We start from the raw sequence: 72089 nt of genomic DNA, 5'->3' as shown, positions 1-72089 counted from the left end.
ACACAAAGGGAAAGATTAACATATGCTAGAGTATTAGTGGAGATTGAGTTGAACCAAACATACCCTACAACAATAATGTTTGAGAATGAATATGAGAAAATAGTGGAGCAAAATGTTGTCTATGACTGGGAACCTGTACTATGTGGAAAATGTGGTAATTATGGGCATGAAATGAAAGAGTGTAGGAAATTCCTTAAAGAAGAAAAGGAGAAGCAGAAGGTACCAGCAGGAAACAAAGATCACCAGGAATAGGGGAATGAAAATAGTAAGGAAATCAATAATGAAAATAAGAAAGAAGTAGAGGCAAGGGCCAAAAATGATGCAGGAAAAGGGGTAAACCAGTACAAACAAGTAACATACAAGCAAGATAATCAACAAGGATTCAAGACTGGCAAACACGTAGCTAAAAGGGTGATAGTGTAGAATGCAACTATAAAGCTAAGAAACACTTTCTCTAGCATAATGGAGAAACAATTAATAGAAGAAAAGAACAAGAACTCAGGAGAACCTAGCTCTTCTATCCCTGAAGGAGTGCAAGGTGCAAGGGAGCTCAGACTTGGCAGGGGTGGGGGCATCCCCTATCCTAATGGATAATATAGAGTTCTGGAACATCAGAGGATTAAATAACCATAACAAAAAAAAAGAGATAAAGTTATTCATGCATAATGCTAAGGTATGGGTATTTGGTCTTCTGGAAACAAAGGTGAAGAGAGCAAAAGCTCAGCAAGTCTCTCTTCACGTATGTCAAGGCTAGCCGTTCAGCACAAATTTATCCCAACATATAATATGAAGGATATGGCTTCTATGGAATCCTATGCTATATGGAGTTAACATAATAAGAGTAACATCACAGCTTATACATTGTGAATTATATCATAGAAGGACTGGGAACACATTACATGGACCAATGATTTATGCATTCAATGATGCAACTCTCAGAAGAGAATTATGGCAAGCAATCAAAGAAATCCATGGACAGATAAAAGGTCCCTGGGCGATAATGGGGGACTTTAACTGTGTCCTACACAAGAAGGAAAGAATAGGCAGCCCAGTCACAATGGCAAATATTAGAGAGTTAAAGAAATATACTAAGGAATGCTCATTGTTGGACCTTAAATTCACTGGAGCATTCTTCACATGGAAAACAACCAAGGTGGAGGGGATAGAGTACTCAGTCGAATTGATAGAGTAATGGTGAATGATGAGTGGAATCTTAAGCTACCTGCATCAGTAGTACATTACAGGAATGAGGGGTTGTTTGATCACTGCCCAGCCATTATAAGCTGGGACAAGGGAAACCAAACGAAGAACAAAATATTCAGGTACTATAATATGCGGAGCTTGGCACCTGATTTCAAGGAAAAAATTAAAGCTGGTTGGAGGACTGAAAGGAAGGGCACTAAAATGTTTGAATTAGTGGGAGAGCTACACAAAATCATACATACCTTACAAGAACTGAATAAAGATAGATTTAGTGAAGTAGAGAGAAAGACAAATGAGGCAATGTAGAGGCTACAAAAATGCCAGGAAAAAATACAAAAGGACCCATGTAACAGTAAGTTGATAGAAGAAGAAGAAAAAGAAGAAGAAGAAGAAGAGACCCTATCCCAGGAATGCAGATCATGGAATAATGATTAGAGAACAGTTCATGAGGCAAAAATGCAAAATACAATGGCTAACTCAAGGTGATATGAACACAAAATTTTTCCATAGCATGATGAAGGCAAGAAGGATCTCCAATGAATATTCTCTATTGACACTGCAGATGGACAACACACAAATGAGTTAGATGAGATAACTAAGGCATTCATAACCTTCTATTAAGACCTGCTGGGAACCAAACAAAAGGATAAAGAACATGTATGCAGTAACTTGGTAAGACAGGGGCCTACAGTTTTTGCTATGCATAGAACAAAACTAATAAAGGAATTTACTGAGAAGGAAGTGAAGAAAGCATTATGGGCTATTGCTGAGGACAAGGCACTAAGATAATATGGGTTTGACAGTCAATTCTTTAAAGATGGTTGGGAAATTGTAGGTAAGGATGTGGTAGATGTTGTGCTAGAATTCTTCAGGAATGGAAAAATGCTCAAATTATGGAATAACACAGTAATTACCCTCATACAAAAAGTGCACATGCCTCCAGTGTAGGGATTAAAGGCCAATATCATGTTGTAATACAATAAACAAGATCATCTCCAAGATGCTTTGTAACTGACTCAGAATAGTTCTTCCTGAGCTAATATCAGAAAATTAAAGTGCATTTGTAGTTGGTAGGAGCATTGTGCAGAACATTCTCATCTGTCAAGATTTAGTAAGACTATACAACAGGAAAGCCACAACCAAGAGCTGTTTGACTAAAATTGACTTCAAGAAAGCATATGATACAAGAGAATGGGGATTTGTAGAGGAAATGTTATATGCTATGAACTTTCCTGGAAGGTGCATTAAATGAGTGATGAACTGTATAACTACTCCTCAATACAGTATAGCTTTGAATGAGGGATTGTATGAAGATATTAAGGCAAACACGGATTGAGGCAGGGGATCATATATCACCACTTCTTTTTGTCATATGCATGGAGTATTTCTCCAGAATAATGAGGAGGGTAGCAAGTATGCCAGAATTTGAATATCACACTAAATGTAAAGGGCTGAAGCTGAATTATGCATGTTTTGCTGATGAGGTTCTATTATTTTGTAAAGGAACATATCAATCAGTATTCCTGATGCTTAGAGGACATCTGACATTCTCAAGGGAATCAACTGTATAACTATAACACACTATAGTAGTGCTTTGAATGAGGGATTGTATGAAGATATTAAGGCAAACACGGATTGAGGCAGGGGATCATATATCACCACTTCTTTTTGTCATATGCATGGAGTATTTCTCCAGAATAATGAGGAGGGTAGCAAGTATGCCAGAATTTGAATATCACACTAAATGTAAAGGGCTGAAGCTGAATTATGCATGTTTTGCTGATGAGGTTCTATTATTTTGTAAAGGAACATATCAATCAGTATTCCTGATGCTTAGAGGACATCTGACATTCTCAAGGGAATCAAGACTATGCACAAATGCAGGTAAATCCAATATCTTCAGTGCCAATATGGAACAACAAAGTCTGTTGGATCTATGTGAGTTAACAGGCTACTAGAAGGGGACATTTGTTTAACCAAAAATCTGAGTCTTTGGTCAAAGCTAAAAAGAAATTCGGGTTACTGATAATCAGAAGATGAAAACAAAATACTTTTGAGAATGATGGTAAAGTAGAAAATAGTTTTGTATTTCAGCAAGTTCCCAAAAATATTTCGTATCCTTATAGATGGTGAGTTCTTATCCTTTTATAGCTAATCCTAGGAGAAGAGGTAATGCCTTTGTCTTAATGAGGCAATTATGAGCAATAAATGACATTAAAAGAAACGTTACACAATCATTTCTTTTTAAAACAAATATTCTAACGTATTTGATATTTAATGCTATATTTATACTCTTTTACGTCATCAGATTCGTATCTTCAACTTCTTCCGATCTTCGGTCTTTAGATGACTTGGATAGGTACGAGACTCGTACCTATTTTAGTAACGGTCCGTGCCAATGTTGCTTTCTTTTTCCCTTATCTGTTGTCACCCGTGTCTCTTGGCTATTTATTGTGTTTTGACCGTTTGACCAGTCCACATGTCACGCCACATCACCTACAATGTAAAATCAGTTTTTCTCAATACAGATAGTCCCCCCACTTTCCATTTATTTATCAAGTAAATAATTGGGAAGTGGATTTTCATAAAAAGGGAAGTTTTGTCGTAATTAATATTATGACAAATACTGACGCTTCAATTGTCCCTTCCATTTAATGCTTTACATACGTGTCACCTTCTGATTGATTCTGCAATTCTACCCCCTTTTTTCGAGACTTCTTCATTCACACTATTCATGAAATGATAGTTGCCTTTATTATAGGCTTTCCTTCATTGCACTTTTAAGTTTGACGGTTGTCATTATAAGCATTTTTAACCCTCTTTCGTTTACCTTCTTCTTCATAGATATTCAACAAGCAATTTCTTACTTACTTGTATTTTCTCTCCCTTTTAGTACATCCTTCTTCAACAATGTCATCTCCAAACCCTAACCCTAGAAAAGTTCCAATTCTTGATCACTTCCCCAATGCCCCTACAAGACATAGGAGAGGCAGAGGAGGCAGGCTTCGAAGCTTGGGCCTAGGGTCTGCTCGTGATGGTTTATCTGGTCCTACTTCTTCTTCTCCTAATATCGGGAGTTCTATTCCAAAGACCCCTTCTTCTAAAGGTAAAGAAATCCTTTATTCTTCTCAAGAACCTTTAGTTGATGAAATTGTTCCCAGTGATTTGTCTTTTGGGAGTGATAGAACGTCTCTTCAAAGGCAAATTGCAAATTTAGAAAAAGCTGACACTTATCCTTCATTAGTAACCAAGCTTACAATCCCTACCATCAGAAGGGATTGTAACTGGAGCAATAGTCTACGAATGTCAATTCCTTCCCCAAATCAAAGAATTTCTTCCTTTAGAAATGGTTATTCTTTCGTTTATACTTACCCATTTACTTTGGGTTTTAATCCTCCGGTTGACCCAGTCATTATTAACTTTTGTCGTTTCTTTAAAATCTGTTTGGCCCAAGTCGGTCCCATAGTGTGGAGAGCAGTGGCTTGTCTGAGATACTTATCTGCCAAAGCCAATGTTGACTTCTCCCTTTCTCACCTTATTCATTTATACCATCCCAATTTAATGCGCCATGGGGTTTTTACCTTAACTGCAAGAAGCAAAAAGGTTTTGGTAAACCCTGAAGATGACAAGGATCGTGGATGGTACACTCGTTACGTTGATGTACGTATGGTGGACTTGCTTGGTGAAACAAATATTCCCTTCCCTGAGAAGTGGAATTTTGCATGTAAGTTTCCTTTTATTTACCGCACCTATTTTTGAGAATTCTGATTCTTTTTCTCACTTCATCTCTTTTTGGTTTTTTGTAGCAACCATGGGAGATGTGGAACTTATTCCTAACTTTCGTGGTTGGGTAGATTCAATTTTGAAGATTTCTCCTAAGGATCAAAGAACTTGGAAATCAATTTCTTCTTTACATGGTTGGAAGGTGAAAACACATAGTATGTCCCTTTTTACATGTTTTTTTTATATGCCAAGCACCTTTTTTTTTCAATGTTGATTATGTATCCTTCTTTTGATCAGGATTTGGTGTTAGAAGAATGACAGCTGAAGTAGCTATGGCCATTCGCATGTCCGCTAATGCTGCACTTGATTTGAACAAAGCTCGAGCTTCGCTTCCCAAAAGGAAAGCTATAGGAGAAAGTTCTGAGAATGAGGAAGAAGAAGATACCTCTTTAATTTCCAGGCCAAGAGTTAGGAGACGAGTCATTAATAGTGATGAAATTGAGGATACCCCTGCTCAAACTTCGTCCACCGAGCCTGTTTTGATTCATTCTGACGAGGACACCATGCCAAAAGATACTGATGAATTAACTCAGTGTCTTTTTGATAGTGGTTTTGAGAGTGGTGAGCCCGAACCTGTTTTTGATGAAGCTCCTCTCTCCTCATTCGTTCCTATTTCCTCCATTACTTTGCCAGTTTCAACTGCACCTGCTTCCGCTCCTGTGCCAGTTTCTTCATCTTCTCCTTCCATCCCTTATTTAACTCTTATGGATCCTGCTACTGTGTTTTCCTTTTCTACTCCTCCTCCTTCCATGGCTCCTCCTCCCTTCGTTCAACATACAGAGGAGGGTTCTAGCAGTAGAACCATGGGTATGAGAAGTGTTACTCTTGAAGTTCCTGCCAACCATAGCCTTTTGAGAAAGACTGGTAAAGCTGATGTTTGGCTCGAGCCTCTAATCGGTGATATTGAGAAGAAGAAGATGGAGAGCCACAGCTGCCTGACTCTGATGAATGACATAGTTCATTCTACTTTGAAGGTATTTTTCCTTTACCAACAAGTTTTTTATTTTTGATCTACAAATCCTCATTTCTATGAGTTGTCTCTGTAGGCTAACCTTATTGGTACCAAATTGATGGGAAGAATTTCCCTTCTGGAAAGAAAAACCCGTGAGTCTGAAAAATCCATCCATGAGGCTGAGGAAATAGCTAGGGGAGCCCAGCTTGAAGCAGCTAATTGGAAAGAACAGTTTGAGAATGCTCAGGGGATCATAGAGGAGTTGCAAGAAAGTAGAAATCTCCTGGAGCAGCAAAAGCGTGGTTTGACTTCTGAACTAGCGACTGTCAAGGCTTCTTCAAGCCAATTTAAAAGAGATAAAGAGCTTTTGGAGTGCTCAATGTCAGAACAATTATCAAAGGCTAGTGAAGAAGTCAGGGAGATTAAGGCCCTTTTAGCCAAGAAAGAAGAATATGCAGGAGAATTAGTGCAAAGCTTGACTCAAGCCAAGATGCCTTACATACCTCCTCTGACGAGATTCGAGCTTTGAAGAGCTCTCATGCCTCCCTTGAAGCTTCCCTTGATTCCCATTGAGCTGAACATCAAATATTGAAGAATGATCTTGCTATGTGGGAAAGGGAGTATGGACTTCTGGAGGAGAACTTCAACATAGAGGTGAGTTGGGCTTTCCTGAAATCTCGCCATGATGCTCTGATGGAAGCTGCTCAGGAAAACTTCGATTTGCAATCTGAATTAGCCAAAGTCTTAGAAACTATCGAGAAAAGTCAACAACCTGTTGATACTCCTTCTCCTACACTTGAGGCTCCTGGAACGGAAGAACTTTTAAATGAAGAAGTGGCTACTGCAGCAATTGGGGTTGCAATTCCTGCTCCCGAGGGTGAAACTTCTATGACACAGTCCATAGAAGCTGAAGCTCCTGTGACTCTTGCTTCCCTCGGTGATTTCAACATTCCAAGCCCAATTAAAATTGCTCCTGAAAATGAAATTGCAACTTCTGATATTCCAACCCCTTCAGTGACTAGCTGAAAATGAAATTACTGTTTTTGTTTTTATTAATTGGTGGTGTTATCCCTTGGCAACTTTAAGGGATCTTTTGACGAAGTCCCCAGTTATCATAATGGGGCATTTGTAAAAAACAAATATTTTGCTGACTAAGTTTGTACTTAGTCTTTTATATTAATAAGTTTTTATTGGTACTTCCGTATATTTTATTCTTGCCCATTTATCTAGGACTTATAGAATAGCTTAGCATTTTTATCCTTTTAAAATGCTTTATGATTCTTCTCATGGATTATCAACATGAGGCTTATAAAAGAGGGCCCTTTTATTTTATCGACACTTAATGAAGAAGACATCTCAACTTCATAATGGTGTTATAATACGATGAAAGAAATAGGAATACATATGTTTTGTATGAAACAACTTTGGCAAGTTTCTATTCATGAACTTTAACAAGTGTTTGACTATTACATGTATTACAATACATCTACAACTTTCTCGTAACTGTTTTTTTTGTAACAGATTTGTACATAACATAGAATAAATAAGGTTTTTCTTCATAACCTGTTTCAGTACATAGTCATGACCCTATCTTTATATATTAAGAAGGGTTTGAGAGGTGACTTTGTTTATGAGTTTGAGAGATGACTCTGTTGTTCTCATGAATGCTGAAGACTTCGTAACTTTTTCTCACCACTTGTCTCTTTGTGGCCGACTTTTATTCGATATTCGTATCTGCACTTCTACACGTATCTGTGTACAATATGTAGTCCCCCAAGTGTTTGAGCGGTGAAGTATGAAGCCTCGAGCACTTGTTTATTTCTTTTACTTTGGCCCTTTTCTTGAAACATAAAGATATACGGGATTCGGGGGTGCGATTATAGATGAAGACTGCCTAACTCGTGTGTATTTCCATCAGATTAATTGTAACCCTGGGCTAGGAATTTAAGAATACTCCATTTTGCCTTGCAGGTTGTGACTCATCATTTGGCACGAGTTAGGGTATTTTGCCTAGCATCTAAAATCTTTAGTAAAACATTAATAATTCAAGAGAGAAATTTTAACATGGTGATACCTAACCGTAGGTACTTTCTCAAAAGTAATATCTTTTTAAATGGACGACATTCCAATGTAAGGGTAAAACTTTGCCGTCCATTGTCTCCAGCTGGTACGCTCCTTTTCCCGCAATGTCACGGACTTTGTACGGTCCTTCCCATGTTGGACTTAGCTTTCCTGAGTTAGCAGCCTTTGCAGATTGGAACACCTTTTTAAGCACGAAGTCCCCAATTTTGAAAAATCTGAGGCGTGCTTTCCTATTGTAATATCGTTCAATTACTTGCTTTTGTGCTGCCATTCTTATCAATGCAGCTTCTCTTCTTCCTTCAAGTAAATCAAGGTTGACCCGCATCTCTTCATCATTAGATTCCTCCGTTGCCTGATCGTACCGTGTGCTTGGCTCACCTATTTCAACTGGAATTAAGGCTTCCACACCATAAACCATTGAAAATGGTGTTTCTCCAGTGCCTGTTTTAGTCATTGTACGATAAGCCCATAATACTCCAGGTAACACCTCAGGCCAATTACCTTTTGAATCCTGTAACCTCTTCTTCAAGTTGTTGATAATGACTTTGTTATTAGATTCCGCTTGTCCATTACCTACTGGATGGTATGGCGTAGACATTATCCTTTTGATCTGCCAACTTCGAAGAAATTCTGTGATTTGAGCTCCAATGAATTGTGGTCCATTGTCACACACGATCTCCTTTGGTGCTTCAAAGAGGCATATTATATTTCGCCATATGAAGTCTTTAACTTCCTTCTCTCGTACCTGTTTAAATGCCCCTGCTTCTACCCATTTAGTGAAATAATCTGTAAGTACAAGTAGAAACTTTACCTGACCTTTTGCTTGTAGAAGTGGACCTACGATATCCATTCCCCATTTCATAAAGAGCCACGGGGCTATAACAGGATGTAGTAACTCAGCTGGTCTGTGCATATTGTTGCCGTACCTTTGACATTTATCACATTTGGACACGAAACTGGTTGCTTCTTCTTCCATCTTAGGCCAATAATATCCTGTGCGAATTAATGTTCTTACTAGTGACCGTCCCCCTGCGTGATTCCCACAATGTCCTTCGTGCACTTCTCTCATCACATATTCTGTTTGAGAGGATCCGAGACACCTTGCTAGTGGTCCACCGAACATCTTTCGATAAAGATTTCCTTGATATAAACAATATCGAGCAACTTTTTTGCGAAGCGCGTGAGCCTTTCCTTTGTCATTAGGTACGGTATCGTGCTGTAAAAAGGCAACAATTTCGTTTCTCCAATCCCATGTTAAATGATTAAAATTTACCTCGTTTTTATCAGATTCGAGAATGGAATGAAATAAATGTATGACTGAAGTATTTGTATCGTTTGCTACGTCTGCTGCAGATGCGAGATTTGCTAAAGCATCTGTCTCTACATTCTCATCTCTTGGGATCTGCACTATTTTCCAAGTTTGGAATTGCTTTATTAACTCCCGTACCTTTGCGAGATATTCTTGCATTCGCGTCTCTCTGGCTGCGTAAGTCCCCAGCATTTGATTGACCACGAGTTGAGAATTACTCTTGATTATAATCTGTGTTATGCCGAGTTCTCGTGCCAATTCTAAACCTGCAATTACAGCCTCATACTCTGCTTCATTGTTAGTTATAAAATGATATTTTATAGCCTGTCTAATAGTCTCACCTGCAGGTGGTACGAGGACTATTCCTAGGCCTGCCCCTTTTACATTAGATGAACCATCAGTGAATAAAGCCCAAGTCCCCGGGTTTGCACCATTAAAAACTAGTAATTCTTTTTCTGCTTCTAAATGCATCCTCTGGCTAAAATCAGCCACGAAATCAGCTAGTGCTTGAGATTTTATAGCGGTCCTGGTTTGATAAACAACTTCATATTCACTTAGTTCTATAGCCCATTTTGCTAATCTTCCTGAAAGTTCGTGTTTATGCAAAATATTTCGAAGCAGAAAAGCAGTAACTACATTAATGGGATGACATTGAAAATAAGGTCTTAATTTTCTAGATGCCATGATCAAAGCTAATGCTAATTTTTCTAGCTGTGGGTATCGTGTCTCAGCTTCCAATAAGGACTTACTTACATAATAAATAGGAGATTGTTTACCTTGGTCCTCGCGGACTAAAACAGCACTCACCGCGACTTCAGATACGGCCAGATAGATGAGAAGTTTTTCCCCCACCTTTGGTTTTGCCAACAACGGTGGTTTTGACAAATAAGCTTTCAAATTTCTAAGGGCTTGTTGACAATCTTCATTCCATTCAAAATGATCTTGCTTTTTGAGTGCAGAGAAAAACTTAAAACACCTTTCTGAGGATTTGGAAATAAATCTCCCCAAAGCTGCAATTCTTCCCGTTAATCTTTGTACTTCCTTTTTATTAGTAAGGATATCAGAGATTTCTTCTATTGCTTTGATCTGAGAAGGATTCACTTCAATACCACGGTTAGAAACAAGAAAACCCAAAAACTTACCTGATGCAACTCCAAATGCACATTTTTCTGGGTTGAGCTTCATATTAAATTTTCGCAAAATTTCAAATGTAACAGATAGATGAGAAATATGATCATGTGATCGCTGGGTTTTGACGAGCATATCGTCTATATATACCTCCATTGTTTTCCCTAAATGTTCTTGGAATATTTTGGTGACCAACCTTTGATAGGTTGCCCCAACATTTTTGAGACCAAAGGGCATTACTTTATAACAGTAAGTCCCCCTGTCTGTGATGAAAGAAGTCTTTTCTTCATCACCAGGATCCATTTTAATTTGATTATATCCCGAGTATGCATCTAAAAAACTTAAAAGTTCATGACATGCGGTTGCATCAATTAGTTGGTCTATATGCGGTAAGGGAAAGGAATCTTTTGGACAGGCTTTGTTTAAATCGGTATAATCCACACAAACGCGCCACTTACCATTTTTCTTGGGTACGGCCACCGTGTTAGCTAGCCAATTAGGATACTTTACCTCACGGATCGATCCGATTTTTAATAATTTTTGGACCTCATCCTGAATCACCTGGTTCTTGAAAGCACCTTGCTTTCTTTTCTTTTGCTTTATTGGTGTGAAAGAAGGGTCCTCATTGAGTTTGTGAGTCATCACATCCAGTGGTATCCCTGTCATATCAGCGTGGGACCAAGGAAAGCAGTCTAAGTTAGCTTTTAAAAATTCAATTATCATACCTCGCATGTTTAAGATTAAATTGGCCCCGACATAAACCTTCCGTTAAGGCCATTGCTCAAATAATATCACTGCCTCGAGCTCTTCAATTGTTGTTTTGATGCTTTCATTTTCTTCAGGTTCCTGAATTGTGTCAGGCCTTGAGTCCAAATCTGTCTTTTCTTGTTCAGCTGAAGTTTGATCTTTTTTACCTTCAACTGTTTCCTGTAATTGCTATTTTTCTTTATTTACGGTGCTCGTACTTGTTACAGCGTTGATACTTCTAGCCATCTGCTGATCCCCACGAATTTGTCAAATTCCCCATGGTGATGGGAATTTAATAACTTGATGTAGAGTTGATGGGATAACATCCATATCGTGTATCCAAGGTCTCCCCATGATCATATTGTAGGCCATTTCCATATCAACTACCTGAAATTTAATTTCTTTAACAACACCCGTAGCAAAAGTTGTTAGAATTACCTCTCCTTTATTTACTACACTTGAATTGTCGAAGCCTGACAAGGTGTGCGCCTTGGGTATCATTTTGTCTTCAGCTTGCATTTCACGTAATACCCTTAGTAATATAATATTTACAGAACTCCCTGGATCAATCAAAACTCATTTTACATTAGTATCATGTACAAGTAAAGATATTACCAGTGCGTCATTATATGGAGTTGTCACTCCTTCGGTATCTGCGTCATCGAACGAAATACTTTCATTCTCTAGGACCTGCCGCACCCATTTCCCGTGTGTAATTGTTACCTTAGAAACCTTGTTGGAGGCTGTGTAGGTTATGCCGTGAATATCTTCTCCCCCACTTATCACATTCACTGTCCTCTTGGGTGAAGGAGGTTGTGGTGGCTCTTTCCTGTTTTTCATATAAGCTTGTTTTCCTTTCTCGCTAAATAACTCAGTGAGGTACCCTTACTTCAATAAATGATCCACTTCACTCTTCAAGAATCTACATTCTGAAGTTTTGTGCCCGTGATCATTGTGGAATTCGCACCAATGATCTGGATTACGTCTATTTGGATTTGACCGCATCTCTTTTGGCCACCGTACCTTATCTCCCATGCCTCTTAAAACAGCTACGAGATCGGAGGTAGAGACATTAAAATTATATCCGCCGAATCGTGCCTTTAAACTTCTGTCATCACCTTGTGATTCTTGTCTGTTCCGATCATTCCTGAACTTTGAAGAAGAACCAGAGTCCATGTTCCTTGATTTTTGATCATATTGCTGGCTATCTTGTTTCGACCGTGGGTCTTTTCCTGCAGGTCCCATATATGGATCGTACCTTTTTTTACCTGATCTTTTTTCGGTTTCTGATCTTCGGGGACCACCCCTTTCTTCATGATGAAACTTAGGTACGGTATCATCTTCAATTAGCAGCTTCGTACTATACCTGTTGTAAACATCATTCCACGTGGTTGCAGGAAATTCTTGAAGGCTTTCTTTGAGTCGTCTCGTGGCTTCAGAACTTTTGTCATTTAAATTACTTGCAAAGGCTATTGCAGCCCAATTGTCAGGCACATGAGGTAGAGTCATTCTTTCATGCTGGAATCTATCAACAAAATTTCTAAGCAACTCTGAATCCCCTTGTTTGATTTTGAAAATATCTTCCATTCTTTTCTCAACCTTTTGTGCTCCCGAATGTGCTTTAATAAAAGAATCTGCAAGCTCAGCAAAAGAATTAATAGAATTTTCAGATAAAAGAGAATACCAGGTTAATGCACCCTTGGTGAGTGTTTCTCCAAATTTCTTGACCAGTACTGATTCAATTTCTTGTTTGGTCAAGTCGTTGCCTTTCACGCCTGTTGTAAATGCAGTCACGTGGTCACGTGGGTCTGTAGTACCATCATATTTCGGGATGTCAGGCATTTTGAACTTTTTCGGAATTGGAAGGGGAGCAGCACTTGGCTTCCATGGTTGTTGTGAGTATTTGTCCATGTCTACTCCTTTTATTACAGGCGGAACTCCAGGGATTTGCTCAATACGCTCATTTTGTTACTTAATCTGTTTCTGCAAGGTTAGTACTAAATTTTGCAAATATGAATTATTTGAATTACCTGGTCCCCCTTCCTGTGGTTCACTGGGGGTTGCTCCATTTCTAGAATTATTAAGACCAGAACGGGGATTCTCCAATGTATTATTATTAGGAGTTGGTGTGGGTGGTGCAACACGCAATCGACTAACAAGTTCCTGAAGAGCTTTGCCGACCTGTGCATCAATTAGCTTTTGTAAAGCTTCAGTTGTAACTCCTTCAAAGTGTTCAGATTGTTCTTATTGATCAACACGGGATTCAGTAACAGGAGAGCCTTCACGAGATTGACGTGGTGAATCTGGAGGGGAGGGAACCACGTCACCTTGATTTTGATGGATTTGATTTTCATGGTTTCCTAGTGTGTTATTACTGTTATTGTCGGTGTTGTTATTTGACATGGTGACGATAATGGACAAGATATAGCTTAAAAGAAAAGATTATCAGATTTCCGGTAACGGAACCAATTTGTTTAACCAAAAATCTGAGTCTTTGGTCAAAGCTAAAAAGAAATTCGGGTTATTGATAATCAGGAGACGAAAACAAAATACTTTTGAGAATGATGGTAAAACAGAAAATAGTTTTGTATTTCAGTAAGTTCCCAAAAATATTTCGTATCCTTACAGATGGTGAGTTCTTCTCCTTTTATAGCTAATCCTAGGAGAAGAGGTAATGCCTTTGTCTTAATGAAGCAATTATGAGCAATAAATGACATTAAAAGAAACGTTACACAATCATTTCTTTTTAAAACAAATATTCTAACGTATTTGATATTTAATGCTATATTTAAACTCTTTTACGTCATCAGATTCGTATCTTCAACTTCTTCCGATCTTTGGTCTTTAGATGACTTGGATAGGCACGAGACTCGTACCTATTTTAGTAACGGTCCGCACCAATGTTGCTTTCTTTTTCCCTTATCTGTTGTCACTCGTGCCTCTTGGCTATTTATTATGTTTTGACCGTTTGACCAATCCACGTGTCACGTCACGTCACCTACAATGTAAATTCAGTTTTTTCCCAATACAACATTACCATTTAAATATCTGGGTGTTCTAATTTCAACTAAAAAGCTGAATGGTATAGACTGTGAGATGCTAGTAGATAGGATGACAACAAGAATTAAAATATGAGGATCAAAACACTTATTATACGCAGGTAGAGTGCAGCTTATCAACTTCAGTGCTAAGGCATGTTCATACATATTGGGCATCCATCTTCCTATTACCAAAGGTAGTGATGATACAGATTATAATAGTGTGCAGAAATTTCCTATGGGATAGGAAGGAGGTGAGCAACAAAGCACCATTGATAGCATGTGATTTGGTAGACCAAAGGAAGTGGGAGGAAAATATGCTCTGTGAGGGACAGATTTGCACAAGGGTATGTAGAATGCGGGTGGTTAGCAAGAAATGGCAAATATAATATCAAAAGTGGCTACTTATGGAGACTAGGAAGTATGGAAAATTGGCCTTGGAGTAGATGGGTATGGAACAAGGAAAATTTCCCCAAACACATCTTCATACGCTGGCTGGCTGGACATGGAAGATAGTTAACAAGAGTGAGATTGCAGAAAATGGGGGTAACACAAGATACAATATGTACAATATGTGACAGTGCACCTGAGACGATAGAACTTCTGTTTTTTGATTGCCATTCTCAAGAGATTGCATGCAGGAAATGACAAAATGGTTGAATATTGGAGTGCAGAATACCACATTACAAGGTATATGGAGAAGGTTAACGATAGGGGTCAAAGGTTAAAATTGCAGAACACTGATAAAATCAATACTAGCAGCATTGGTCTATGCTATATAAAAGGAACGAAATGAAGCACTATGACACCAAAGAGTCCCTAATCCTGGAACAATTTGTACTCAAATTCAGCAGGTCTGCAAAGTAAGGAATGGTAGAATGGGAAGTAAGAAAGGAAGTAGAAGGGATAGGGAGTGGATAGAGGATCTGTATAGGAAAAAGCTATAGCTCCAAAAAGAACCTTAGACTAGTTTTGCGACTATGGAAATTTATAGGTAGAAATACCTAGCTTCCATAGTTTGTACAGTTTTAAATATATACCTCATACTGTTATTGTTGGGATGATTAATAATATTTTTTTCTTCACCAAAAAAAAAAAAAGGCATAAAATCAAGAATTACCAACGATGCTTGCACGTATAGAAAAAAATATAAAAGCTTAACGTAAATGCAACTTAGATATTCGAATGTAGTATCTTACAAAAATAATTTATAGCATTTTTGATGACTGGCTATGCTCCTAAGTCCGTTTCAACTTATATGGCGACGAGTAATGAAATTTAATAAAAGAAATAATGACTTTTGAAACCTATGTTCTTAAATAAATCATACTCCCTCCGTTTTAATTTATGTGAACTCATTTGACTGGGCACGGAGTTTAAGAAAAGAGAGAAGACTTTTGAATTTGTGGTGTAAAATAAGACACATATATTTTGTGTGGCTATAAATCATTGCATAAAGGTAAATTGTTTCCAAATAAGGAAAGGGGTCATTCTTTTTGGCACGGACCAAAAAGGAAATAGGTTCACATAAATTGAAACGGAGGGAGTATTATTTTTAGCCCCATGGTGGGTGCCAAACTGTTTACCGTGAAAATAGTAACACAATTAAATTTGTAATATCAGTTTGTCACTAAGAATAAACTTGGGAATTTAAGTTAAGTTGATTAAAAATTTAGAAATTAAAGAAGTTATTCTTTTTAGAATGAAATAATAAAATAATATCATATAGAATGGAAATGAAAGTTCTTATTAATTAAATAAACTGACAATTTTCCTTACGAATTATATTGGAATAGTAGCACAACAAAATGGGCCACATTATCTCATACAATATTTGTAAAAATAGCACGATATAGCCAGTTTTCAGACTGATCATTTAAAAATAGCTAGCGTTTATCAAGTCAATAAAAAATAGCTACTATTTTTCTGAAATAGAGACTGGTCGAGCATAATATACTGGAGTTCGGTGCACTTGTGTATGAACACCAGCATATTATGTTGGACCGGCATACTTTGCTGGCTCCAGTATAATATACTGGAGACTGGAGCACCGGTGCTCCAAACTCTAGTATATTATGCTGGACCGGTATACTTGCTAGAACTCCAGTATATTATACTGAAGTTCTAGTGTACTTATGCTAGAAGTCCATCATATTATGCTGGAGTTCCAACATACTTATCCTGGAACTCCAGTATAATATGCTGGAGTTCAAGTATACTTATGCTGGAACTCCAGCATAATATACTGGCGTATTTTTCGAGTTTTGAACAGTGTTTTCGCTCAGATTTATATTTACATAAAAAGTGGCTAAATTTCGATTACCTTTGAAACTGTGGCTATTTTTGAATGACCACTTGTAAATCTGGCTATTTTTGAATTTTGTCCTGTTCCACTGAAACCTAAATAATTATATTTTGGACTCAAAATACCTTTATACAGTTAAAAAAGAAGAAGTTACATTTCTAACTAAAACGCAGTAATACTGCATTTTAGTTTAACGGAAAGTTAGCCGTTAAAGGAAAACGTAGTATAATACTGCGTTTTAATTAATAAATCATTTTTTTAATGTAAAATTATACTGCGTTTCAATATTTACTGCGTTTCTAACGTTTTCCTTTAATACTGCGTATAAAACTTTTTAATACTGCAGTACAATACTGCGTTTTAGTTAGAAATGTAACTTTTTTTTTAACTGTATAAAAATATTTTGAGTCCAAAATACCATTATTTAGGTTTCGACTCCGTCTATTAGTAGTATCTTTAATTGAGGCAGAAGATCTTGAGTTCAGGTGCAGCAACGCATGGATATCTGATCCAATCCATAGCTTTGTTGCTGCAGTCTTGCAGATGAATATTGGTATTTTGTGAGAGTCATAACCCTAATAGCTGGACTCCTGATCACATCCACTATTCTTATACCATTTTCTGTTTTTACATGTTTGTATGTTTCTTTACATATTCATTTCATCACACAAAGGTTGCTTAAATTTGAAGTGACAGCGACCAATTGGTTTAATAGAAAACTAAATCTCTTGCCCCTTATTATTATTAAATTAAATGACAACTACTCTAAGTTATATTGGGAATATGGGGGGAAGGTACAAATAAACAAAGGGATAATGGCAAAAAGGGACACATGCCCTACATGTGAAGTTAGTTTGGAGACAAAGTGAAAGAAAGCTTAAAATCGTGCATAAACCATTCACATGGCTTGACATGATCTTCTTCTTCACCCTCCGATCCCTTCTCATTCCACAGCTCATCTTCCACATATTCAACTTTCTACACGATACTCCAATAATTAATCGTACCCTTGTACCTTTTTTTTCTTTAACTTTTTGTTCCCTAACAATAATTTCTTTTTCTATTTTTCTCTTAAATTTCTGACATATATATTCCTCGAAAATTGGTTCGTCGGAAATGTTTTCAACGGATTTTCCATATGAAACCATATTTTTGACGGCGTGTCCGATGAAAATTCCTAATTAAGGAGATAGGGTTAAGTGGTAAAATTTTCATTTTTGCATATAAATTGCTAGTCTTCAAATTAAAGTAACCCTGCTCACTCATAAATGGTTTTATAGCCGGGTGAAATATTTAACTGTAGTTACTTTGGCATATACAATCTATTTTCTTTAAATAAAATCACCTTTATTGATAGGACGTTAGGCGGACCTCTACCTATATAAAATAAGGAAAGAATTTTGATAAATTAAAGGGAACATGTTACCTTACCTTCTGGATATCTGTGTTATAAACGGGCTAACGGACTCTAAATTATTAAATTTCTAAGTCGGAGGAGATTTTAGTAAAAATTGCATGTTGGTCGCCTCATTTAATCTATATCTATTTTTTTAAAAAGTTTTAACTTGTACCCACTTTTTAAACAATTTCAGCCCCTTTCTCCTCTTTCTTTTCCTCCTCCTTCGTTTTCTTCTTCTTCTTCTTTCTTCAGCTGCTGTTGGTGCTACTATGAAATTTCAGCAAGTATGTTTATCAGATTGTTTAAAAATAAATTATAAATAATTAAGTAAGTTAGTAGACAATAATTTATGTATATTTTCACGTAATTCTGTTCTTTTCACGTTTATTGTTTCCAAAATTTATGATTTAGATACTGTTGACAATTGAATTATTTTATGGTAGTTATACACTAGGAAGGAATAAGGTGATTATTTATCTAGTATGTTAGAAAGCTTTTTCAAAAACTTCAGCTTATATAGTGCTGAAGTTTTTACAAATGAACTAAATAACTTCAACATCTTCTGCTGAAGTTTTTGAAAAAGCTTATCCAAGACAAAAGAACTTCAGCTTATTTAGTGCTGAAGTTTTTACAAATGAACTAAATAACTTCAGCATCTTCTACTGAAGTTTTTGAAAAAACTTATCTAGAACAAAATAACTTCAACGTATTGCCTTTGGTACTTCAGGCCCGTCTACTAAAATGCTGAAGTTTTGCGTGATTGTCTTTGCTGCTTTAGCCCCGTATGCTGAAGTTACGGAAAAAAGTGAGTACGCTTGTAATCTTTTTGCAAAGCGAGTATAAAATAAAACATGACCCAAAAAGCGAGTATAGATGCAAATACCCCAAGATTTTATAAGCACCTTCTTTTGATAGGTATATTTGTTAATTTTTTGCAAGAATAAATGAGAGTTGATAAAAAATGGGAGGGCACTATCAATTCACGCATTGATGTAATGAGAAAGTTTGTGGATTGATGCCCTAAAGCTGATGGTAGCATGTGATGACATCTAATCTCATTCATCAATCGGTGTTCAATAGCACGTGCACGACAATCTGCTTTGTATATGGAGGAATGTTCTTTCTTAATTCCTTTTAATTCTAATGCATATAACTTTGAATGTCCGCGTACCAAAGGTCTTTTTTTCCACTCGATATTCGTGGTGGGTTTTGATTAATCCGAATTCCTGCTAAGAAATCCTACTTTGAGGGTGAAGTATTCCCTGTCAAATGCGTTGATATATCCATCACAAATTTAAATCCTAACTAATATTGGAGGAGTACTTATCATTGTGCCATAATCTTAGGTGAATTTGTGTTTCTCACGATCCCGATTTCTCACCTTAGGATGTCGTGATAGCACCTAGTCTTTTAGACTAGATAAGCCTAACATTTAATAATAGCTTAACAGAAATAACCAACTGAGATACTAAAATAAAACTGATAAGCTCATATAATTCCCAAAATAGAACATCAACAATATAATTCCCAAAACTGGTGGAATTGAGTCATAAGCTCTACATAATATTATAAAACCTCTACTACAACACTATATGATAAAGGAAATAACAATAATGAGAAGATAACGGAAGGTGACTCTAAGGCATGCAGATGTCGAGCAGGTATACCTTGAATTCTCTAGAAAGCAGTTAATCAATCAATCACTAGCGTTCAGCACGGGCAGACATACCTGGATCTGCACAAAAATATGCAGAAGCTTAGTATGAGTACACCACAATGGTACCCAGTAAATATCAAGCATAATCTCGGTAGAATAGTGACGAGGCCAGGTCAATACACCTACTAGGACAAGATAAGTGGAACAAAATATAATAACGAGAAGTAACAGAAAGTAGAGAAATGAATAATAACAAAATAGTTTAATAAAGTAAGTTAATGACATAATCTAAAGCAAAAAGGCAACAAGAAGGGAACACATAATGAGAACCTCGAAAAATCAAATACAGACAAAAACATGTAAGACAAGAAAGAAAAACAACAAGAACTGTTTAACCAATAAACCTTTTTCTGGAATGTACAACAAAATCATAACGAAGGTACCACCTCATATTCACATTTCAAAATTTCAATCACAATCTTTCTTTATATCACCGCGTGAGCCTTACATTTAGTTTTTGAAAATTATTCTTCCCGAAATAGCTACACACGTTTTATCCCACCTTATCTCACTGCGCGACTTCAAGTAGTTCCCCTACTAGCAACATGCGTATCAAACCTACCTTATCTCACCGCATGCGTATCAACCCTAGTCTTATACCACTACATCCGTATCAATATCACAACACAATAACTACTTGCACCTACAAGTACCTATATGTCTCAACTTGCAAAAAAATCAACAATACTGATGTTTCCACAATAAGTAACCCATGGCTCAATCACAATGTTTACAATAATCTCAATAACAACAAGATAAATGAGGAATGCTCAACAAGAAAAGATCCTCAATAATTAACAACTTCACCTCAAAATGATAACGGCTTTTACAACTTCAATACCAATAATTCATCAAGACGAAAATCCACGATTAACAACTTCAGGTAAGAGTAATTCAACAATAAATAGGTAATAAGACAATAAGGAAAGTAACAACTTCAATTAAAATATATGAGAGAAAATATAGCAAGCAAGAGGTAGAACAAAGTGCTAACAATGTCTAATAAGGCATGCAAGAGTGGATTAACACATGTAAGAGTAAACTATCAATGAAAGAGGTAACATGTTATAGAAATTCAATTTAAGGCATGGAAAGAGTCTAAATAACCTAAACCGGTCAAATACCACATATAACCTGTTTACACACTCGTTACCTCGGATACATGTCTTCCACATAATATAAATAGCACAAACAACCAAAATCCTAGTGGATAGATCTCCTACACAAGGTTAGACAAGATACTTACCTCAACTAGACCAACTCAACCCTCGAAAATAGTTTTTCCCCTAAAATTTGCCTCTACAGGGCTATGTCACAATCCAAAATTCTCATCCTCGGGACCGTAATGATGCCTAACATTTCATTTGCTAGGAAAGTCAATATTTGCTATATCTATTAGCCAATTTTTAACAACTTCCAAATTAAATGATAATAATGAAACTGAATAGTTTGAAATAAGGTAATAAGCTAATAAGTGACTAAATCCAAATACAAATCTAGAAATTAGTGTCATGAATATATGAGCATCTAGAATACTACAGGTAATGGTCTGAAATAAATATAACTGTCTGAATCAAAATAAACAGCTAAAATAAAGTAGAAAGGGACTTCAGGGCTGCTGACGCCATGCGACTATACCTCAAGTCTTTATTAACAGCTTGATCCGAGCAAGTCTACTGAACGCCACTAGGACCCACTCCAGTATCTCCACAAGAAGTGTAGAGTATAGTATGAGTACAATCGACCCCACATACTCTATAAGTGCGGAGCCTAACCTCGACGAAGTAGTGACGAGGCTAAGCAGGTAACTTATAATAACATGTACGCAATAATAATATTATTAATAGTAATAATAATAATAATAATAATAATAATAGTAATTATTATTATTATTATTATTATTATTATTATTATTATTATTATTATTATTATTATTATTATTATTATTATTATTATTATTATTATTATTATTATAGCATCTATTTCTACAGTGGAAATGAAGTAGTTAATTCATATTAACGAATTCAAAATCTAACTACCAGAGAACCTAGAATAACAAGTCATATAAAATCATCTCAAATACCGAGGCAAATCCAACAGTCACAAACAAATATAAGTTTATATAGTCCGTTGCGGAGCAGAACCCGATCCCACCATATCATCATCTGTCAATATCATAATCCCTCCTTATTCTGCCATTTCAATTCATTACCTTTCAAATTTTCGTTGTATCATGCCAACTGCTCCGCAAACAATTTCAATCAACAATAGCAATTCAACAATCCAGATTACAAGAAGTTCTACATCAAGAAAGTAAATGTAAGGAGCAATGAAGGATAACATGATACTCAAAGAATCTCTAACAACTCGAATATCTAAACTTTACCAACTCAATGAAATATACCAATTAACAACTCATACAAATAAAACTAAATTATTGAAGGCAACAAATGTTACGAAACTATAAGACAAGTAAAACCTAAGACAATTTAGATATGCAAGAAAAGCAAGTAGAGATAAGTTGTAACGACCCGAACGGTTGTTTTGAGCTCTAGCGTGTCATTCAGAGGTTTGAGGTCTTGAGTAGCTTTACTTCAGGTATTATGAATTGTACGTGTGGTCGGAATTGAATTTAGGGAAGTTTAGAGTTGATTAGGATGGAAAATTTTCATTTTGGAAGGTTTAAGTTAGAAGAGTTCACTAAGGTTTTACTTTTGAGTAAACGACCACGGAATCGAGATCTGAAGGTTCCAATAGGTTCGTATGATGATTTTGGATTTGGGCGTTTGTTCAGGTTTAGTTTCGGGTTGCCCATGAGCATTTCAATGCCTATTATGGAAAGTTGACATTTTGGAAGTTCTAGAATTTCATAAGTTTGGTTTGAAGGGAATTTTTATGCTATCAATGTTTGTTTGGAGTTGTGAGACTTGGAATAGGTTCGTGTCGTGATTTGTGACTTGTGCATAAATTTTGGCATCATTCTAGGTTGATGTGATATGTTTCGGCGCGAGTTGTAGTAGTTGAAAGTTCATAATTTCATTAAGTTTGATTTGAGGTATGATTCATAGTTTTGATGTTGTTTGGTATGATTTGAGTCCTCGAGCAGGTCCGTGTTATGTTATGGAACTTATTGGTATAATTGGACGGGGTCCAGGGCCTTGGGTGTGTTTCAGGATGGTTTTGGGCAATTTTTCTTGGTTTTGTGATTGCTGGTGTCTAGTTCTGGTTTACTTCTATGCGATCGCGTGAGTAGCAATGTGATCGTGAAGGCTTGGTTGGGACAGCTGAGATTTCACTCTATGCGTTCGTGCGTTGGAGTATGAGATTGCGCAGGTCAGTCCAGGCAGAGCAATGCGAACACGTGGTCTAGGCCGCGTTCGCGTAGAAGAAGTAAGGCAACTGGGTTCGCGCACGTGATTCTCTTCAAACGTGTGGGAAAGAACACGACCGTGTTGGCCTGGGAAGCCTATGCTTCGCATTTGCGTAGGCTTGGGTGTTGTTGCGTAGAGTAGTTTTTAGGGGCATTGAAGCTTGTGCTTCACGATCGTGAAGAAAGGACATCTGGGCAGTGTGGTTTTATAAATGGGAGTTTGGCTGTTTTCATTTCATTTTCCTCCATGGGAGCCGACCTTGGAGCAATTTTGGAGCACCATTTTCAACATCAATCACAAGGTAAGTGATTCCCACATATTTCAAGTTAAATACACGGTTTATATATATGGATTTAAACATGAAAATTAGTAGAAATTTGAATTTTGAAGAAAAACCTAAAAATTTGCATTTATGGATTTTGACCACAAAATTGGACATGGAATTGGGAATAAATTATATATTTGAGTTCTTAGTTTTATGCGTAAAGTTTATCTTGAAAATTTTTGGAATCCGGGCACGTAGGCCTGAGGTTGGCTTTATTAACTTTTGGAGCGGAGTTGCGAATTATTAGGAATTGATTTATTATGAGTATTAGAGTATATTTTTATTGGTTTGCACATACTTTGGCTAGTTTAGGAGCGACGAGCATTGGTTTGAGGTATTAGAGCGGCATTGGAACCGGTTATGGAACTTCGGAGCCAGTAGGTGTTAGTTTGTATGGATCCACTAAATGGTAGAGTACCTGGTCTTCTACAAGATTCTACTGAGAGCACTTGGTAAAGCAGTAAGTAAATGAGGCAGAGGATTTTTACGTGAAAAAATCCCGCACAAGGGGATCAATAAACCACGACCTACACTGTAGGCTTTTAACTTCACTAACTTGTAATCTTACCTATTACAAGCCACTTTACAATGCTTCGTATTACAACAGATTTACTCAACTAACTTGTGGTACCTTTACCACAAGCCACTTTGTGACTATCCTAGTTACAAAGGCTTTTTCTAACTTGTGATGCTATCACCACAAGCCACTTTGTAATTCTACAATTGCAAAGACTTTCCTTTATGACTAAATCTAGTCACAACATAAACTCAACGAGTTTACGAATTTACAAGAGGATTCCTAAATAGTATGCTTCTAAGTAAGCGATATAAGAGATATAGTAAGTACAATAACAAGGTTACAACTCAACTAGGACAGCAACAATCAATCTTTTGGGAACTGGTCCGTAGTAGCGTTCAACCTTGTTCTTCATGCTTGAGAGGATGATGTTTTCTATTTTTTGCGAGAGCTTGAATGAGAAACAGAAACCTTCTAGTGATGTTTTTGTGTAAAGCTCATTTGGTACATCTTGATCACATCACTTGAAATGATGTGAGTACTTTGTTTGGTTAGAGAATGAGTGTGACAGTGTGGTGCAATGCGGCAGAAATAGTGCCGTCGGTCACTTCATTTCCAGCTGTGTCCAAATGACTTTGTGTTGCTACGAGGAAACCACAAAAGCATCAGGTCCTTGTTTGGTTTCTAGGTCCTGAAGCTGTAGCAATTCATCTTAAGCTGAAATCCATTAACGCTTGCAGCAATCCAAGTAGGTCAGACTCCCTGTCTGGTTCTTAGAAATAAGTTTGTTGGATCATCAAAACATCAGGCAAGCATTTAAGATCTATCAATTTTCCCCCTTTTGATGATGACAAACTTAAACAATTATAGATCGGAATTGAGGCAGTAAAAACTAGACCAGTTTCAAAGAGTTCCCCCTGAGACTGTGCCATATATTACAGAGTAATAGTACATAAGAACCAGTTCCCCAATATGTTATTCCTTCTTCCACCTCCACTACAGGGATAAGAGTGTTGTCAATTTTCCCTCTCTTAAAGCCATTTTCTAAGAGAAATTTTGACAATCTTTCATACCACGCTTGACGAGCCTGCTTTAGCCCATACAGAGCTTTGTTCAATTTGAAAACATATTCAGGGTGCTCATGACATTTAAACCCAGGGGGTTGCTTTACATAGACTTCTTCCTTAAGCAGTCCATTCAAAAATGTACTTTTGACATCCATTTGGAACAAAGTGAATTCTATATGAGAAGCAAAGGCTATCAGAATTCTGATGGCTTCCATGCGAGCCACTGGAGAAAATGTTTCATCATAGTCAATCCATTCCTCCAGATTGTAACCTTGGGCCACTAGCCTGGCCTTGTTCCTTGTGGTAATTCCATGCTCAACGAGCTTGTTTATGAATACCCACCTGGTTCCTATAATAGTTCTATTTAAGGGTCTGGCTACCATGTGCCATACACTATTTCTCTCAAACTGATGCAGCTCGTCTTGCATGGTTGTAATCTAATCTACATCTTTTAAGGCTTCCTTGATGTTCTTCGGTTCTATCTGGGAGAGAAAGGCTGAGAAGGCAAGTGAATTTCTAGCTCTTGACCTGGTTTGAACTCCGGAATCTAGAGGAGTGATTATGCTGTCTATAGGGTGAGAACTTTGATGTCTCCAGTTAGATGTCTGTGGTTCATTCTGAGAGGAAGAATATATGTTTGGCTGATTCTCTTCTATCCTTCTCTCAGATGCCAGTGGAGTTCCTTGAACTGCATCAACCACTCTTTCTTCAGCTTCAGTGATTGTAATTTAAGTGCTTGTTTCTGTTGATGATGAGGCCGCGTTATCTTCATTTGGCTCCTTCACTTGACTTATCATGTCTGCCTTTTCATTTGTCATGTTAATGACTTCACCAGGAACAAGTAAGGGTTCTCCATCATGACCTTCCTCAGCACTCTTCTCAAATGATGGATGAAATTCATCAAAAATAACATGGACGCTTTCTTCAACATATTGAGTCCGCTTGTTATACATCTTGTAATCCTTGCTTTGAGAAGAGTAGCCAAGAAATATCCCTTCGTCGCTTTTGGCATCAAACTTACCAAGATAATCCTTTCCATTGTTAAAAACATATCATTTGCATCCAAATGTTCTTAGGTAAGTCAGCTTGGAATTTTCCATTCAGCAGTTCATGCAGGGTTTTATTCAGAATTGATCTGATCATGCACCTGTTCACTAAGTAGCAGGCAGTGTTGACAGCTTCAGCCCAAAAGTTCTTTGTAAGTCCACTGTCAATCAACATTGTTCTTGCCATTTCTTCCAGAGTTCTGTTCTTTCTTTATACTACTCCATTTTGCTGTGGAGTTCTAGGAGATGAGAAGTTATGAATGATGCCATTTTCATTGTAGAATTCATCAAATTTGATATTGTCAAATTCTGTCCCATGATCTGATCTAATGCATATAACTCTAGATTCCATCTTCGCCTGGATTTTCTTCACAAAGGCCACTTCAACAGTTTCATCTTTTGTTCTGAGAAACAGAGTCCATGTGAATCTGGAATAGTCATCCACGATCACGAAAATATATCTCTTTCCTCCTCTGCTTTGCACCCTCATAAGTCCACACAGATCCATATGCAGGAGCTCAAGCGGCTTTGAGGTGCTCACATCTCTTTTTCACTTAAAGGAGGACTTTACATGTTTTCCTCTATCACAGGCATCACAGACTTTTTGAGTTTTGAATTGTGACATAGGCAGACCATGGACCAAGTCCTTCTGAATTAGTTTGTTCAGAAGGGAAAAGCTTGCATGTCCCAGTCTTCTGTGCCATAGTTTAGAATCATCGTCAACAACCTTCAGACAACTCATATCACCACTCTGTAAAGATCCTAAATCAGCAACATAGATGTTCTTGTATCTTTTGGCCACCGGAACTATTTCATCGGTCACAAGGTCAGTGACTGTACATATTTTGGACAAGAATTCCACCTTGTTTCCTTTATCGCAAATTTGAGAGACACTCAGGAGATTGTACTTAAGTCCATTTACATAGTACACATTTTCAATAGAGTGAGTGAGTGACTTCCCAACTTTTCCAACTCCAAGAATGTACCTTTTTTTGCCGTTGCCAAAGGATACACTCCCTCCTTGCAGGGCTTTTAGTGAAAGAAAGTCTGTGGTGTTCCCAGTCATGTGTTTCTAACATCCACTATACATGAACCATTGTTGACCGCTTCCCTTCATTGTTCCCTGCATAAGAGATTGGGAGTTAGTTTTAGGAACCCAAACAAGTTTGGGTCCCTTGTAGTAACCAAGAGGATGAATAAGAGCTCTCTTAGTCCATGCAGGTAATGTGCGTTTTTTGTGAGTAGAACCTGGTCCCTCTTTTGTGGTCACGGTTTCAACAACCACTTTGTCTTATGGTACTGATTGATTCTTGGCCTGGACACCTTCCTTGAAGTGCCCAGTGGTCCTACATTAGGTCTGAGGCCAGTTATCAGATGTAGTGGTGCTCTTACTGTGAGGGTTGTGAGGAGTTTTCTCCCTTGGGAACCCTGCTCCCCGCATTTTTTCATAGTCATTAGTGAGCAAGGCAGTGGTAGCTTCTAAGGACCAGGTCCACTTCAGAGACCTTTCAAGATCATTCATTCCTTTTTCTAGATTGGCTTAGAGGAGCTCATTTTTCTCAAGTTCAGCACACATCTTACATCTCAAGGCCTTCACCTCATCTTCAAGCCTAAAATATTCCTCACTAACTATCTCCTTTCCTCTTTCAGAGCTTTCAGGTTTTGACTTAGTTAATGACTTTACTATTAGTTCCCTTTGGTTTGCAGTTTCTGCCAACATATCACTCTTTTCTAAGAATTTCAATGGTTTTCTTTTGATCAGTAACTGCAGCCACTAAGTCTTCTCTAGTATGTTCAGATTCTTCTAGTTCTAAGAACAAGGAATCCCTATCCTCCGCAAGACTACAAAAGGCAGTAATTAAAACATCAGCTAAACACATGAGTTTTTTTTGGAGAATTAGATTTCAGATTTTTTTGAATATACTTGAAGCTTGCCTCTTCGTTGCCATTGTCTTCATCATTATTTGATTGAGCCATCAAAGCAAGCGTTGAGTCATATCCAATCTCCTTGCCTTCAACTGCTGTCATAAAACTATCACCAGTATTAGGTTTATCTTGTTGTACTTGTGTAGTTCCCTCATAGGCTATTTGTAAAGCCTCACATATTTCCTTGGCAGTGTCGCGTGTAGAGGTTCTGTCGTACTCTTTTGGTCCCAAACCATATACCAGAATTTCCTTGGCACGAAAATTCTTTTTCACCACTTTCTTATCTGCTTCAGTGTATTCTTTGCTAGTTTTTTTTATTGAAAATGGAAATTCATTTAGTACCTTGATTGGAAGAAACCGACCATCGCAAATGACATCCCAAAGCACACAATCCTCAGCCATGATGAAATCATGCATACTAGCTTTCCACCACTAATAGCATTTTCCATCAAACTTGGGTGGGTGGTATATGGATTGAACTACTTCAAAATTTAGTGGAGCCGCCATGAAGATCCTTCCTAGGTGTTAGCTTGATAGGAGGAACCAGCTCTGATACCAATTGTTAGTTTGTATGGATCCACCAAATCGTAGAGTACCTGGTCCTCTACAAGATTCTACTGAGAGCACTTAGTAAAGTAGTAAGTAAATGAGGCAGAGGATTTTTACGTGGAAAAATCCCGCACAATCGGATCAAAAAACCAATTGTTAGTTTGTTTGGATCCACTAAATCGTAGAGTACCTGGTCCTCTACAAGATTCTACTAAGAGAACTTAGTAAAGCAGTAAGTAAATGAGGCAGAGGATTTTTACGTGAAAAAATCCCGCACAAGGGGATCAAAAAACCACGACCTACACTGTAGGCTTTTAACTTCACTAACTTGTAATCTTACCTATTACAAGCCACTTTACAATACTTCCTATTGCAACAGATTTACTCAACTAACTTGTGGTACCTTTGCCACAAGCCACTTTGTGACTATCCTAGTTACAAAGGTTTTTTCTAACTTGTGATACTATCACCACAAGCCACTTTGTAATTCTACGATTACAAAGACTTTTCCTTATGACTAAATCTAGTCACAACATAAACTCAACGAGTTTACGGATTTATAAGAGGATTCCTAATCAGTATGATTTTAAGTAAGCGATTTAAGAGATATAGTAAGTACAACAACAAGGTTACAACTCAACTAGGACAACAATCAATCAATCTTTTGGGGACTGGTCCATAGTGGTATTCAACCTTGTTCTTTAAGCTTGAGAGGATGATGTTTTCTGTTTTTTGCGAGAGCTTGAATGAGAAACAGAAACCTTCTAGTGATGTTTTTGTGTAAAGCTCATTTGGTACATCTTGATCACATCACTTGAAATGATGTGAGTACTTTGTTTGGTTAGAGAATGAGTGTGACAGTGTGGTGCAATGCGGCAGAAACAGTGCCGTCGGTCACTTCATTTCCAGCTGTGTCCAAATGACTTTATGCTGCTACGAGAAAACCACAAAAGCATCAGGTCCTTGTTTGGTTCCTAGGTCTTGAAGCTGTAGCAATTCATCTTAAGCTGAAATCCGTTAACACTTGCAGCAATCCAAGTAGGTCAGGTTCCCTGTCTGGTTCTTAGCAATAAGTTCTTTAGATCATCAAAACATCAGGCAAGCATTTAAGATCTATCAGTATGTCTCATGTCTATCTCAGTGAAGGGGAAACCACCCTAGGAGATATTTGTTACAGGGCCTACGTAGGCACGAGATGATGAGAGTCCGTACGTATAGCTAGATTCATGTTATGTCTGGGTAGACTTAGGTTCCTGCCATGTTATAACTGTACTATTTGAGTTGTTCCTTGCCTATCAAATTCCTTTATTTTACATGACGACTTGATACTAGACTTGCGTAGAATGATGGACTTGCTATTGCAGAGATTGGATATGCTACTTGATTTAGCTACGAAACAATTGTGCTCCTCTTACGAATTCCTCCCACATTGAGCGTTTCATGGAAAGCTTCCTTAAAGTTCATAACTCACACATTTATTCGTGAGTGGGGTCAAGGACCCATTAAAGCTTCTTATTCTAATGGGACCAGGCCGTTCGCCTTGGTAGTGTAATAGATACATCTATGGTTTGTGTCGTTCGACCCTTGGCAGTGCGCACATTTTGATGGGATCAGGTCGTTCGCCTCGATAGGATTATGTACCACACTTTCATGGGAACGGGCCATTCGCCTCGGTAATATAATAGATGTATCTATGGTTATGTACCAGATTATGATGGGATCGTGTTGTACGCCTCTGCATTTCTATGAAATACTCCTATGGAATCATGTGTAATATTTGTCAAGAAGCTAGTTTATCTAGGAATTTTCCTGATTTGAATCGTGACAGTCTATCTAGTGAGGTCCATTATATATATACTCCGATTGAGGAGGTAACTGTTAATCAAGAGTTTGAGTTTGCGGCTGAGAGGAGGATTGTACCACATATTTATACTTGTTTATTTCGTTTGCTTACTCTACCCCATATCTATTTATTTCTTACTTTATTTGTCTTATTGGACTACTAGTAAGTGTCACTGTCGGCCCCTCGTTGCTACTTCTCTGGGGTTAGGTTAGATACTTACTAGATACGCGTTGACTTACGTATTCATGCTGCACTTGCTGCACTTATTGTGCAGGTATACATATATGTTTCTAGTGGTCCTCTAGGTGCAGAGACGCTGCTTTTGCGAGGACTTTAGGTTAGCTGCACTTCCTTGTTACAATCTGTAGATACAGAGTCTTCATCAGAGTTATTCATATTCCCCGTCTAACTGTATTTCATATGGATGTTGTATTATTGTTGTACTCATTAATAGATGCTCATGCACTTGTGACACCGGGATTTTGGGAGTTCCTACTAGATGTTTATCATGGTAGTTAACGTCTAGTAAATTCTATTTCTCTCTATTTAATTAATGAAAATTATAATTTCAAAAGTGATAAAATGAGTAATTAAGATGATAAATCACTGTTGGCTTTCCTGACGGCGGCGTTAGGTGCCATCACGACCTATAGAGGATTTTGGGTCGTGAAAGCTTGGTATCAGAGCGTTAGGTTCACTTAGGTCTCACGAGTCTTGAGCAAGTCCACTAGAGTCTTGCGAATCGGTATGGAGACATCTGTACTTATCTTTGAGAGGCTAAAGGGCTGTTAGGAGCACTTCCCTTCTTAATTCCTCATCGTGCAATTTGATTCATTTGAGGCTTATGCTTTTATTTCCTTCCTACTCAATCTTATGCGATGCGAAGCACTTGTTATTAATTGGTCATCGAGGAGTAATAGTTGTATTGCTGACATTGTGCAAAGTATTTTTACCCGCGTATTCGGGAAAGCTATCATCGTCGCCTTGTGGATGGATGTTTTTTCATTTCAACTCAGTATCTGTATTTCCTATGGTTTGGAGGTTATGCACAAACTGCTATGATGTTCATGCATTGTTATCACACAATTTTTGTGTTATGGCAGGGTGCTTGTTTATGTGTCGAGACAACGAATGATTTGAAAGGAGGATTTCTCAGTGTATGCTTTAGAGGTTCAGTGTTTAATTCCAGCAAAGGAAGAGCAATCGGGCTATGGATGTTCAGGTTTTGGTTGACTGACTAATGAGACTTAGTATTTTCGAGCGTGGTGAAATTTTCATCTGTGATGTGGTGTCGTTGTCCTTGTTTTAATGTATTAAGATTCGCCAGTGTTATGATCTTCTTGGATTTGCGTTCGGGGCAGGGTGTTATGAAATAGTGCCTAAGAAGTGGTTGTCAGCGATAGGGGTATGTAGCGATTTCAAAAATCAAATTGGTGTTTCTAAAAACTGGTGGCTCAAGAAAAATAATCTTCGAGAAGGCTTAGAGATGGTAGCAATTTATTCGTTCAGGTGCTACAGAGATAGGTATTGTGTTGAGGCAACAATTGTGCAGCGAAGGATGAGAAAGGACAGGTACTGTGAGCACGTGATTTTTGTCTTAAATATGTTTATTCCCAAAATCCCAAACAAAATAATTTTTCCTTTATTTTTTACAATTTTTGTGCATTTTGGGTGTCATTTTCTGATAATTGTTGCGTTCTATTGGCGCATGTTAATTCTATAAAGTACAAAAGTACGCATTTTTGCGTTTACGTTTTAGTATCAATTAAGGGTTAATTGTTTAAAAAAAAACATGAAAATCACAAAAAATTAAGTTAACTTTTGCATTTTAATATTTGTTATTGTGAATTTGTCATGAATTAGTTGTTGAACAATTTTAGTAATTAATTAGTCGTTGTTTTGAAATAACTAGAATTTCATGTTAGTTTTACATTCCCATAAAAATTAGAAAAAAAATTATAAAAATTTTAAAAGTGAGAAAAGAAAACAAAAGGAAATAAGCATAGAAATTGGGTCTTAATAAAAGACCCAAATTTGGGCCAAATCAAAACAATTTGTCAGGCCCAAACGCCTTAAACCATTGCAAATCAGCCCCAGCCCAAGTCCCCAACCCGGTTCGTTCCCCCTTCTAATCGAAACGACGTCGTTTCGTGGTCTCCAAATCAGGACCGCTGCATCTCATCAATCCAACGGTCCGGAACTAATGAGGTTCCTAATTTAAAAGGGTCTGAAACTTCCCCTACCCCCATTTGCCTCATCGTCCTCACCCTACCCCTCCTCAACGAACCCTAATCCGCGCCGCCATCAAACTCCTCGCCGGCGGTGAACGCCATCTACCCCGTTCAAGTCCAGATTAACACCACATATTCTCCTCACTCTCCTCTTTCCATTGCACCCACTGGTTCCCCTCGAATAAGGCCGGAGCTCGTCGAATCTTCGATTGAAGTTTCCGGTCAAATCGAATGTTCATCCAAATCAGCCCAAAATCACACCACACAACCCCCGGCCCTCCCTCAACACCAATTCACGTTTATTTTCCTTCAAATCAATGTGAAACTGTTCGAATCTTAGATCTGAGAATTTCTGGCCAAAACCCTAAACCAAATCTTTGTGATTTCGAATCGTAGTATCCTTAACCATGTGTTCTCTTGTAAGAACACATGTTTAGGGATGTTATGCGTCAAAAATCTGAAAAGATTCAGACGTTTCTGACTGGCCGGAGTTCCTCGTGTTTTTGTGAGTTTTTACTGTTTTTTTTAACTCGCACGTTTGAAGTTTTTAGTTACAGTTTGTTGTTTCATTAATTTTTCTGTTAATTTTATGATTTATTCGTATTAGTTTAAGTTCTATCAATTGTTGATTAGTTCTGAATTGATTATTTGTTTGAATGATTATGAGTTTATGGGTTAGGAATTAGTGTCAGTTCATTTAATGTTGATCACGTTGGTTTAAGCTTTGTTTTGATCGAGTATAGTTTCTGGGTTCCCTTAGCTGACTGAGTTTGGTATAATTGAACAATTGGGTTGGTTAGTTTAATTAGTTGATTGTTGAGTACTAATTAACCAATTTTAGTTAGTTTTAGATTGAATTAGGGGATTGGTTATAGCTGTTAAGGATGAGGTTAGGATCAGTAAATTAGAGAAGCTTTCAGGGGTAGTCTGGGTATGAAAAAGGGTAGTTCTGACAGGAATAGTAATTTCAAAGCATGTGGAAGGGCAGTATAGGTATTGTATGGGTGAAGGAATACCCTAGGGCCTTCTAGAATGGGGTACAAGTGTAGATTTTAATAATTGTAATGCATTTACTTGTTTAGCAAGTTAATAATAAAGGGACCAAACTGAAAATAGAGAGGGGACTGAATAGAAAATGAGAATCCGATCTATTCTCTTTGGGGGTTGCCTATAAAAGGGCATGAAATACCTTGGGAGAAGGAGATTCTTTTTCTGCTTCTGCCTTCAGCTCTGAGTTTCAATTTCAGCTTTCTTTCCTGCTTTTGATTTCAGTTGGCATTTTAATTCCAAGTTTATTCAGAAAACAAAACATCAAAAATGAAAAAATCAAAAACAACCTTACCATTTCAGTATTAGTTCTGGATTCCGGTTAGGTTTTGAGTTTAGCAGTATTACAAAGGTGTATGGGTTCAGCTGGGAAGGCTAGGAGTGCATTTGAAGTGTGTTGAATTGACCTGTGGAGTCTGCCTATATTTCTGGTTTTCAAAGCAATCTACCTGTATTTCTGTGATGTAATATTGCTGAGTTTGTTGCTGTTGTTGTTCAAAGTAGCTGACTCCTCTCCTGCTTCTCTATTTACATTCCAATTTCCAGGTACATTCCCCTGAACCTCACTGATGTATGCTTGTTGAAGTTGAAATGAAATGTTCAAGGGGCCTGTTATTCAACTGAAAGCAGTCTGTATTTTGACTAATACTAATAGTGTAGTTTCCTGTTATATAACTGGCAGTTATGTGCAATTAAACTTGTTCAGTAAGGTTGATTACATGTTAAAAGTTGCGTAATGTTGAACTGTTGAATTGGACATTTGAAATAGCATTGAGCATATGTGGTCTAATTTGAAAATTTGTGTGAATTCAATAGTAATCAGTAGCAATTGGATCTATGTAAATGATATGTGAATTCAGGAGCAAGTCGGGTGACATTCACCCTGGTTACTAGTAATTTTGTCATTGGTCGTGACAGTGTAGTCTGCTTTTGATTAAAGTTTCTGAAATCGTTTGGTAGGCAAAACATAGTTATTGTTGGGTGATTGGTATCGAAACCAGTTAAAAATCATGAAACAAGATTCATTCATAATTGGTTTGGTTCATTAGAGCAGTAGGTCTTGGTAGGTAATTAGTAGGGCAAATCGATTTAGTAATTCTGGAATTCACCGCTATCAGCTAGATGAGGGTATGCTTTGTCATTGTAGTGATTCGTTGATGTTATATCAAACGTGACAGTAGAATTGTACCCATATTCGTTGGGCCAAATGGGTTGTATCAACGTCGTGAGGCAGGCCCATTTTATTTAAATTTCGTTTTTTTTAGTTTACTTCAATGTGATTCAATTTCCAAATTCGTTAGTCTTTTAAAGATACATAAATAAGTAGGAAATCATAGTTACTTCGGGATTGCTACCAGCCTCACCCGAATAAAATCACATACGCGGGTTGTCAACAATTGGTTATTAAAATGATTAGAAATTGGGATGGCCATTTAGCAAATTCCATGGTCTTCCTTAAAATCATATTACATTAGAATATTTAGGCTCGATTTAATTAAAATTACTTTCTTAAACTCGGGTGCGCATTGATGCGACCCAAATCCAAATCTCAACGGAGTCGAAATGTGTTGACAACTACGGGTGCATTGATTGCGACGTGGTTCGAAACGCGTTTTCACAACGTTGTAATTCTTTTAAAATAAATAATGATAAAAAGCGGTTTATGAATAATAAACACATAAGTTAACATGTATTAAAATCAGATAAAATCAAATACAATAGTTAAGCGACCGTGCTAGAACCACGGAGCCCGGGAATGCCTAACACCTTCTCCCGGGTTAACAGAATTCCTTACTCGGATTTCTGGTTCGCGGACTGTTAACAGAGTCATATTTTTCCTCGGTTCGGGATTCAACCGGTGACTTGGGACACCATTAATCTCCCAAGTGGCGACTCTAAATAATTAATAATTAAATCCCGTTCTGATTGTCCTTTAAATGGAAAAACTCCTTTACACCCTTCGCGGGGTGTAGGTGTAAAAAGGAGGTGTGACAGCTCTGGCGACTCTGCTGGGGAATCGAACCCAGAATCTCTGGTTCAGGGTTCGGAATTCGAGCTTAGAAAAATTGTTGTATTTAATTATATCTGATTTTCTTACATGTTTTTGCTGAGTGTGCTAAATGTTACCACTTTGATATCATCTGAACTGTATATAAACTGTGCCGACACCCTTCTCTCTTCACCTCCGGGGATGTGCTTACTGGTTGAGACTCCCTCTTCTGTTAGTGTCATACCTTGAAATAAGAAAGAGGCCGGACAAGTTACGAAGCCGGATGGCCTTTTGGTTCCCGGTAAGTTGCCCCCTCCTCGACTCGAGTTGTCCGCTCGGGTACACAGTCAAGAACACTGACCCAGGTTTTGAACATAGAATAACATGACTTTATGCCGGATCCCTAGTAGGAACGCTTATTTGCATCACGATGCATTTAACTTAGGGGACTCAACACAGGGGTTGGGTCTGTCTAGGACTAGCAACCTGAAATGAAAAGACCATCCTGATGCATTCTCTTGTGCTGTGCATTTATTTGTTCCGAACCTGCATGTTGACCGGTTTATGAATCTCGGGTGTTGGAAAATTGAAAAAAAGAAAAGAAAAGAGTGAAATAAAATATCAGTTAGGGAGTTAATTGATTATTTTAGAAATAAGAAATCAATGACCAATTACTGGCGAAACTCTGCCGAAATTTTTGGGAAAGAAAAAAGGAATTGTTTATAGAAAAAGAGTCTTTGTTTTGGAAAACATAAGTTGTTTCATTATTTTGTTGAAAAAATGAAAAAAAAGAAAAAGAGTCCATTTTTTTTATCCTGGAAAATAGGTTGTTTTAGTTGTTGAAAAAAAAGGAAAAGAGTTTTGTTTTTAATAGTTGTTATTCGCTCATGCTAAAAACAAAGATGGAAAAGAGTCATGTTCTAAAATAGTTCGGTTAATTTGCCCGAACTACGCATGGTTTGATTCTCACAGGGCGTGAGATACGTAGACAACCCTCATTGGGTCCAACCTCCACTTTGCAAAAATAACCAAAAAATATCAAAAATTTAATTTTTGTCATAAATAAACCAGGTGATGCCGTTTTTGTCAAAAACAGCCAAATGTTCCCAAACGGGGCGCCGGAAGGCTGACTTTGCATAAACAACCACCTTTGGTCATGTGTTTTCGTTTTTTTATTTTATTATTTTATCTTGAATTAAAAAAAAATGCTAAGTAGAACCGTCTTGTCATAAATAACCTTAAAATCTTTTCCCAAAGCACTGAAAGGCCATGTTTGAAAGTCAAGTTCTTCGCTTGACAATAAATAGGTAATTTTGAGTCGCAAATATAGACAGCTTATTTTTTGTGTCAAACAAGAGTTTTCTTTTGCTTAAAACGCTTTAAATGTGCAGGATGAGCACGATGGTGAAAGAGCCCTTTTCAATAATGACCAAAATCCCTTTTGAGCTGCAATTATGGTGGAATGATTTAGGCAAAGAGGGGCAAGATGAAGTGAGAAAATATTTGAAAGACCTTCCGGATTTATTAAACATTCAGCCTCGGGGGGATATTATCAGGGCATTGGTCGCCCATTGGGATTCGGCATATAATGTATTTCATTTTTCAGACTTTGAACTCACCCCAACATTGGAAGAAATAGCGGGGTACATTGGAAGTGATCAAGCTCCATTGAGATTCAAATACTTGATTGCTCCTAGGGCCATTACCATACACCGATTCTTGGATTCCTTGAAAATACCCCGAACAGTTCATCATCCAGATTTTGCAAAGGGTTTCTGCAGTTTTCGCTTCATGTATGATAGATATGGCCATGTGTGTGGGTTCAATAATCCAGACTTTAAGCTATGCAGCAGAAATAGCCGACAAAAATAGGAGGAATACAGACGAGTGGCATTTATGATAGCTTTTTTGGGCCTCGTAATATTCCCAAGGAAATATGGTAATACTGATTTGAATGTAGCGGGGGTCGTCAGTACCTTGCAAACCATTGGGAAAAGCACTTTAGCACCTATGATCGTGGCTGATATCTTCCGAGCTCACACTGCGTGCAAAACTGGGGGCAAATTTTTTGAGGGATGTAACCTGCTGTTACAAATGTGGATGACTGAGCATTTGTGCCCTCGCTCTTAGTTATTTAGTTATGGTTCGGTTGAGAAAACTTGTATAGGTGAATTTTACACAAGAATCAAAGGGACTAGTCTACCTGAAGGAGTCACGGCCTGGGCATTATTATTTCGGAACCTCAATGCCAGCCAGATACAATGGGTGCTTGGATGGTTGCCTGTCGAAGATATCATATATATCCAGCCCTATGCACCATACCGGGTTCTGAGGAAACTCGGGAGATATCAAGTAGTACCGAGAGATGAAGATCTGAGTGCCCAAGTGGTCGAAATTAGTCCTGACGGTCGATTCCCCGAGGAAGAAGTTCGCCAAATTTGGAGTGAGTGTCAATATTTGATGGCGAACACTTGTGTGTCTGATAGGGTTAAAGGGGAAGTTGCCCCAGGGTATCCATGATTGGTTCAGAGGTGACGTGGCATGTGGGAGACCGACTAAAAGACCTCATCTCGAAGACTGCGCCAAGTCGTCTCAAGAACAGTGGATCTGGTTAGCAAAGGAAGAAGGCTATCGAGTTGAGATTGGTAAACTAAAGCAGTAAGTTGAGAGTTTGAAATTCGAAAACAGTGTACAGGTTGCCGCGGATCAAGGTGAAAAGAATAGACTGGATCGATAAAACGAAGCACTTAGGACCCAAATCCGACAGTTGAACATAAACATCGATAAGCAACCGAGGAGCCGATCCGATGAACAATTGGTAAAAATATTGGAAAACGAAGTCAGGGAATGGCGGGATGAGTTGGAAAAATCTGAAAATGTCATGGAAGAACTTAAAGCACAGTGGGCGAAAAGAACAGAGGAGCATCGCCAATACTTGAATCAGTTGAAAAGGGACCATGAGAAAATTGTCGCCAATTTAAAGAGAAAAGTGGTTGCCCTTGAGGGCAAAGCGGTTAGGCAGGCTAGAGATTTTGAAATTGAAAGCGGACATTGTTACAACTTGTTGGCCCAAATGGAGGTAGAAGTGTAGCTGCTGCAAGACCAATACCTGCAAGACTCTCGAGCTTTAAAAACATGCAGCGATCAGATAAGACGTTTGCTCATAGAAAAGAAGCAAACAAAAGACAGGATTAGGGCCATTGCTCATGCTATTTTCAGGAGATGTCGGGTTTGTGAAGACATGACCCATACTACTTTTGCCTCAGCAGTGATGATATATGTGAAGCGAACCATGAATGAGTTAGAGCAGCTTGAAAGGGCTTTGTATCCTAGGCCCATGGCGAGGCCGAACGACGCCCCGCGGACACCTAAGTTTGAAGCACTAGAATATGCATAGTCTGTGTCTGTAATTTTCTACCATTTTGAGTCAGTCTTTCGTATGTCTGTTATCTGTCCAGGTCAAGTATGTTTGCAGTTTTTCGAGTCTGTATTTGCTTTTAAATTGCGTCTGTTAGTTTCGTTCCGAAAATGTTGGGTTTGTAATAGTTTGTTTTAGTGATGAAAATTGAAAATTTCGAAAATTCTTACTTTCACCCTTTATTTTCGCATTTATTCTCACGAACTACGCTTGGTCTGATTCATGCGGGGTCACGATATGTAGGCAATCTCCCTAGGATTCGACCATAATCAAAACAAAAGAAGAAAAAGGAAAATAGAAGGAAAACCGAGAAAGAGAGAAAGGAAGAAAAGAGCAGAAAAACATAAAGAGAGAAAAAGCACAAGAGAGGGATGAGGTGAAGAAATTTGAAAAAAAAGAAGAAAAAAGAAACGAGGAACGAAGTGCCGGGATGACGCATGCAATCGAGCAAACGCATAATAGAAATGATTTACTGTATAAGTGCATTCATGCCAACGTGCGGTTGTTAAATCTGTTAAGACTTAATCGCTAACAAAGTGGTTGTCTAAATGTGTGAGTCCAGGCAGGTGGTTAGTTGATTGGCAATTCTGGCAACCCACCCGTACAACACCCGGTCGAAAGATCAAGCAAAAATGACAGGGCAGGATTCGGAAATCAACATCGTAGACCCTTCGAATGAGGTTGAAGTAACAGATGTGGGTACTATGAAAGAAGAGATGAGGAAATTAAAAGCACAAATGGCTGAAATGCATCGGGCATGGTCTCAGGGACATCCGGCACCACTATATCCTGCTAACGCATCTTACATCTCACCCCTGGATCAAGCTCAGGAGCCTACCACTCCCCACGCATCTTCAGCTTTCCCTTATCAGGCCCAGGGTTATGGTACCACTTCATACGCTCCCCCAGCTCCACCCCCTAAACAGAACCCTTCACCACCCATGGTTCTCGTCTTTGTGGCACCTTCCCCAGCCCCACTACATAGATCATCCAGTGAGCCGCTATTCCAAGCTCATGACACCCAATATTACCCTCCCGAACCCACTTTCAAAGTGCCTGAGCCATATACCTATTCTCCCCATTTTGAAATCCTGGGAGAGGTTGAGAATCTGGTCAAGAATACAGAACAGGAGGAAGTGATTCGTAAAGTCAAAAGCCTGGAGCAGTCCTTCAGGAATATGCATGGTTTAGGTAACCAAGCCAGTGTCGCATACAAAGATTTGTGCCCTTTTCCTGATGTTCAGTTGCCTGCGGGGTTTAAAATGCCAAAGTTTGACTTGTATGAGGGGCACGGTGACCCAGTAGCCCATATGCGTGGCTTTTGTAGCAAAATGAGAGGTGCTGGGGGAAAGGATGAATTATTGATAGCATATTTCGGTCAAAGCTTGAGCGGGTAAGCGCTAGAATGGTACACGAGACAGGACCTCGGCTGATGGTATACATGGGATGATTTGGCACAAGCATTCATTGGTCATTTTCAATATAACCTTGAGATAGTCCCCGATCGGCTTTCATTGTTGAAGCTGGAAAAGAAGCCTGGGGAAAGTTTTAGAGAGTTTGGTTTCCGCTGGAGGGAACAAGCTGCAAGGGTTGATCCTCCCATGAGGGAGAGTGGGATGGTAGATTACTTCTTGCAAACATTGGAACCTACCTATTTCGGTCATCTAGTGACATCTGTCGGAAAGTCGTTTAATGAAGTGGTAAAGATTGGAGCCATGATTGAAGAAGGATTGAAATCTAACAAGATCTTGAGCTACTCGGCGTTGAAAGCAACCACCCAGGCCATCCAAAGCGGTACTGGTGGTGTGCTTGGAAAGAAGAAGAAAGAAGAAGTTGCTACAGTTGAAGCTAATGCTTGGTCCAGGCCCAATAACCCTCCATTCTATTACAACCAACCCAGACCCCACCACCCAAACTACCAATATACTCCATATGGCCCACCGCAACACTATTATCCACCATCAGAACCACAATTTTCTATTCACCACGCCCATACCTACCCTCAGCCCCCGGTGCACTCGCAATGGCGTGCACCGAATCCCCAAAACACACATCCACCCCCACAAAACACTTATCCCCCTCCCAGGGCAAACAGACCAGGAACCAACTTTCGCCCAAACCAAGCTTTCAGAAGTGAGAAGACCCCAAACAGAAAAATATTTACTCCACTGGGAGAATCTTACACTGCTCTCTTCCATAGATTGAAACAGTTGGGAATGTTGACCCCGATTGAATCCAAAGCACCAAACCCCCTTCCCAGAAACCTGGACCATTCTGTTAGCTGCGAGTATTGCTTAGGGATGCCAGGGCATGATACTGAAAAATGTTGGAAGTTGAAAAACGCGATACAAGAGCTCATTGATAATCGTCGTATTGAAGTATAGGCTCCAGAGGCCCCAAACATCAACCAAAATCCGTTACCAGCGCATTATGAGGCCAACATGATCGAACTGATACATAAGGGGGCAGAGCCTAAAAAACCTTCGCAAGTGGTTATGGTGATTCGTTCTACGGAAGACAAAGAAAAGATAGTGAGTGCAAGGCCAGTGGTTTAGTTAAAAGCAATAAAAGACAAGCCGGTGTTGGTAATAGGAAAAGGACCATTTGTGGCTGCAGAAAAGCCAGAGCCAGTCAAGTTAATGGTACCAGGGTCATCATCAGCACCCGTGGTGGTTGTGAAAGGAGCTTACGTAGAACCGGTTGTCATAAAACCGGTAGTCCAGTTACCCGTGGTTGATAGAAAAGTTGTACCGTGGAGATATGACAAGGTAGTGGTGACATACAAAGGAAAGGAAGTTGAGGAAGACAGCTGTGAAGCACAAGGACTAACCCTGTCTACACATTGTGTAGACGCGTGATTTTTGACCCTCCCCGAGAATTTTCACATTTTTAGCGTGAATATTTTAATTTAGGTCTAATATAGCTATTTTGACTATTTTACTTTTATTTCGTCGCAAAAGAAAAAAAAATTACAAAAATATATATATAAATTTTAGTTTATGTATTTCTCATAAACTTGAAAAAATACAAAAATCGTACCTTATTTTTGTACTTTATATAATTTCGAAAATTACCAAAAATATAGTTCTATTAATGTTTTGTAGTCATTTTAATTTTAAAAAATACAAAAAAAAAATATTACTTTATATTTTATCTTTATATAAAAAACGAAAATTACAAAAATAATTTTATTAATGTTTTGTAACTATTTTAATCTTGAAAAATATTAAAAAAGATATAGTTTTGTTTTAAATATTAGTCTTATTTTGGTAGCTATTTTGCTTACATAGGATTAGTTGAACAACGTTGTGTTCTTATTCTCGGGTCCGTGCAAAGAATAATATTTGGGTTTAAACTACCCGTTTTTAGGCCTAATTTTCGGACCTAGCCCATAATAATCCGAGTCCACCACACATGGGGGACACGCGTGGGGAACACGGACGGAACCCCACACACGGGGAACCCCACCGCGCATGGGGGACACAAATCTTGGACCCCTACACACGTGGGGTCCATTTTCTTGGCATTGGGTACAAATGCACGGGCAAACACAGGAGGAGGGGGGTACAGATTTTTATAATTTAGGGGGCAGAGCACTGTTCAGGTTTCTTCTTCCTAAAGAAGAACAAAGAAAACCCTAAGAAAACCCTACTCCAAAACCCAAGCCAGTCGCACCCCCCGTCCCCGACGCCGGAACCATCACCAAACACCAAACACCACCTCCGGCAACAACCCATCTAGCGACGCCAGTCCGTCACCTTCCCCGTCGCCTTCTTCTTCCGTGAAACCCTTCCATCAGCTCATTCACCATCGTCGTCACTGCCCCCTCGACCTTACTGTCACCACCACCAAACACCACCACTGAACTCCACCATTGCTGCCCGCTACCAGCTCCCTCCATCGCTGCAACCCCGAAGACCACTGCTGTTCATCGTCCCCAGTCCAGCGACGCCTCCAGCCCCATCGACCACTGCCCAAACTACCCTTCAATCTCCATAGCCTCCTCCTTCCTCACTGTCCCGTGACCCCTTCTGCTTCATCTTTTCGAATTGATCTGCTGCGTCGAGAAAATCCAGCAGCAGCCAACATCTCGTGCGTTGACAGTTTTGGCCGAGCTTTCAGTTTCCATTGAGGTCATCATTGTTCGTCGAGGTCCGGTATGTCAAGTTTGTTCCGAGGTTTCGTCGTTGTTCCTCATTCAGTGAGGTTCGGCTTGAGTTCCGTCGGGGTCGTGTTTGTCGTTCTGAGGTTGTCGAGGTTCAAAGGTTATTGTTCTTCATCCTTTGTTTCATTTCGTTCGTTTCGCATATTATGGTTCAAGGCGAATGAGAGTATTTGATATTGATGAATGTCAACAATGCAATTTTTTGTTGTTTTGTTAAAAATGTTTATTTTATGGTTAGTTACTGCATGCTTAAAGTAAATGTGAGAACATATGAACGGTTTGTGTGTCATCTTACCTATTAGAATCGTTGTTTTCGTTTAACCTCAGATGACGTCATGGGTAGAAAATCATAGTTGTTTTTAGGCTTGCCTTTAATAAAAATGAGACGAGCCTCGACACACAAAAAATGCACAAGCTGCGGGGCCCTCCAAACGTGTCTATTAAAATACTTAGAATTCGGGACAGGCCGTTTAGCGAAATTCCACGGCCTTACCCAAAATAATAATACGCTAGTCGCTTTAGGCGCGCCTTTAATAATTTAATTTTCTTAAACTCGGGTGCACATTTATGTGACCCAAATCCAAATCTCAACGGAGTCGAAATGTGGCTCTAATCACGGGTACATTGATTGTGACGTGGTCCGAGATGCATGTCCATGACGTTGCAAATTCCTTTAAAAAATAAGAATGAGATGAGCCTCGCCAAATAAAAAAACAAAATTGTTGGGCCCTCAATAAATACTTGCTTCAAAATTGCTTAGACTTCGGGATAGTCCGTTTAGCAAAATTCCACGGCCCTACCCAAAGTAGATGATACGCTAGTCGCTTTAGGCGCGCCTTTAATAAATTAATTTTCTTAAACTCGGGTGCACATTGATGTGACCCAAATCCAAATCTCAACGTAGTCAAAGTGTGTCGACGATCACGAGTACATTGATTGTAACGCGGTTCGAGATATATTTTCACAACGTTGCAATTCCTTGTAAAAAATAATAATAATAATTATGAAAGCGGTAAAAAGTTAAAATTTGCACATAAGTTCATATTTGTATAAAATCATATAATCAAGCCGAATATAACAGTTTAGCGACCGTGCTAGAACCACGGAACTCGGGAATGCCTAACACCTTCTCCCGGGTTAACAGAATTCCTTATCCGGATTTCTGGTACGTAGACTGTAATATGGAGTCATTCTTTTTCTCGATTCGGGATTAAAATTGGTGACTTGGGACACCCTAAATCTCCCAAGTGGCGACTCTGAAATAAATAAATAAATCCCGTTTCGATTATCCTTTAATTGGAAGAAACTCCCTTGTACCCTTGCGGGTACGGAAAAAGGAGGTGTGACAGCTCTGGCGATTCTGCTGGGGAATACTTACCCAGAACCACTAGTTCAGGGTTAGAAATTCGAGCTTAGATAAATTGTTATATTTGGTTTTATCTGATTTTTACATGTTTGAGCCTAATGTGCTAAATGCTGCTTTTACCGCTTTGATATTATTTGAACTGTACATATAAACTGTGCCGAAACCCTTCTCTTCTTACCTCAGGGGAGAAGCTCGCTGGTCGAGACTCCCTATTCTGTTAGTGTCAATAACTGAAATAAGAAAGAGGCCGGACAAGTTACAAAGCCGGACGACCCCGCGGGTCCCCGGTACGTAGCCCCCTCCTTGATTCGAGTTGTCCGCTCGGGTACACGGTCTAGAACGCATACCCAGGTTTGAACCTAGAACAACTCAGCTTCATGCCGGATCCCTAGTAGGAACGTTTATTTGCATCATGTGCATTTGACTTAGGGGTCTCAACACGGGGGTTGGGTCCGTCTAGGACAAGCAACCTGAAAAATTATAGACCATCTTTTGGCATCCTATGTGCTACATGTTGTATTTATTCAAGGGTGAATGTGTCATTTGGCGGACCAATGATATTTGCGGACAAATGACACACCTGGTTATGCTGATCACGCTAAATAAGAAGGCCGCACGTTTTTTTAACATGATGTTATTTTAATCAAAAGCATGGGGAACAATTGTGGAGTCCAAGAAGCCTTGGAATTCCCTATGTCCCCCACACTTCATTTTTGGGAAAAACACATGAGGACCCTTTGTGGAATCCAAGAAGTCTTGGAATTCCTTATGTCCCCCACGCTTCATTTTTGGGAAAAAGCACATAGGGAACATTTGTGGAATTCAAGAAGTCTTGGAACTCCCTATGTCCCCCATGCCACACTTTTGAAAATAATAACAAAATAATAATAAATAAAAAGGGAGCCTTGAAAATTCAAAAAAAAAAAAGATTTTATATGTTGTCATCATTTTCCACAAATTAAAAAATTGTGAAAAAGATGAGAAAATAACAGTGTAGAGATATAACTACTTATTTTAGAAAAAAAAACCAATGTCCAAAGTAGTGCAAAAACTCTGCCGAAATTTTGAGAAAATAAAAATATGTCTTATTAGTTTGTTTTATTAAAAGCAAAGGAAAAATAGAAAAAAAAATAACCATTGTTCTGTCTTGTTTTTTCAAAAAAAAAATAGAAAAGAAAATAGTGTGTTTTGCCATGAAAATGAAAATGAAAATGAAAAAGAGTCTTGTTTTTTTAAAAAAAAAAAAATATTTTATTTTTATTTTTATTTTGTTTGTCTATGAAAATGCCAAAAATAAAAATAAAAAGAGTCGTGCGTTGAACGTGGTTTTATTCCAATATATATATATATATATATATATATATATATATATATATATATATATATATATATATATATATATATATATATATAATCCAAAAAGTATTTTTCTTCACTTCCAAAAAATATATAATTTTATTTTCCATTGTTGATAAAAAAAATGTTTTCTTTTAAAAAACAAAATCCGAAAATATTTTGATTCTTCTTTCAAAATTGAAAAGAAAATTCAAAATTCAAAAAATATTTTTTTTAGAAGTATTTCTTTTATTAAAGGTAAAATTCCAAAGAATATTTTCTTTTTTTTAGAATAAGAAAAAACGAATGAAAATTCAGACAAAAAATATATTTCTTTTACTTTTGAAATTCTCAAAGTTCAAATTAAAAGAAAAGGAATTCTTGGAAGTCTTTCTTTTAAAAAAGAAAATCAATCAAAAATCCAAAAAAAATAATACTTCCTTTATTCTGTCAAAGCAGTTCTTTAACAAATTCAAAAAAAAAAAATAATAATTTAAAATTAGTTTATTTACTTTATTCATGACTGCCCGAACTACGCGAGTTTGATTCTCACCGGATGTGAGATGCGTAGGCAACCCTCATCGGGTCCAACCCCATTTTTTATATAAAAGCCAAAAACAAATAAATAAATAATAAAAAAACTTGTCATAAATAAGTCGGGTGATGTCCAACCCCACCTTTTGCTAAAAAAGCCAAAAACAAATAAATAAATAAATAAAAAATGTCAAAATTTTAATTTTGTCATAAAGAAGTTGGGTGACGCTGTTTTATCAAGACATAGCCGAATGTTCCCGAAGGGGACGTCGGAAGGCTGACTTTGCATAAACAGCCACCTTTGGGTCATTTTTAAGATTTGGTCCAGTCGACCCACACAGCCTTAAAAATCTTCGTCCCCGAGGCGCTGAAGGGCCGTGTTTGCAACACCACGTTTTTACTGTAATTTGAAAAAAAAAAACAAAGAGTCAGCGGTCAGATGAATACCGTTTGAATTTTTTTAGTCAAAAATAAGCCGAGACAGCTTCGGCAGTGTCTTAAAGCGTTCTTGCCGAAATAGCCTTAGAGTATCTTTCAATTGTCAAAAGGTTATTTTCGTAAAAGAACGGACAAGTTTGTAAAAGTGTCATAAAATAATCCTCCCCGGCCTCAAAATTCATGGGGAATTTGGAAGGGGCCACGTTTGCAAAAATAATCGTTCGGTTGTATTTGTCAAACGGGGAAAGGAAGCTGGCCTTTTTGTTTTGAGGTTATAAATCTTTTGACTAGAATACATGGGTTGTTTGATTTTTAAGTTTGTAGGTCATCTTTAAAACCTTTGAAACTCAGTTTGTTTTAATATGAAAATTGAAAAAAAAAATGTTTATTATTGTTTATCTTTTATTGGTCCGAATTACGCAAGGTCTGATTCATGCGGGGTCGTGATACGTAGGCAATCTCCATAAGATTCGACCACAACTAAAAAAAATTGAAAAAAGAGAAAAAAGAGAAAAGAAAAAAAATGAAAAAAATCGAAAGAAAAAGAAAATACAAAATAGAATAAAATACAGGGGTTCCCAAAGTACTTCAAAGGGGAAAATAAGCAAGCCGGGATGACGCATGTTGTTTGAAGCAATGCATGTTAGAAACGGTTAACTGCCTAGGAGCATTGCATCCTCAATGTGTTGTTATCAAATCTGTTAAACTCTAAACGCTAACAAGTTTGTTGTTTTCCGAATCTCAAACAGTTAGTTGTTAAAGAATTCTGGCAACACACCCTTACCAAACTAGATCCAAAGGACCGATAACAACAAGCATGACTACTTCAGAGAATAGTGCCGAGGAAGAAAGGCCGATGAGCCAGTTGTTAAAGGAAGCGATGAAAAAGATAGAAAGGATGGGACTAGAGATGAATGCAATGCAGCTAGCTCTAGCCAAAGCACAAAAGAGCCTTGAGCCACTAGGGCACGTGCCCGAATACCCCCACTCCGGCCCTTCAACAAGCCTCCTAAATCACCGTTGTCTTCAGGAGAGAAGCCCTCATGATTCCCAAGCTCCACCATCCCATCAACCTCTCCCAGCACCAAATGTTCCCACTTTTGTGGGACCCACATCAGCCACCCTGCAAAGATCAACCAGCGAGCCATTGTTTCAGGCTCATGATACGCAATACTATCCCCCTGAGCCCACATTCCATGCCCCCGAACCACATACCTACAATCTGCACTTGGAGGTACCGGCAGAGATTGAAAAGCCGGTTAAAGCCCTAGAACAAGATGAGGTATTGAGGAAGTTCAAGAGCCTGGAGCAGTCCTTCAGGAACTTGCACGGATTGGGCAACCAGGTCAGCGTGGCCTACAAGGATCTATGCCCTTTCCCGGACGTCCAACTCCCGGCTGGGTTCAAGATGCCTAAGTTTGATTTATATGAAGGGCACGGTGATCCCATGGCACATTTGCGGGGTTTTTGTAGCAAAATGAGAGGGGCAGGCGACAAAGATGAGCTACTGATAGCTTATTTCGGCCAAAGCTTGAGTGGATCGGCACTAGAATGGTATACCAGGCAGGATTCCAGCAGATGATACACTTGGGATGATCTGGCACAGGCTTTCGCAGGTCACTTTCAATACAACCTCGAGATAGTCCCTGACCGTCTCACGTTGCTGAGGACTGGAAAGAAGCCTGGGGAAAGTTTTCGTGAGTTTGGTTTCCGCTGGAGAGAACAAGCAGCCAGGGTTGATCCTCTCATGAGAGAGGGAGAAATGGTGGACTACTTCTTGCAAACACTGGATCCAACTTACTTTGGTCACTTGGTAATGACGGTTGGGAAATCCTTCAATGAAGTGGTAAAGATAGGGGTCATGATAGAGGAGGGTCTAAGGTCTGACAAAATCATAAATTACTCAGCGCTCAAGGCAACGACCCAGGCTATTCAGAACGGCGCGGGAGGTGAAATTGAGGTCGCAGCGGTCGAAGCAGGTACTAGGTCCCAATTCAGAGGTCCTTCCCCTCACTACCAGCCCAGACCCCGTCATCCAAATTATCCACACACTCCATACAACCTTCCACAACCCTGTTCCCCACCATCAAAGCCACTCTTTTCAGCCCATCATGCCCAAACCTGCCCCCGATCTCCATATAATCCGCCTCAGTATTATCCTCCGAACAAGGTTCGGTCATATGGTCAACCATCAGGTCACCCCCGATGGCGAGAGCCAGCACCACATAATGCATTCTTTCCTTCACAACATTTTCGAGCACCCAACGACCCTAGAAAACAGGGACATGGGGGGAAACAAAGGCAAAGAAACAATTTCACGCCAATTGGGGAGTCCTACACAAGTTTGTTTGAAAAGATAAAGCTTTCAGGCCTGATTGAGCCGCTCCTTGGCTATACTCCAGACCCACATGCAAAAGGATTCGATCCTGCTGTATGATGCATGTACCACTCTAATATCCAAGGACATAGCATTGAAGACTGTCGTTCTTTGAAAAAGGAAATAGAAAGAATGATTCAGGAAGGGGCAATTGTGATCGATGACAGGGAGCGCGCAAATCCTCTTGAGAACTTGTTGACTGATGTTAATGATATTGAAGTTGGCGATGGTCTTGGCAATGTTGATATAGAGCTCAATGGCTAAAATGTCGTGCTTGGATAGTTGGAAAGACACTCCATTTTGGGTCAGCCGGAGAAGATCTTTGATGGCTTATTTTGTTGTCATTTCTGTTGTTCGGATTATTAGGGTTGTAATTCGGATATTGTCTCGTGTCAAACTGTCTTATCTTTCCGTTTGGTCATAGCGGTTTGTTTAAGTTTTGTCCAGGTTGTTTTAGGATTTTATTCTGATTTGTTTTTGTTTGTTTTGTTATTCAAACCTTTTCACCGGTAGTCTAATGAAAAATCTGGTCTTTTATTATCTCCAGTCATCTCTTTGTTTAGTCCTTTTATCATTTTTGTTCAGCACCGATTCTAGTGACGTGACATGCGCACACAGTTTGGGCCTAATCTTAAAAAGTTAATCATGAAACCCTGGGAGGGTGATCAAAGCGTTTAAATGAAATAAGAACGGTTTGAGATTATTCAGAGCTCGAGTCATATGGAACTGGGGCAAGTAAAATATAAAGAAAACCGTTAAAAGCAAGATTCGCCAAATTGGCATGATAATGAGAGTGTCGCCCAACGGTGCTTTAGAAATGACAAAGGAAAAATAAAATGTTTAACATAATTTTCAAAGTCCAGCACCATCGAAAGAGACTATAAATCTATGTTCAATTATGTTGTTTGCACTTGGCATGTTTTGAAGACTGGAATGACGAAGGCATTTTGTTCTGCTACCTAAACACTTTATCCTTCGTTACCCCTTTTGAGCCTTATTTATTTTCTTTCATACCCCTCGTTCGGAATCAGTAGCAACGACTAGAAGATGCGAACATGGAAGATAAAAAAAAAAGAAGAGAATAGCAAAACAAAAAAAAAGTAAGAAAAAAAGCAAAAGAAAAAAGAAAAGAAAGATAAGAAATGAGTGAAAAGAAAGTCACAAGAAAAAAGAGGAATTGGGAACTACGTTTGACCTGATTCCTCAAAGAGGATACGTAGGCGCTTCAGGGCTCGGTCATAGTTTTGAAAAATGAAAAAAAATCAATCAATTAAAATATCCCCAAGCAAGAAACTGGGGCAGATGTTGCGTTTGTTGTAAATAAATCTAGTTCCGAAGGTTGTAATTAATAACCCAAAATCGATGCATTTTTTAGCCTTTAATACCCTTTCTTTCTAACCCTATCCAAAACCCACATTACGGTCCAAAGAAAGACCTTCTGACCAGTCTTCAAAAGATGCCAAGTCAGACAAATGAGAGTCTTACCGGCGAACATAACATTTTGTTCCACAACAGAAAGGACTCTAATCTCCAGCAGAGAGAGTCATACCGGCAACACTCCAAATCCCCAGCTGGAAAGTGATACAAATGAGAGAGTCTTATCGGTGAAAATCTTCACCGGCACCATAAGGCGATGAAAGCTGAGAGAAAACCAAAATAAGAGAGGCTTGATAGTGAAAACCTTTTGGGCACTACAAGTTGAATAAGATTGAGAATCAGATGGGGAATCGTCAAGGGAGGGTCTTGAGAGACAATTGACGGCAGAGGATAGGCCACATGTGCATGTCATGACCAATAGAGTCGGTATCTGCGTTTGATAGATTTTTATTTATAGTTTCTTTTGTTAAAGAGTCATCTTTTCCTTTGTCTTTTATTTTGTTTCTTTTTATCTTTTTTCTTTCATAGAAAAATTCCCTAGTAGAGTCTGTTTGGTCAGAACCAGTGGGAAATGACTTCAAAATAGGCCATCAACTAGTACACCCAAGTGGTACAAGGAACAGGCGCAAAACCCGTGTCAAGAAGGGTATCCCCATCAAGATGAGATTGATAAAAGGGATGGGCCAGTGTCAGCAATTAATATCATCCCCAGCAAGTTTTGATAGCATAATGGAACACAAAGCTGGGAAAGGAGAAAGAGGAAACCATACACAACAAGAGTGGCATGACCTCTTACCATGTTTTTAAACTAACAAAATTTTCTTTGATTTAGAAACAGGGAAAATGAACGTTATTGATGGCGGAAAGACAGGCCATAAAGAAAATCATCAAACCGGGGCAGAAAATTTTCTCATTGTGAAAATTTTCTGGAAGGCGGGTGCCCATTTGGGGAAGAAGAAAGATAAAACCAGTCTCAAGGGAGCTGATCTTTGAACCAGTGTTATCCCCAAGTCTTAATAAAGGAAGCTGAATCCTCAGCGGACCGAACAAAAAAGATTGAAACTTGTGTTCGGAAAGGCAAAGGGCCAGTGTCGCTCCCAGCAGGCTTCAGAAGAGTGGAGCACCAATTTTGAAGGAATGAAAATCCCCCAGCAGTGTTATCCTCAACAGCGTTATCCCCAGCTGATAACATTTTATCCCTCAGCAGGTAAGTAAATAATCTCCAGCAAGTTTTGAGGTAAGACGTTTTCAAGTTTTAAAAGATATTTTAGGTTCATCCGCCCTCGAATAGGATATGTTGGGCTCATCCACCCTCAAACAGGATATGTCGGGTTCATCCGCCCTCAAATAGGATATGTCGGGTTCATCCGCCGTCAAATAGGATAGTTTGGGTTCATCCGCCCTCGAATAGGATACGTCTGGTTCATCCGCCCTTAAATAGGATATGTCGGGTTCATCCGCCCCCAAATAGGATATGTCGGGTTCATTTTCCCTCGAATAGGATATGTCGGGTTCATCCGCCCTCAAATAGGATATGTCGGGTTCATCTGCCCTCGAACAGGATATGTCGGGTTCATCCGCCCTCGAAAAGGATATGTCGGGTTCATCCGCCCTCGAACAGGATATGTCGGGTTCATCCGCCCTCGAACAGGATATGTCGGGTTCATCCGCCCTCGAATAGGATATGTCGGGTTCATCCGCCCTCGAACAGGATATGTCGGGTTCATCCGCCCTCAAACAGGATATGTCGGGTTCATCTGCCCTCGAATAGGATATGTCGGGTTCATCCGCCCTCGAATAGGATATGTCGGGTTCATCCGCCCTCGAATAGGATATGTCGGGTTCATCCGCCCTCGAATAGGATATGTCGGGTTCATCCGCCCTCAAACAGGATATGTCGGGTTCATCCGCCCTCAAATAGGATATGCCGGGTTCATCCGCCCTCAAATAGGATATGTCGGGTTCATCCGCCCTCAAATAGGATAGTTTGGGTTCATCCGCCCTCAAATAGGATAGTTTGGGTTCATCCGCCCTCAAATAGGATAGTTTGGGTTCATCCGCCCTCAAATAGGATGTTATTTTCAAAGTTATTGTTGAAGATAGGCGCCCACCTGAATAATGAGAGGAATACATTTCTGTCTTTTCATTTCTGTTCTAGGTCACCCACCAGTATAATGCGGGAATACATTTTTGTCTGTTCATTTCATATTCTAGGTCACCCACCAGTATAATGCGGGCATATCATTTTTCATGTCTTTACCATTAGGCGCCCACCTGTATAACAAGGGAATACATTTCATGTCTTTACCATTAGGCGTTCACCTGTATAACAAGAGAATACATTCCACGTCTTAGTTTAGACAGGCGCCCACCTAAATAACGAGAGGAATACTTTTTGTCTGTTCATTTCATATTTTAGGCGCCCACCTGTATAACAAGGGAATACATTCCACGTCTTTACCTATATGAGATGTATTTCCTCCTAAAGTTTATTTTTACCCATAGGAGATGCATTTCCTCCTAAGTTTGTTTAGTTTCACCCATAGGAGAGGCATTTCCTCCTAAGTTTAGTTTTTACCCATAGGAGATGCATTTCCTCCTAAGTTTGTTTTTACCCATAGGAGATGCATTTCCTCCTAAGTTAGTTTCACCCATAGGAGAGGCATTTCCTCCTAAGTTTAGTTTCAACCATAGGAGATGCATTTCCTCCTAAGTTTAGTTTCACCCATAGGAGAGGCATTTCCTCCTAAGTTTAGTTTCAACCAATAGGAGACGCACTTCCTAAGTAAGTTTCACCAAGAGGAGACGCACTTCCTAAGAATAATTTTACCAATAGGAGACGCACTTCCTAAGTTAAGTTTCACCAAGAGGAGACGCACTTCCTAAGAATAATTTCACCAGTAGGAGACGCACTTCCTAAGTAAGTTTCACCAAGAGGAGACGCACATCCTAAGTTAGTTTCACCAACAGGAGACGCACTTCCTAAGTTAGTTTCACCAACAGGAGACGCACATCCTAAGTTAAGTTTCACCAAGAGGAGACGCACATCCTAAGTAAGTTTCACCAAGAGGAGACACACTTCCTAAGTTAGTTTCACTAACAGGAGACGCACATCCTAAGTAAGTTTCACCAACAGGAGACGCACATCCTAAGTTAAGTTTCACCAAGAGGAGACGCACATCCTAAGTTAGTTTCACCAACAGGAGACGCACTTCCTAAGTTAAGTTTCACCAAGAAGAGACACACTTCCTAAGAATAATTTCACCAGTAGGAGACGCACTTCCTAAGTAAGTTTCACCAAGAGGAGACGCATATCCTAAGTTAGTTTCACCAACAGGAGACGCACTTCCTAAGTTAGTTTCACCAATAGGAGACGCACTTCCTAAGTAAGTTTCACCAAGAGGAGACGCACATCCTAAGTTAGTTTCACCAACAGGAGACGCACATCCTAAGTTAGTTTCACCAACAGGAGACGCACATCCTAAGTAAGTTTCACCAACAGGAGACGCACATCCTAAGTTAAGTTTCACCAAGAGGAGACGCACATCCTAAGTTAGTTTCACCAACAGGAGACGCACTTCCTAAGTTAAGTTTCACCAAGAAGAGACACACTTCCTAAGAATAATTTCACCAGTAGGAGACGCACTTCCTAAGTAAGTTTCACCAACAGGAGACGCACATCCTAAGTTAAGTTTCACCAACAGGAGACGCACTTCCTAAGTTTAGTTTTTCCCAATAGGAGACGCACTTCCTAAGTTTATTGTACCCAATAGGAGACGCACTTCCTTAAGTTTAGTTTTGCCCATAGGAGACGCACTTCCTAAGTGTACTTTTACCCCATAGGAGACGCACTTCCTAAATTAAGATTTCACGCATAGGAGATGCACTTCCTAAATTATTTTTACTCATAGGAGACGCACTTCCTAGTTCAAAATCATCAAAGTTTTGCCCATAGAAGACGCACTTCCTAAGTTTAGTTTTTCCCATAGGAGACGCACTTCCTAAGTTTACTTTTACCCCATAGGAGACGCACTTCCTAAGTTTAATTTTACCCCATAGGAAACGCACTTCCTAAATTAAGATTTCACGCATAGGAGACGCACTTCCTAAATTATTTTCATTCATAGGAGACGCACTTCCTAGTTCAAAATCATTAAGGTTTCACCCATAGGAGGCGCACTTCCTAAGACTATTTTACCCCTAGGAGACGCACTTCCTAAGTTTAATTTCATGCATAGGAAACGCACTTCCTGAATTAATTTTTCATTATTAGGAGACGCACTTCCTAGTCTGGTTCGCTCAAGTTATACTTTTGCTTTAGGAGACGCACTTCCTAGTTTGGCTTTTTCAGGTTATATTTTATTTCAGGAGACGCACTTCCGGAATTGAGATTTCACCCTTAGGAGATGCACCTCCTAGTTTGATTCATTTTAAGTTCGACCATAGGAGACGCACTTCCTAGTTTGAGTCATTGAGATTTTATTTTAGCAGACACATTTGCTAGCAAGAGTTTTTGGTTTTACTCGTAGGAGATGCACATCCTAGTCTAGTCTTTAGTTTACTCTCATCATTGCATCAGTAGTGTAAATGAATTACAATTTTGCTAACGACTCACAAATCTTCCCAGTATAAACTGGGTTAGGAAATTTTGTTTGTTTTGTTTGTTTTGGTTGTCAGGGACCCACCTGTAGAACGGAGGTTGTTGTATGTCGAAGATCGAAGAAGTCAGGAGTCCGCCTGTAGAACAGAGGAACATTTTTAAAGACCAAGCAGTGACCCACTGGACGGCAGAAGGTTACAACAGAAATCCCCAGCATTCAATCCAAGTTAGAAATAGTAGAAGCTCGCCTCAAGAATGCGAGTCAATAGTCTGGGATGATCAACAAAAGCTGGTCACAAAAACAAAAACAAGAAGAGAAAAAAAAAGAGCAAGCATAAAAAAAAAGGGAAAAAAACCCAAAGTACGGAAGTGGAGAACAGATGTGGTCTGCTCAAGAACTAGCACCTAAAACTAGCAAGTCAAGGTTCAAATCCAAAGTCTGTATGAAGCACCATTCAAGACTCAAGATCAAGTTTCAGAAGACTTAAAGATAGGAATCCTTGTAACTAGTAGCTGATAGGCTTAGTTAGTCTTTTTCAGTTTTCATTTTTGATGTAATGACAGGACCGCGGACCGGAACCTCAACGGAATGGCACCTCGATCGGCTCTTCACCTCGGTACAATCTACCATCTCTCATTTCCGAACTACACGTGGCCTGATTCCTGTATAACCAAGGATATGTAGGCAGCTCAGATACCAGGGCTCGGTCACATTCCCTTCCTTTCCTTAGTGTAGTCCCTCCAAATAATGGTCGTGTCAAAAACATGTCTAGTCGTTCTTTGTCGGAAAACTCTTCGTGTTTCCAGTCAAAGAGGGGCAGCTGTAGACGCGTGATTTTTGACCCTCCCCGAGAATTTTCACATTTTTAACATGAATATTTTAATTTAGGTCTAATATAGCTATTTTGACTATTTTACTTTTATTTCGTCGCAAAGGAAAAAAAATTACAAAAATATATATATAAATTTTAGTTTATGTATTTCTCATAAACTTGAAAAAATACAAAAATCGTACCTTATTTTTGTACTTTATATAATTTCGAAATTTACCAAAAATATAGTTCTATTAATATTTTGTAGTCATTTTAATTTTAAAAAATACAAAAAAAAATATTACTTTATATTTTATCTTTATATAAAAAACGAAAATTACAAAAATAATTTTATTAATGTTTTGTAGCTATTTTAATCTTGAAAAATATTAAAAAAGATATAGTTTTGTTTTAAATATTAGTCTTATTTTGGTAGCTATTTTGCTTACATAGGATTAGTTGAACAACGTCGTATTCTTATTCACGGGTCCGGGCAAAAGAATAATATTTGGGTTTAAACTACCCGTTTTTAGGCCTAATTTTCGGACCTAGCCCATAATAATCTGAGTCCACCACACATGGGGGACACGCGTGGGGAACACGGACGGAACCCCATACACAGGGAACCCCACCGCGCATGGGGGACACAAATCTTGGACCCTTACACACGTGGGGTCCATTTTTCTTGGCAAGAGATACAAATGCACGGGCAAACACAGGAGGAGGGGGGTACAGATTTTTATAATTTAGGGGGCAGAGCACTGTTCAGGTTTCTTCTTCCTAAAGAAGAACAAAGAAAACCCTAAGAAAACCCTACTCCAAAACCCAAGCCAGTCGCACCCCCCGTCCCCGACGCCGGAACCATCACCAAACACCACCCCCGGCAACAACCCATCCAGCGACGCCAGTCCGTCACCTTCCCCGTCGCCTTCTTCTTCCGTGAAACCCTTCCATCAGCTCATTCACCATCGTCGTCACTGCCCCCTCGACCTTACTGTCACCACCACCGAACTCCACCATTGCTGCCCGCTACCAGCTCCCTCCATCGCTGCAACCCCGACGACCACTGCTGTTCGTAGTCCCCAGTCCAGCGACGCCTCCAGCCCCATCGACCACTGCCCAAACGACCCTTTAATATCCATAGCCTCCTCCTTCCTCACTGTCCCGCGACCCCTTCTGCTTCATCTTTTTGAATCGATCTGCTACGTCGAGAAAATCCAGCAGCAACCAACATCTCGTGTGTTGACAGTTTAGGCCGAGCTTTCAGTTTCCATTGAGGTCGTCGTTGTTCGTCGAGGTCCGGTACGTCGAGTTTGTTCCGAGGTTTCGTCGTTGTTCCTCGTTCAGTGAGGTCCGGCTTGAGTTCCGTTGGGGTCGTGTTTGTCGTTCTGAGGTTGTCGAGGTTCAAAGGTTATTGTTCTTCATCCTTTGTTTCATTTCGTTCGTTTCGCATATTATGGTTCAAGGCGAATGAGAGTATTTGATATTGATGAATGTCAACAATGCAATTTTTTGTTGTTTTGTTAAAAATGTTTATTTTATGGTTAGTTACTGCATGCTTAAAGTAAATGTGAGAACATATGAACGGTTTGTGTGTCGTTTTTTGTTGAATTGCTTTTTCATTTTACCATGGATATTATTACCTATTAGAATCATTGTTTTCGTTTAACCTCAGATGACGTCATGGGTAGAAAATCATAGTTGTTTTTAGGCTTGCCTTTAATAAAAATGAGACGAGCCTCGACACAAAAAACAAAAATGCACAAGCTGCGGGGCCCTCTAAATGTATATATTAAAATACTTAGAATTCGGGACAGGCCGTTTAGCGAAATTCCACGGCCTTACCCAAAATAATAATACGCTAGTCGCTTTAGGCGCGCCTTTAATAATTTAATTTTCTTAAACTCGGGTGCACATTTATGTGACCCAAATCCAAATTTCAACGGAGTCGAAATGTGGCTCTAATCACGAGTACATTGATTGTGACGTGGTCCGAGATGCATGTCCATGACGTTGCAAATTCCTTTAAAAAATAAGAATGAGATGAGCCTCGCCAAATAAAAATACAAAATTGCGAGGCCCTCAATAAATACTTGCTTCAAAATTGCTTAGACTTCGGGATGGACCGTTTAGCAAAATTCCACGGCCCTACCCAAAGTAGATGATACGCTAGTCGCTTTAGGCGCACCTTTAATAAATTAATTTTCTTAAACTCGGGTGCACATTGATGTGACCCAAATCCAAATCTCAATGGAGTCAAAGTGTGTCGACGATCACGGGTACATTGATTGTAACGCGGTTCGAGATATATTTTCACAACGTTGCAATTCCTTGTAAAAAATAATAATAATAATTATGAAAGCGGTAAAAAGTTAAAATTTGCACATAAGTTCATATTTGTATAAAATCAGATAATCAAGCCGAATATAATAGTTGAGCGACCGTGCTAGAACCACGGAACTCGGGAATGCCTGACACCTTCTCCCGGGTTAACAGAATTCCTTATCTGGATTTCTGGTACGCACACTGTAATATGGAGTCATTCTTTTCCTCGATTCGGGATTAAAATTGGTGACTTGGGACACCCTAAATCTCCTAAGTGGCGACTCTAAAATAAATAAATAAATCCTGTTTCGATTGTCCTTTAGCTGGAAGAAACTCCCTTGTACCCTCGCGGGTACGGAAAAAGGAGGTGTGACACGTTGTTTCGCTCCCGAAGAGTTGAGAAAGGCTAAAGGCGCTAAAGACAATCCAGTGCCAGTCAAAAAAGCTGTGACGGAAGAAGATGCAGAAGAGTTTCTGAAAAAGATGAAAGCACAAGATTATTCCATTGTTGAACAACTGAGAAAAACACCGGCCCAAATTTCGTTGTTATCATTATTGATTCACTCTGACGAACATTGACGAGCTTTGATGAAGATATTGAATGAGGCTCATATGCCCGACAAAATTTCAGTGAACCATCTGGAGACAATTGCCAACAAGATATTTGAAGTGAACAGGGTAGCATTTTCTGATGATGAATTGTCTGTGGAAGGCACAGAACACAACAAGGCTCTCTATTTGACGGTCAAATGTGAAGGTTCAATGGTTACTCGGGCACTGATCGATAACGGGTCGAGTGCTAATATTTGCACGTTGTCTACATTGAACAAGTTAAATATCAATGAGGATAGAGTCCGAAAAAATAGCATTTGTGTTCGAGGGTTCGACGGAGGGGGAACAAACACAGTAGGGGATATTGTAATCGAATTGACTATTGGCCCAGTCGAGTTCACTATGGAATTTAAGGTGTTGGATGCTGCAGTATCCTATAATCTTTTGTTGGGTCGACCATGGATTCACGCGGCCAAATCCGTGCCTTCCACGCTGCACCAAATGGTCAAATTCGAGTGGGACAGACAAGAAATTGTGTTACATGGGGAAGATCCCACATGCGCCATGAATGATGCCATTGTGCCCTTTATAGAAACTGAAGATGATAAAGGACCATGGGTTTATCAGGTCTTCGACGCGGTCCCGGTAAGCAGAGTGCCTGAAGGTAAAAGCATGCCATGTCCTAGGGTGGCAGCTGCGACTGTCATGGTAGTATCAGAAATGCTGAATAACGGGTTCGTGCTAAGGAAAGGTTTGGGGCTGAACTTCAGGGCATTATTCAACCTGTGTCCCTTCCCAAAAATCTGGACACCTTCGGATTAGGTTTCAAACCAACAACGGCAGATGTTAGAAGGTCCCGTGAATTGAGAAAGAAAGCTTGGGTTCTTCATAAACCTATTCCACGTTTGTCCAGGTCCTTCGTTAGGCCAGGTAGTAAGAAACAGTCATTGGCAAAGATGTCAGGTTCGTTGATTGGGGCAGAGGGGAATTTGGATAAGGTGTTCGAGAGAGTATTTGCTGAAGTAAACATGGTTGAGGCCGGGGAAGGGTCAAGCGGAGCAGACATACAGTACATCGGACCACATGCTAACATCAACAATTGGGAAGCTACTCCTCTTCCAATTCGGAGGGAGTCGTGGTAGTGGGTTTTGTTTTCCTTTTGTCACCTGGATTATTTCAGGATTTGTAATCCAGTTGCTATGTTCCATCCGTTTGGATGAGTTAAAACCTTGTTATCTTTACATTTAATGAAATGCAATTTCCTTCATCCCTAATTCTTTTTCCATTTTCTTTTCTTTTCTTTTGTACAGTTCTTTTTATGCTGATATCATTGATATGACATGCATGAGGAATCTTCGGCCCAGTTTTAAAAGTCAATCTAGCTCGGAAGTAATAATACAGGAAATTGAGTGTGATGAAGGGGTGGATTGTAACAATGATGAAGCTTATGAGGAAATTAGTAAAGAACTAAGTCATTTTGAAGAAAAACTCAAACCTAACCTAAACGACACAGAAGCAGTTAATCTAGGGGACCAAGACAATGTGCGGGAAACTAAAATAAGTGTTCATTTGGAGCCACAACTCAAGGAGGAGATAGTTAAAGTATTGCATGAGTACAAAGATGTTTTTGCATGGTCATATGATGACATGCCGGGTCTAAGCACCGATTTGGTGGTTCATAAATTACCCACTGATCCGGCACTCCTCCCTGTCAAGCAGAAGTTGAGAAAGTTCAAAACGGACATAAGTGTGAAGATCAAAGAAGAGATTACCAAGCAGTTTGAGGCAAAGGTCATTCAGGTTACACGGTACCCCACTTGGTTAGCTAATGTCGTGCCTGTGCCGAAGAAAGATGGCAATACTAGGATGTGCGTCGATTATCGAGACCTTAACAAGGTAAGTCCAAAAGATAACTTCCCATTGCCCAACATCCATATACTGATCGACAACTGTGCCAAACATGATATTGGCTCTTTTGTGGATTGTTATGCGGGCTATCATCAGATTCTAATGGACGAGGGAGATGCAGAAAAGACGACATTCATCACGCCATGGGGGACATATTGTTATCGGGTCATGCTGTTTGGTCTGAAAAATGCTGGGGCAACTTATATGAGGGCCATGACAACCATCTTCCATGATATGATACACAAGAAAATCGAGGTATACGTGGATGATGTGATCGTGAAGTCTAGACAGCAATCCGACCATGTCAGAGATTTGAGAAAGTTCTTTCAAAGGCTTCGCAGGTACAATCTTATGCTCAATCCTGCAAAATGTGCTTTCGGGGTGCCATCCGGGGAAGTTGTTGGGGTTTATAGTCAGCCGGCGGGGTATTGAATTAGACCCGTCAAAGATCAAAGCCATTCAGGAGTTGCCACCTCCAAGAAACAAAACCAAGGTGATGAGTTTGTTGGGAAGATTGAACTATATCAGCAGGTTCATTGCTCAACTCACGGCAACTTGTGAACCAATTTTCAAGTTGTAAAAGAAAGATGCTGCGGTCAAATGGACTGACGAATGTCAGGAGGCTTTTGATAAGATAAAGGGGTATTTGTCAAACCCACCCGTGTTGGTTCCTCCAGAACCAGGGAGGCCTTTGATTTTATATCTGACAGTTGTGGACAGTTCCTTCAGCTGTGTACTGGGGCAGCACGATGTTAAGGGCAGAAAGGAGCAGGCTATCTACTATCTCAGCAAGAAGTTCACATCCTACGAGGTTAAGTATACTCATCTGGAAAGGACATGTTGCGCCCTAACTTGGGTGGCACAAAAGTTGAAACATTATTTGTCATCTTACACTACTTACCTTATATCTCGCTTGGACCCATTGAAGTATATTTTTCAGAAACCCATGCCCACAGGAAGGCTTGCAAAGTGGCAGATCTTGCTTACAGAGTTCGACATTATCTATGTGACACGGACTGCCATGAAAGCACAGGCATTAGCCGATCATTTGGCTGAAAACCCCGTCGATGAAGATTACGAGCCTTTGAAAACCTATTTACCTGATGAAGAGGTGATGCACATTGATGAATTGGAACAAGCTGAGAAGTTGGGATGGAAACTTTTCTTTGATGGGGCCGCAAATATGAAAGGCGTGGGAATAGGAGCGGTACTTATTTCGGAAACAGGTCAGTATTACCCTGTTATAGCTCGGCTTCGTTTCTACTGTACAAACAACATGGCAGAATATGAGGCATGTATATTGGGATTGAGATTAGCTGTGGATATGGGTGTACGTGAAGTCTTGGTCATGGGTGACTCAGACTTACTGGTACACCAGATTCAAGGAGAATGGGAAACACGGGATTTGAAGCTTATACCGTATCGGCGGTGTCTGCATGAGCTTTGCCAGCGTTTTCAGGCCATAGAATTCAGGCACATTCCAAGGATTCATAATGAGGTTGCTGACGCTTTGGCTACTTTGGCGTCAATGTTACACCATCCAGATAAAGCTTATGTTGATCCATTGCAGATTCAGGTCCGTGATCAGCATGCTTACTGTAATGTGATAGAAGAGGAAATTAATGGAGAGTCGTGGTTCCATGATATCAAAGAGTACATTAGAGCGGGAGTATATCCGATACAGGCCACCGGTGATCAGAAAAGAACGATTCGGCAATTGGCAAGCGGGTTTTTCCTTAGTGGAGGAGTGTTGTACAAAAGAACTCCAGATCTCGGTTTGTTGAGATGTATAGATGCAAGGAAGGCCACAACTATCATGACTGAGGTACATTCCGGAGTTTGTGGACCACATATGAGTGGGTATGTGCTAGCAAAAAATATTCTCCGAGCGGGTTATTATTGGATCACGATGGAGCGGGATTATATCAGTTTTGTACGTAAGTGTCATCAATGCCAAGTGCACGGAGATTTGATTCATTCTCCACCATCAGAACTACATACGATGTCCGCACCATGGCCTTTTGTTGCATGGGGCATGGATGTTATTAGGCCAATTGATCCGGCAGCATCAAATGGGCACAGGTTTATTTTGGTAGCTATAGATTATTTTTACCAAATGGGTGGAAGCTAAGACGTTCAAGTCTGTGACCAAGAAAGCTGTAGTTGACTTCGTGCATTCAAATATCATCTGTCGGTTTAGGATTCCAAAGGTAATCATCACAGATAATGGGGCTAATATTAATAGTCATTTGATGAAGGAGACATGTGAGCAGTTTAAGATTACTCACATGCATTCTACTCCGTACCGTCCCAAGGCAAATGGTGCGGTTGAAGCAGCCAATAAGAATATAAAGAAAATACTCCAGAAGATGGTTGAAGGATCTAGACAGTGGCACGAGAAATTGCCTTTTGCATTGTTAGGATATCGCACCACCGTTCGTACCTCGGTGGGGGCGACTCCTTACTCATTGGTATATGGTACCGAGGCAGTAATACCCGAAGAAGTGGAAATCTCATCCCTGCGAATTATTGCAGAGGCTGAGATCGATGATGATGAATGGGTGAAAAGCCGTCTTGAGCAGTTGAGTTTGATTGACGAGAAGAGATTGGCATCAGTGTGTCATGGCCAACTGTACCAACGAAGAATGGCAAGAGCATACAACAAGAAAGTGCGTCCAAGGAAGTTCGAAATCGGGCAATTAGTACTGAGGCGGATTTTGCCTCATTGGGCTGAAGCAAAAGGAAGGTTTGCCCCAAACTGGCAGGGACCATTTGTAATAACCAGAGTGTTGCCTAACGGAGCATTGTATTTGACAGATGTGGAAGGGAAATGTATAGAAATGGCCATCAATTCCGATGCGGTCAAGAGATATTATGTATGATTTCTTTATTTTCGGAATGTATCTGTTTATATTTGGCATATCTTAAAGATTGAAATGATGAAGGCGTTTTGTCCTGCTATCCAAACACTCTTATCCCTTGTTATCCCCTTTGAGCCTTACTTATTTTTCATACCCCTCTTTCGGAATCAACGACACTATCAGGGAACACAGGTGCCGAACATAAAAGAAAGAAGAGAAAAACAAAAGGAAAAGAAAGAAGAGAAAAACAAAGGAAAAGAAAAGGAAGAAAAGCAAAAGAAAAAAAAAGAAAAACAAAGGAAAAGAAAAGAAAGAAAAGCAAAAGGAAAAGAAGAAGAGAAAAACAAAGGAAAAGGAAAAGAAAGAAAAGGAAAAAGAAAGAGAAAGAAAAGGAAAGAAAGAAAAACACAACAACAAAAGTTAAAAACAGTGAACTACGTTTGACTTGATCCCGAAAAGGGTACGTAGGCAGCCTTACTCCGAGGTTCAGTCATACCAAAATAGAAACCCAAAAATCCCCAAGCAAGAAACTGGGGCAGAAGTTGTGATTTTTGTGAAAATTGGATTCCGAAAGTTGTAATTTAAAATCCATTTGAATTGTTTTGAATTTAAAATCCATTACGGTCCAAAGAAAGACCTTTTGATCAATTTCTAAGAAATGTCAGGTCGAGCAGGTAGCGGTAATTCGTATCAGTGGCGACACTCTGGTTCAAGCAAGAAAGAACGAAAGTAAAAATGAGAGAGTCTTATTGGTGAAAACCTTCACAGGCACCGTAAGGCGACGGGAGCTGAGAGAAAATAAACGAGAGAGTCTTATTGGTGAAAACCCTCGCGGGCACCTTGAGGCGAAAGTGAGTTGGAAAATGTTTGAATGGCAAAAGGTCTGTGGGTGAAAAAATGTTTCGAGGTACCGCAGGAAAGTAAAGTTAAGGTTTGGTTAATTCAAACAAGGGATGGAAGTTCGGGGCAACAAAGTATGGCGATTGAAAGCCGTTTATTTGGACAGATGGGTCCGATCAATTCAAAATGCATGTCATAACCATTGGTACCAACTGTCTCGCTCAGATAAGTTTCTTTTCCTTCTCTTTTTGAAATAACCATCTGGTTTTGGATTCTTCTTATCCTTAACTCAAAAATCATCGCATTTCATTTTTCTTTTGAGGGTTTTATCTAGTTGAGATGTTTCAGTGTTAGTCCTGGTCAATGCAAGCAGAAAGGACTTCAAAGCTCACTACCGGTTTCTAGAATTGTAAAGAACAACGTGGTCAGAGCATGTCAAAAAATTACTTGATGTCAGGTGGAACACAGGGAATTAATGGAAGTTTCATCGGTGAAATGATTGGGGAATGTCGTGGGAAAGGAAAAAACTTAAACAAAAGGTCAGAAAATGAAATAACAGCATGGGTGTAAAACATTTAGGTCGCCGGATGTTGGGAAATTTAAAAGTTGGTCAGAAAGTCAAGCGGTTCAGGGACAGTGCGTGGAAGGCAGTCAACACAAAGCAAGGCAGTGGAAGGATTTTTTAGCAAGAAGGCCATCAACTAACCACCATTTTAAACTGACGAAATTTTCTTTGATTGTAACAGGGGCAGAAAGTTAGCCGTTGAAAAGGAATTCTCCAAGAAGGAAAACAAGCAGTAATCAGGTTTGATCGCAAAGTGCAGTTTGATTAAATACGAGATAATCTTGAAGTGCATAAGAGGAATGGAATTTGGTTGCAAAGTTTGCATAATTAGAATAAGTGCAAGTTGTCAGGTCTTCCTGGATAATAGGACGTAGTTTATATACCCGGGTAAGATACCTTGGTGTAGTGAGAAGTAACACCTTAGGTTCATAATTGTTTGGAGCAATCAGGAGCCCGCCTGGATAACAGAGGAATACATTCAATTTCAAATTAAGAAATTAGGAGTCCGCCTGGAAAATAGAGACATACCATTCAGATTTTGAGCAATCAGGAGCCCGCCTGAAGAACAGAGGTGATACAATTCAAGTTTTAGCTTCCCCTCAATCTCTTTGTTCATTTTGAAATCAGGAGTCCGCCTGGAGAATAGAGACATACAATTTAGCTTTAGTAATCAGGAGTCCTCCTGGAGAATAGAGACATACAATTTAATTTTAGCAATCAGAAGCCCGCCTGGATAATAGAGGAGTAGTTTCAATTCTAAGTCCAGCAATCAGGAGCTCGCCTAGAAAATGGAGGTGTTAAATATTTTAAGCAGTCAAAATCAGGAGCCCGCCTGGAGAACAGAGGTGATATAATTCAATTTTAGTTTTCAATCAATCTCTTTGTCTATTTTAAAGTCAGGAGCCCGCCTGAAGAATAGAGACATACCATTTAAATTTTAAGCAATCAGGAGCCCGCCTGGAGAACAGAGGTGATATAATTCAATTTTAGTTTTCAATCAATCTCTTTGTCTATTTTAAAGACAGGAGCCCGCCTGAAGAATAGAGGCATGCAATTCAAGTTTCGGAGGTCAGGAACTCGCCTGGAGAACAGAGGTGATATAATTCAATTTTAGTTTTCAATCAATCTCTTTGTCTATTTTAAAGTCAGGAGCCCGCCTGAAGAATAGAGGCATGCAATTCACGTTTCGGAGGTCAGGAATCTGCCTGGAGAATGGAGGTATTATAATGCAAGTTTTAGTTATTAAAATTTCAGCCTGTAACATGTGCTCAGTTTTCAAACTGGGGAAGAAAGTTTTCGTTGATGTGTTTGTGTTGTGAAGTCAGGAGCCCGCATGGATAACAAAGGAATACATACAGTTCAAGTTTCAGAAGTTGGGAGTCCGCCTAAGGAAATAGCAATATGGATTTTATCGAGAAAGGACAAGACAACAAGGCAACAAGGCAACAAGGAAGTACGAGAGCAAGTTTGAAGAATTTAGATAGGATTTTTATAATTCATAGAGCATAGTTAGTTTAGCTTCTTTTATCCTTGACATGGTGTAATAAGGGAGGTCAGCAAGTAGTAACAGCAGCGGTAACAACAGCAAGCGTAGTACAATCACAGTTCTGGTAGTCCCAGCTACCAGACATTCCCGAACTACAATGACCTGATTCCTGTTTAGCCCAGGATATGTAGGCAACCTCCGAAGCAGGATGCGATCAAACTTTTCAAAAATGCTTCACACGGAATTCTCAAACGGGCAAAAATCGCTCGTATTTGCTCACTTATCTTTGCCCGAAAACCCTTCATATTTCCGAGCAAAGAGGGGCAGCTGTGAGCACGTGATTTTTGCCTTAAATATGTTTATTCCCAAAATCCCAAACAAAATAATTTTTCCTTTATTTTTTACAATTTTTGTGCATTTTGGGTGTCATTTTCTGATAATTGTTGCGTTCTATTGGCGCATGTTAATTCTATAAAGTACAAAAGTACGCATTTTTGTGTTTACGTTTTAGTATCAATTAAGGGTTAATTGTTTTAAAAAAAACATGAAAATCACAAAAAATTAAGTTCACTTTTGCATTTTAATGTTTGTTATTGTGAATTTGTCATGAATTAGCTGTTGAACAATTTTAGTAATTAATTAGTCGTTGGTTTGAAATAACTAGGATTTCATGTTAGTTTTACATTCCCATAAAAATTAGAAAAAAAATTATAAAAATTTTAAAAGTGAGAAAAGAAAACAAAAGGAAATAAGCATAGAAATTGGGTCTTAATAAAAGACCCAAATTTGGGCCAAATCAAAAGAATTTGCCAGGCCCAAATGCCTTAAATCATTGCAAATCAGCCCCAGCCCAAGTCCCCAACCCGGTCCGTTCCCCCTTCTAATCGAAACGACGTCGTTTTGTGGTCTCCAAATCTGGACCGCTGGATCTCATCAATCCAACGGTCTGGAACTAACGAGGTTCCTAATTTAAAAGGGTCCGAAACTTCCCCCTACCCCCATTTGCCTCATCGTCCTCACCCTACCCCTCCTCAACGAACCCTAATCTGCGCCGCCATCAAACCCCTCGCCGGCAGTGAACGCCACCTACCCCGTTCAAGCCTAGATTAACACCACAGATTCTCCTCACTCTCCTCTTTCCATTGCACCCACTGGTTCCCCTCGAATAAGGCCGGAGCTCGGAGCTCCTCAAATCTTCGATTGAAGTTTCCGGTCAAATCGAAGGTTCATCCAAATCAGCCCAAAATCACACCACACAACCCCCGGCCCTCCCTCAACACCAATCCATATTTATTTTCCTTCAAATCACTGTGAAACGGTTTGAATCTTAGATCTGAGAATTTCTGGCCAAAACCCTAAACCAAATCTTTGTGATTTCGAACCGTAGTATCCTTAACCATGTGTTCTCTTGTAAGAACACATGGTTAGGGATGTTACGCGTCAAAAATCTGAAAGGATTCAGACGTTTCTAACTGGCCGGAGTTCCTCGTGTTTTTGTGAGTTTTTACTAGTTTTTTTTAACTCGCACATTTGAAGTTTTTAGTTACAGTTTGTTGTTTCGTTAATTTTTCTGTTAATTTTATGATTTATTCGTATTAGTTTAAGTTTTGTCAATTGTTGATTAGTTCTGAAATGATTATTTGTTTGAATGATTATGAGTTTATGGGTTAGGAATTAGTGTCAGTTCATTTAATATTGATCATGTTGGTTTAAGCTTTGTTTTGATCGAGTATAGTTTCTGGGTTCCCTTAGCTGACTGAGTTTGGTATAATTGAACAATTGGGTTGGTTAGTTTAATTAGTTGATTGCTGAGTACTAATTAACCAATTTCAGTTAGTTTTAGATTGAATTAGGGGATTGGTTATAGTTGTTAAGGATGAGGTTAGGATCAGTAAATTAGAGAAGCTTTCAGGGGTAGTCTGGGTATGGAAAAGGGTAGTTTTGACAGGAATAGTAATTTCAAAGCATGTGGAAGGGCAGTATAGGTATTGTATGGGTAGAGGAATACCTTAGGGCCTTCTAGAATGGGGTACAACTGTAGATTTTAATAATTGTAATGCATTTACCTGTTTAGCAAGTTAATAATAGAGCGACCAAACTCAAAAATAGGGAGGGGACTGAATAAAAAATGAGAATCTGATCTATTCTCTTTGGGGGTTGCCTATAAAAGGGCATGAAATACCTTGGGAGAAGGGGCTTCTTTTTCTGCTTCTGCCTTCAGCTCTGAGTTTCAATTTCAGCTTTCTTTCCTGCTTTTGATTTCAGTTGGAATTTTAATTCCAAGTTTATTCAGAAAACAAAACATCAAAAATGAAAAAATCAAAAACAACCTTACCATTTCAGTATTAGTTCTGGATTCCGGTTAGGTTTTGAGTTTAGCAGTATTACAAAGGTGTATGGGTTCAGCTGGGAAGGCTAGGAGTGAATTTGAAGTGTGTTGAATTGACCTGTGGAGTCTGCCTATATTTCTGGTTTTCAAAGCAATCTGCCTGTATTTCTGTGATGTAATATTGCTGAGTTTGTTGCTGTTGCTGGTCAAAGTAGCTGACTCCTCTCCTTTTTCTCTATTTACATTCCAATTTCCAGGTACATTCCCCTGAACCTCACTGATGTATGCTTGTTGAAGTTGAAATGAAATGTTCAAGGGGCCTGTTATTCAACTGAAAGCAGTCTGTATTTTGACTGATACTAATAGTGTAGTTTCCTGTTATATAACTGGTAGTTATGTGCAATTAAACTTGTTCAGTAAGGTTGATTACATGTTAAAAGTTGCGTAATGTTGAACTGTTGAATTGGACATTTGAAATAGCATTGAGCATATGTGGTCTAATTTGAAAATTTATGTGAATTCAATAGTAATCAGTAGCAATTGGATCTATGTAAATGATATGTGAATTCAGGAGCAAGTCTGGTGACATTCAGCCTGGTTACCAGTAATTTTGTCATTGGTCTTGATAGTGTAGTAGAAGGTCTGCTTTTGATTAAAGTTTCTGAAATCGTTTGGTAGGCAAAACATAGTTATTGTTGGGTGATTGGTATCGAAACCAGTTAAAAATCATGAAACAAGATTCATTCATAATTGGTTTGGTTCATTAGAGCAGTAGGTCTTGGTAGGTAATTAGTAGGGCAAATCAATTTAGTAATTCTGGAATTCACGGCTATCAGCTAGATGAGGGTATGCTTTGTCATTGTAGTGATTCGTTAATGTTATATCAAATGTGACAGTAGAATTGTACCCATATTCGTTGGGCCAAATGGGCTGTATCAACGTCGTGAGGCAGGCCCATTTTATTTAAATTTGGTTTTTTTTTAGTTTACTTCAATGTGATTCAATTTCCAAATTCGTTAGTCTTTTAAAGACACATAAATAAGTAGGAAATCATAGTTACTTCGGGATTGTTACCAGCCTCGCCCGAATAAAATCACATACGCGGGCTGTCAACAATTGGTTATTAAAATGATTAGAAATTGGGATGGCCATTTAGCAAATTTCATGGTCTTCCTTAAAATCATATTACATTAGAATCTTTAGGCTCGATTTAATTAAAATTACTTTCTTAAACTCGGGTGCGCATTGATGCGACCCAAATCCAAATCTCAACGGATTCGAAATGTGTTGACAACTACGGGTGCATTGATTGCGACGTGGTTCGAAACGCGTTTTCACAACGTTGCAATTCTTGTAAAATAAATAATGATAAAAAGCGGTTTATGAATAATAAACACATAAGTTAACATGTATTAAAATCAGATAAAATCAAATACAACAGTTAAGCGACCGTGCTAGAACCACGGAGCCCGGGAATGCCTAACACCTTCTCCCGGGTTAACAGAATTCCTTACTCGGATTTCTGGTTCGGGAACTGTTAACAGAGTCATATTTTTTCCTCAGTTCAGGATTCAACCGGTGACTTGGGACACCATTAATCTCCCAAGTGGCGACTCTAAATAATTAATAATTAAATCTCGTTCCGATTGTCCTTTAAATGGAAAAACTCCTTTACACCCTTCGCGGGGTGTAGGTGTAAAAAGGAGGTGTGACAGGTACAAAGTGACAAGGTCGACAGATATTTATTTGGAGAAGGAGGCTACTACACTGAGGAAGATTGAATATGGCAAAGATAAGTTACTTAAAATGAAGAGGGGTGTGAAAACTTGATTGTAGATTTAGGATGACGTGACTTCGAGTTAGAATGTATTATCGGACTTTCAGTTAATATCAATAGGGAACAGGCAAACTTATACAGCAGGTGAACAAGGATGGGCTTAGGAGGGGTTTGCCGATTTCATGGTAGTTATAATCAGGGAAATATTGTTGGAGGATGTCAAAATGGAATCCCGCATGTGGGTTATCTTCGGTGAGTGAGTTAGCTGTTGCGTGATTTTGATGAAGTCTCTACGAAGAATTCTACTTACTACTCGGCAGAAGGTCGAATTTGCGATTGTGACTAATGATTCGGGATGTTCATGAAAATCTTAACAAAAGATTTGAGGTATTTGGCGGGTTAACGGTGCAAGATCATGGTAATTGAGAAGGAGGAAACTTTGTGGGCTCTGGAATTATATGATTGTAGCTTAAGAGCTAAGTGGGGGAGCCACCGTCTACGATTGTATCACGTGGTTATCTGCTTGTGCGGTTTTTGGTTATCAGTGCATTGATGGATCATTTATGATTAAGAAAAGAGAACATCAGGGGTAAATTGAGCAAAGTACTTGATGGATGCGTGCTATAATTTGCCTTACCAGTTCATGTGCAGGTTTTGGGAAGACTCGAAGTTTATGCTTCTTGTGCAGGTGATGTACAAGGAAAAACATTCAGCCAGTTACTTCTTTAAGTGGGTGTTCATGTGCTAATAGAGTGTTGGAGTTCGGTTATATTTGGGACCAAGTCAGAGTGGGTGACTCTTAATAATGGTCCTAGTAGGTTCAAGGATTAAAGCGCGGTGCTTAAGGATTTCGGGTCATTGTATGGTTCAGGATCGAGTTCGTGCAGTGGATTATGAAAGGGGATTGGAGTGTTCTATGTTATCATCGGGTCTGCGATGCAGTATTGGAGAAATGGAAGAAAATAGTTTCGGATTCGCGGAAGGTCTTGCAGAATGGGTGTACCGGTTGAAGATGCTATTATGTGCTTGAGGAGGGTATTAGATGGTTCATGGGTAATGAGACGATGTGGTATTGTGAGTTGGATCACTCGGGATGAGTGCAGATTGAGTTCATTATGTTTTTGAATGGAACTATTATCATTTCTAAGGCAAGTCAAGAGTAAATTAGAAGAAGTTGGTTCGATTAGTAATGGTTGAATCAGCATGATTGTGGCAGTGATCAGTTCCTTTGGCGTGTTAAGTTATACATGTGGTTTGTGGTTGTACGTGTGGAATTGATAGCCACCATAACTTGATTGATTTGGGAGGTATTTGACTCAGATGGCCTTGTTGTGTAAATGGATTCTGGAAGAATTATAACAGTTTAGACCACAACTTGAGGTTTGTATTTTCTATGGTTATGGGATTTCGGTTGTGTGTTGCAATGGTTCTTCTAAATGAGTTAAGTGA

At 39.1% G+C, this 72089-nt stretch overlaps 1 protein-coding gene across 1 annotated transcript in view; it reads left to right on the top strand.

Annotated features, from left to right (window-relative positions):
• Positions 1-252, top strand: part of LOC142163443 (uncharacterized) — a 477-nt gene extending 225 nt beyond the window's left edge. The window contains exon 1 of the mRNA XM_075220728.1: positions 1-252. This exon is cut by the window's left edge and continues 225 nt beyond it. Within this exon, the coding sequence (XP_075076829.1) occupies positions 1-252 (252 nt within the window).
• The last annotated feature ends 71837 nt before the right edge of the window (positions 253-72089 follow it).

This window comes from Nicotiana tabacum, chromosome 8 (genome assembly GCF_000715075.1).
Source record: "Nicotiana tabacum cultivar K326 chromosome 8, ASM71507v2, whole genome shotgun sequence".
NCBI lineage: Eukaryota > Viridiplantae > Streptophyta > Magnoliopsida > Solanales > Solanaceae > Nicotiana > Nicotiana tabacum.
The sequence above is the reverse complement of the archived record's forward strand: the minus strand, read 5'-3'. Positions and strand labels throughout refer to the sequence as shown.